Here is a 72,089-nt window from a genome sequence, read left to right as displayed (position 1 = left end):
AACTGGAGGATTTCAGAAAAAGCTGGAGAGACCTTCATGGACTGATGCAGAGTTGAAATAAGCAGAACCAGGAGAACATTATACACAGTGACAGTAATATGGTGGAATGATCAACTGTGATAGACTTGGCTACTCTCAGTAATTCCAGAGCAGTTCTGAGGGATTTATGACAAAGAATGCTGTCCATCTCCAGAGAAGAAACTGTTGGTGTCAGAAAGCAGATGAAAGCCTATAATTCTTCATGTATTTATTTGTTTTTTTATAAGATTATTCACTTACAAAAAATGAGCAAAATGGAAATGTTTTGCATGATAATACATGTATCACCCAGACTGAATCACCTGCCAGCACTGGTGGGGTAATGGAAGATAGGGGAGGAGATAAGTTCAGTCATATGACTTAGGAAAACTTGTGTGAAAATTTATTATATGTAATTGGTAAAAAACAAACCCGAAATATGGAAAGCAAAAAACAAATGATGAATGTCATGGATACAGAAAGAAAGGCATGGAAAGATTTACATGAACTGATGCCAAGTAAAGTAAGACTAAGAAAACAATACATACAATAGAATGAGCAACATAAATAGAAAGAACAAGCAGACACTAAAGAAATCAAAAGTTTAGATAACAAAATTATCAAGAGAAAACATAATATGAATAATGATAGAAGATGCCCCCAACTTACCCTTTTGTGGAGGTGAGGGGCCCACAACTATTACATATGCTTTCAGACTTTTTAATCTATCAATTCTTTGTGCTAAGATTTTTTCCTCTTAAAAATATTCCTTGCTATGTGATATAGATCTCTGGGAAGGGGAGGAGAAGGAATCCTGAGAATACCTATAGTGGTGTAAGACACTGATAAAAGATAATTAAGAGAAAATGCACAAAAGAGAAGAGAAAGACATTTAGAAGAGATCACAAACAAGAAATGCAGAGTTTATTATCTGCTTTTGTGTAGAGGGAGTTTCATTCCCTCCCCCTCGTGGATTGCCGACACAGTTCATCCCCTTTTTTACATGCCAGAGCTGCATCCATGAACATAAATAAAAGGGTGTGGGTGGACCCCACCTGGCTCTCTACTTTCCTGAGCAGGCAGGTGGGATGGACAGAGAATCTTGCAGAATGAGCTACACGTGGTCAGATTTAGAGTAAGAAAGAGACTTTAAATCTATGCTTATCAGCCTTTTCTATTTCAAGTGATTATTAATAAACTTTTTGGAAAACAAGAACTTGGAAATATTCATTTTAGTCTAAAACTTTAAAAAGTTATATGAAATGGACATTCATGGATTCATAGAGAAATGTCTTTTTCTGTTCTACTGTTCTTAAGAAAATGCTTTTTTTAATGTTCAGTTTCAGAATAAATACAGTTTAAAAGAAAAACAGTCAGCTTTCCAGCTCAAGAAGTTTCATTGACAATAGAGGAAAGAGGCGGAGCTGAGATGGCGAAGGAGTAGCAAAAGCTTTTTGAATCTCTTGCCAACCGATCATTGTGAAGCGTCTCAAAAGGACAGAAATCCAAATCTGATGAGTAAAGGGGCTCTCCCACTGGAGGCAACCTGAAGGGTAGGCAGTGTGTGGGCATTTCCATGCTATAAGGGGGTGACACGGCGCTTATCAAATCGTGAGCTGATCAGCCCTCCCCCACACCACCTATGGACGGCACCAGAGCCAGAGCGAGGGCTCAGCAATCTCTGAATTCTCAGGGGCTGGCTGAGGGCACCACAGACCTATCCCTGGGGCCAGCGCCCTTGGCAGAGAGACTTGAGATCGAGGTGGAAGAGCTCAGAGCCTGGGCTTCTAAGTGCTAATGACCGAATTGGTGAAGATGTCAAGAGATGGAAATGGCAATCACTTGATAGGCTGTGGAGAGGCATTAATATACTGTTGGTGGAGTAGTGAATGAGCTGTAAGCAATCTAGAAAACACTTTGGAACTATGCCCAAAGAGTCATTAAACGGTATTACCCTTTGAATTCAATACTAGACATTTACCTAAAAAAGTAAGAGGGAAGTGACCCCAGTGAGCGTATATAAACACTTGTAGTGGTCCTTTTAAGAAACAACAGACAAGCTAGACGCTGAGTAGAAAGGGGACACCCATCGATAAGGATTGAACAGTCTGCCGCCTATGAATGTTATGAAATGTCATTGGGAATGATCGTGATGATTATGAAGCCTTCAGAGACACTTGAGAAAACTTGTGTGAAGAGATCTGAGCCAAGGACAGAAGAAGCGAGATAACGATGTCTAGGATTAGCTCAGTCATGTAAAGGAGAACAACTCTGGGTGACTTTGGAAGTGATCAGTGCAACTGATGACTGAAGAAGACTGACAGGAGAGACGTGATGGAGGGGAGGTGCAGAATGAGAGGAGCCAGTATTTTCATTTGTTTTGCATGGCTATATCTATTTTTTCCTTTGGGAAGATTCCTATTAGGTTGGTGAAGGGTTGGTAGTTGAGTAGTTAGTGATAGATGTTTAAAAAAAGGAGCATTAAAAATAAACAGGAGAAAATGGAAAGGGACAGAATTGGAAAATTTTTACTGTTAAATTTAATGTACACTTTAAACACATAATAAGTACATAGTTTCATATATATATATGTATATAAAACCCTCTTTTCTGTATGGCTTGGTTTGTATTTATAGATGATTGCAAAGTTATAGTACTTACAAAAGTTTCCTGTAATCTTAGTTATAGAGGATGCCAAAGGACTAGGCATGGTGACCATACCGATACATTTGTGACGATTATTTCTTTGAAACGCTTCCTGATCCCTTCTCTATTCTTAGTCTGTGTCAGAAGTCCTGAGCTTTCGGCAGTTTGCAGACTGTATAAGGCACGAGAACAGATCTGATCTTGTTCTGCTCTGTAATCCTCACACTTTCCACCACAATTACAAAGAGCAGGAGCTCAATAAAATTTGTTGACCGATAAAAGTAGATGATCTCTTTTTTAGTTTTCTTTTTATGTTGCTCTTAATCAGCATTCAGTTTTAAATGCCATATATTTCACAAACCACAAATTCTTGTTTTCAGGCCAATGGAGCGAAGTAACTCGTTAAGGTTCTGCTCTTTGTGCTTACCACACATTGTACTAAAACTCTCAATTTACTAGACATATGGTAATTACATACATAATTAAAGTATTAACAATTTCTAACTTAAAAAACTAAAGAGCAGTGAACTTTGAATGAACCGAGTGTATCATTATATAAAATTTTAAAAAATAGACTGGGAAGCATCATTCAGCTAGCAAGATGGTGGTTGGTTATTCACTTTCTCCAAAATACTTCAGCTCTATAAACCTTGGGGGAGGGGGGGAGAATTATGTGCTCTATGTAGAGAAATCTTGGCTAAATCCAAAGGAGAAAGAAAGTAGAAACCCGACATAATAAAGTTACTGAAATAGTGCTGGAAATTTCTAGTTCTTTTACTCATCAACATTATTCCAAGAAATTGGTGAGATTTTGTTTATTAGCAATTTGACTATTTTAGTGCAGTCAGACACTCCCTGGACTAAGAGTCAGAGAACCTGGGTTCAAATCCCAGCTCTTCCATTTATTTGCTGTTTGATTTGGAGCAAGTCATAACTTCTCTCTGCTTCATTTTCCTCAACTGTAAAATTAAGAGATTGATCTGGAAGACCTATAAGATCGAGTTCTGAATCTTTGATTCAAATATGGCTTTCTATAAAATCATAACAATCACAACTATGGTGACAATAAATCTTTGAGGAGTAGAGTTATTTATTAAAAGTTCTTTCTTGAAAGGAGGATATCGCAGACTTTTCCATATACATGTTTCATTTGCATCTGCATAGATTTAAAAAAAAAGAAAGGGGGCAGCTGGGTAGCTCAGTGGATGGAGAGCCAGACTTAGAGACAGGAGATCCTAGGTTCAAATCTGACCTCAGACACTTCCTAACTGGGCAAGTCACTTGACCCCCATTGCCTAGCCCTTACCACTCTTCTACCTTGGAAGCAATACGCAGTATTGAGTCCGAGATGGAAGGTAAAGGTTTAAAAAAAAAACAACATAACTCATAGGTCTTTGTGTCTGGAAGCATTGTTGGGAAGAGAAAGATTATCTTTTATTTCTTTTAATGTTACTCCAGTTATTTGAAACCTGGGCCACATTCTTTCATGGTTCTGAACTGACAAGCAGTTGTGTATGAGACAATGTGCAAGGAGACTACTTTGTTTAGATGTGCTTTTATTACAAAAAAGAAATTAAGGAATCAAATAGCTACTGTGGGTTGTCTGATGGAAGGAAAAATATTTTCTTTAGAATTAAGCTTAGGCTGAAGCCTTTCTCTGGATTTCTTCCCCCGTCCTTTATTTCTGTGATTTCCGTTAAGAACAGGGTCTCAAGTCTTTATGAGTCTGCCTGCTTCTGGTCTTTCTGCACTTGGAGAATCCTTCTGTGGTTGTGGAGATGAGTGATAATGGAGTTAGGCACTAGAATGAATGAGCTATCAGAAAGCTAAGATCCTTTTTGTTTTCTCATACAAATGGACAGCCATTTCACATGAAGGAAGGAAAGAACTCACAAGCTAAGATATTAAGAGAAGTGGATAGAATTCAGAGCTTCTCTGTTAGGCAACAACAGCTATTTAAAAGTTATCTTTCATTGTGTCTCTGTTCACCAGTCTTATGTCAGTAATTGTCTTTTACATGGACATGGTCCATGGGCATCTCAGTGTATCCAAAATAGAACTTTTCTTTTCTCCAAAACCCATTTATCTTCCAAAGTTCCCTTTCCCTGGCAGAGTAGCCCCAACATTCCTTTCTGCCATTCAGTCTTTCAACCTGTGACTCATCCTCAATTCTTCAGTCTCCCTCCTCCCCCATAACCAACGGTGCTATCACTGTAAATGGTATCTCCACAACATCTCCCATCTAGGTCACCTCCTCTTCATTCAGGCACTCACCATCTCCTTCTCGCACTGGTGTAATAGCCTCCTCCTTGGACTTCCCATCTCCGCTAGCTCATCCATCCTGAGAGTTTGATAAGTGTTAGGGACACAAAAGAAGCAAAAGATAGTGCCTCCCTCAAGGAGCTTACAATCTAATTGTAGAACTGATTTCTCTAAAGCACAGTTCTGATGTCACTCCCCTGTACAAGAAGCTTTGGAGCCTCCCTATTTTCTCTATTATAAAATGCAAACTCGGGGCAGCTATGTGGCACAGTGAATAGAGCACTGGGTTTGGAATCAGGAAAACTCATCTTCATGAGTTTACCTCTGACCTCAGACACTTAATAGTTGTATGACTCTCAGCAAGTCATCCAATCCTGTTTGCCTCCTTTTCCTCATCTGTAAAAGGAGCAGGAGAAGGAAATGGCAAACCAATCCAGTATCTTTGCCAAGAAAACTAAAAAGCAGGGTAACAAAGAATCAGATATGACTGGACAACAACAAAAATGCAAACCCCTCAGTTTGAGACGTCAAGTCCTTCATAGTCTGGCTCCAGTCTACGTAGACAGATTTCCCACTTACTTTCACACTTTGTCTAATTTACCTGACCTGGGCCCCCTTCTGTTTTCCTCATGCAGTATTCCACTTTCTCTTTGTTCTTGTTCAAGGTACCTCCTTCTCCTACTCCACCTGTTCCTAGAACGTTCCCCTTTCTCCTGTCTGCCTTTTCGAACCCCTAGCTGTTTTGGAAACTCAGTTCAACCTTTACTTGCTACATGACATGTGATCGTCATTCCGGAACCCAGTTAACACTTCTTTTGTTTTCTCCAAAATTACTTTGGTTATATATTTCATAGTAATCTATGTAGTATGTTTTTTTTTTCCCATAGGCCACAAACTCCTTGAGGGCAATAACTATGTAATTCTTATATTTAGATCTTGGCATATATTTCCCATTTCTTAAATACTTGTTGAAGTATTGAAGTAGATTGTATATATCACAGAAGACATTAATTAGAATGGTGCTCAATGAAATGATCACAGAGAACTAGAGAAAAGGAAGAGCCTCTCCATGTATTAGAAATCTATTCCATTTCAGTTCTGCTGAAAACATCCTCCTTGATAGTTACAATTCTTTAAACAAAGATGACTCTTTGCTTTATGTTTCAACTAAGCACAATTAATGGGAATCATTATAGGAAATTCTCTCCTTGTTACATCCATGAAAGAACCTCTCATTGATCTTAATAGATGCAATAGACACTCTATGTTGAAGACTTTGTTTTCATTAAGTCAAATATTTCAATAATAAATAAATAATAACAAATAGTGCAAAGTATTATATTCTCTACAACTTTCAGTCAGTTGTGTGACTATGAAGACATGGTCTACTGTAAAGAATTATCTGTAAAAACAGTCCTGTTCCCTTTATCAAGGAGACTTTAGATATATTTGTAGAACATTCTTGTATAAATTTTGGTCATTAATAAATATGAGAACTAATTCCACCAATGCTGATCACAACCTTTCTAGATAAGCCTTAGAGAATTATCTGAGGGCCATAATTATACAACTAATAGGTGTCAGAAGAAAAATTTGAATCCAGGGTCTCCTCACTTCAAGTCTGAGACTTAATCCATTTTGATTTCACTAGAGATAACAGCATTGGCAATCAATTTAGAATTTGAGACCTAGGTTTTGAGTCTTGGCTCCCCCATTTCCGATCTATTTGACCTTGGTCAGTTAAATCCACCTTTCTGGATTTCATTTCCTTATTTGTAAAGTGGAAGAGTTGCACTCAAATTTCTAAGCCTTTTCCAACTCTAAATCCTATGATTCGTTTTCCTTTGGCTTGTTTGTCTTTCTTTTTCATAATCCAAGAACTTCAATTATTTTATCATTATTTTTGTGCTTTGAATTCATTGAAAACTGGTTCCAAAGATTCCTTCCCATTACTTCTTACAAAGTGAAATTTTCTGGGTAGAGTAGTCTGATGCTTCCATTGAACCCAGGTATGTTTTTCTTTGTTTTCCTTTTCCTTTTGATCATTTTCCCTTACACAACAGAGTGTTTACTATGCCCAATATGCATGTTAATTCTCTCATCTTAAGTCTTACCCTTAATCTGTTTACAAAAATGCCTACATCATAATGAATAACATTTTCTACTCTTGATAATATTCATGAGACTATTTGGTGGACTGTGCCCATGCCTTGATAGCCCTATTACTACCCTTCTTATAGATTAATTTACTTGTAGCCAAAAAGGCAGCACTAATTTTGTAAAATGGTGTCAGTGTTCTTTTATCATGTAAAGTTGTTGTCTGAAATGAGAGTAGTCATCCCAGTTGGTCTTAACACAAGATAAAACTTGGTTTAGAAGCTATAGCCCTTGAGGTTTGTCATTAATGAGAGAGACAGACAGACAGACAGAGAGAAAGAGACTGGGGAAGTTAAGGAGAAGAGAATGAGTTTTTCCATTAAGAATCTATTATAAAAATATTGAAATTGAATTCAGTAACTTCTTTCTGAGAGCAGCTCCATACACTCCCTATCAACTTCAGCCTCGACTGGATGCCAAGGACCTATCCTGTTGGCAACACAGAGACTGTAAACATTCTCTGTAGCTTGAAGAGACAAACGAGATGGCAATAGCCAAGAGTTTAATTTTTGGAAGGGCATCTGAATATGGGCAGTTGCTTTTGAAATAGTAATTAGATGAACACTAAGTGGTTTCCTTCTGAATCATGTGTTTTATTTCCAGGTCTCCTTGCACTGCCAAGAAAGAAGTTTTGTTCCTTCAAGTAAAGAAAGATGGTTGACAAAAATTTGTGAACTAGAATTAGTCAATCAGTCAGTTAACAAGCATTATTAAGTGCTTGCTATGTGCAGGTACAGTGCTAAGCTAGTGCCTAAAGTGAATCGAATACAGTGATTATTTGGTTTCTGTGTTTATATTCTTCATGACCCACCATTTAATTTGATGGTCATGGAGAAAAAATGGACATTTTGTTCCCTTTTGTCAGAATCAAAGCTATCAGGACATACTGTTAGGATGTTTATTTTGTTTTCTTTTCAACTCGGAGAAGTATATCCATTTCAACTTTTTTTTTTTGTTTGTATCTTAAACTTGAAAATACTGGACATTTGTACTAAGAAGTTGCTAGGATACTGCGAGCCTGTTGGCCATAGGGATAGGGACAGGGACAAGACTTATAATTTCCTTGGTTAGGATGTTCCTTCTACCAATGAAGGTCTCTCCATGTTCTCTGTAATTTATAGTCTCATATCTAAAGTACTGAGAAAACAAGTGACCTACCAATGTGTATCAAAGGAAGAACTTGAACTCATGTCTTCCTGGCTTTGAAAGTACGTCTCAGTTCTCTATCTCAGTGGTTTCTTAAAGCCCCTATGGCTCTGTGGCAATAATCATGTGATGGCAAAAGATAAAATGTTCATTAGTGCTGTCACAGAAAAGACAACATAGTGAAAGGAGAGAGCATTGGACTTTGACCTAGGAAGACTTAGGCTTTACTCCTGCCTCTGATACTTATAAGCTTTGTGACTATGGGCAAGTCACTTAACCTCCATTATGGATGAGCCGTTAGAGGGAATTCTCACAGAGACCAAAGGATATGAGTAATAATGCCCAATAGCTACACTTGTCCTCATGGCAGAGGGCATAGTGGACAGACACACTTTCCCTAATCACTGTACCTATGATTACATTTAGGCTATAGAAGTTCCTAACTTCATATTTCCTTTCTTTCAGGGAGACAGTCAAAATGGCCTGGGGAATGTGCTGCCACAGCCCAGATTTTTTTCTTTCATTAGTGTACGGAAGTAAACCCATCTTGACCAATTTAGATTTTAAAGAGCTACTTGAGAGTTTAAGTGCCTCATTAAGGATAAACACAGTAAATGTCTGAGCTCGGATTTGAACTCAGGTCTTTCTCACTGCAGGACCAGCTCTCCATCTGTTGTTGTACCACTTGCCAGCAGAGATGAACATCAGGGGACTCTACTGTTGCAGAATATCAAGTAGTGTCCCTAGCTCCACGTTGCCTTCAAAGCTGGGGTACCCTGGCCAGAATGAGTCAACCTTTGTTTGAGTTGCATTGTGATATATCAAGATGGGAAACTGAACAGCAGAGCGGGTTTTTTGGAAGCGCAGCTATGGTGGTCTGAATTTCCTCTCCTTTCTTCCTTAACGCTATTGAATTTGACCCTGGTTGCTGGGACTCTGTAGGGGTCATCTGGTTCAGGGAGAGATGGTGGATCTCTGTTTGGGCAGAGATCTTTGTGGTCCACATCAGTTCTCTCTACGTTGGGAACGGGACACAGAGCATATTCCAGAAGAGGGTCTGAGCAATGAGATTACATCTTGAAGATAGTCCTCAAAGTCCTTTAGATCATTTGTTCAACATTACAACTGAGCACATTTTCCTAAAACTGAGAAAAGTCTCATGTTGATGACAGATACTTACCATCTCTCTGGTTATCTTTGAAATCCATCACTCAGTCAATGAGCAGCTGATATTTATGTAGCCCCCCTCTGGAACAGTTTCCTTCAACATTTGTGGTTGGAGGCTTCCAGACGGCAGTTACTACTTATGGTTCAAGGGGTGGGCGAACTTGTATTTCTAATGGAAGTTTCTGAGCCCTTCCTGGTGTGCTCTCCATCCAGAATGAGTCAGCAGAGTATTTGCTTTTGGAAAAAGGCATTTATTAAAGGGGTACGGTGTGCTGAGTAAGAACGGTTGGCATACACGTTCCTTCCAAAAGCCTGGTATACGTGCTCCGGCAAATATAGACAGATCCTTGGGAAGAGTTAGAGTACCATAGTAGGAAGGCATAAAAGTGACTCATAACATCTGGTGGTGGTGGGGAAGTTTTTTCTTGCCTCCAGAGCTGGACATTTTCTCTGGTACAAAAGATCACGTCTCTTGAAGCTACCTCTATCGTTGGGTGACCAACTTTCCACATCTGTTGAAGGTGATTCTCATACGATCAAACACTACCACATCCACCTGACACTACTACTGCCAATGGCACTTCTGTTGAGACTTCTGCTTATCTTGAAAGGTGGAAGGAAAAGGGAAGAGGACAGGGGATAAGCATTTATATGGTGCCTACTGTGCGCTAAGGGCTTTTAGAAACATCTCATTTGATCTAGAGGATTGAGAGGGTACGTAGACACTTCTACCGCATAACTTTCATTTTCCTAAGATCAAGAAAGAATCAGCATAAAGACACAGAGTTGGTCGCGTGCTCATAGCCGCCATGACTGGTGAGACAAAGCAGCCCTCCTACCATGAAGATGAAAAGAGGAGCGAGTTTTGGGCAGGTTGCCACTGATGTTCTGTGAAAATGTCACACTAGCCTGTCCCTCTTCTTTGGGACCCCAAGACATTTAAAAGCAAAAGATCCCCTTGACCATCTCTCTCCAGGCTAAGAGACGCTGCTGGTGCTCTGCTGCCTTCCTCAGGACCACGGGGTCATTCCTAGAGACTAGAAGACCCACCTTTTGTCTAGACTGAAGTTACAGAGGGGCTTAGGAAGCATAAATTGCAATCAGAGAAGAAAGTAGGGACTTCTTGCCTCAGAATCACTGAGAGAGGGGCTGGCTATGAGAGAATTGGTGTGCCCATGGGGTAGCTGCACAGCTGGCTCAAGGGGAGGTGGCTAGGAGAGTGCCAGTGGGGGTGGTCTGGATCAGTGGAAAGGGATAGCTAGGGGAGGGCTGGTCTGCTCAAGGTCTGGCTGAGAGCTAACAGGGCCAGCTTGGGGAGGAGGCGCTAAGGGAATGGTTGACCACACATAGCTGGTGCCTTTTCTTTGTTTAGCTTGCTTTTTATTATTTCATAAATAATTATAAATTAAAATACAACTCTAGAGAACTTTCATAACCGTATGCTCATTCAGTTCTAGTTCAATAACCCCTGAATTTTCAGTTCTTTAGTAGCCAGTTAGAGAAGTTTTTGTCATCATCTAGTGCAAGCCCCCAATATGTGTAAGCCTAGAAACTAGTTCCTCCAGAGACTTTTGGATTAGACTCATAGTGTGAATATTTGTGAGTGCTTCAAGGATTGATCACACATAGACCAGGCCACCCTCATTACATTTATGTAACACTTAAGGTTTGAAAAGCACTTTATCCTATCTAACTTGTAGGTAAACACCTTGGAAAAGAAGATATAGTACAAAACAATTCAAATACATTTGGAAAGTTCCTGAGGCTAGGGCCTATAAATATATTGGCCAAAATAAACAGACCACATTTGGCCAGGCCCACCCCTAAATTCCCCTGTCTACACACCATCAAAGTCGTCAGCTCTTGAGCAATTGGTGTGCTGGGATAGAGACATGAAGAGAGAGAGGCTTTGCAGGACTTGTGGACCAAGATGCACAAGCCCTGCAAAACTTCTCTCTCTTCATGTCTCTATCCCAGTGCTCTGCTCATAGTTGGTCTTATTAAAAAGCCAAAGCAATGGAGTGGCTTAATAATGGTATAAAATAGTTATATTTCTATTGAGGAAACAAAGAATATTGATAGCCAAAATGAAAAGAGCATGTGTAGACTCAACCCATGATAGACTAGAAAGACATTCTAGGAAACCCCAAATGATTTCTAGAAAGCATGATTAATAATTATTTTTAGAAAACCTATCGGTAACTTTTAAGTAAAATATTGTTATGCAACTGACAGGTTTATCAGGCAATAAATCAATGAAAATGAAATATTTTTCCCACCTCAACCTGGCTGATCTTCTTACATCTGGTTTGAGATTATATAGTGTGAGTGAACAAAGGATGTTCCTTGGAACACTGTCAGAAACTGTTCCAATCAGAATTCCAGAAACTATAACATTCTAAATTCATGCTTTGTTTATTTTAATTATTGGATGAGATGTCGGCCGTTTAAGTCTTTACAGTGCATGAGGTCTTCTGTTTTCCATCTCTTCAAGTTTTGATCTTCTCTGTTGGTCGAGTCTCCCAATATGGCAGACATGAGGTTCCTTAACTGCCTGATGTCATGCTTGATATTTCTTGCATGTCATTTGTTGCTGTTCGGCAATTGGAACATTCAACACAGATGGTAGAAAAGATGTTCTTATGAGAAGAACTGTATGTCGTAATTCCAATCCACTGGATATGGGCCAGGACAGGAAAAAACATGCCATGTGCTGTACTTCACACATTCCTCCCAGAATGCTGGGTTGACATTCCAGGAAGCAGCATTTAGGCAGGATCTTTGGTGTGCTTGGTACTCTGAAGCCATACTATTAAGCGCCATTGTGAATGCATGAGAAATATGGAAGCAAAAGATGGCAGCAAATCATATTGGTATTAGAGGTAGCACAACGCATTCTTGTATTTATATTGTGACCACATGCATGCACATGCGCTCTCTCTCTCTCTCCCTGTCTCCCTCTCTTCCTCTCTCTCTCTCCCCAATTTTGTTTGGGTTCTCTTTTCTGAACCCAGCACAAATTATGGAAAAATGGTCATCATTAAGAACACCATCACTCAATAGAGAGAGCATTAGGAGTATCTCAGACTTTGGCCAAATGGATTCTGCCATTGGATGCTATTGTGAAAAAAACATGGCCAAATCATTTCTTAGGTGGGATTGCCTTTGAGTTGTTTATTGGGTTAGACTTGCCCTTTTCATCCTTTCTTTATGTATAAAGACAGTAACAGCCAAATACTAGGTATTCGTGTTTATAAGGCACAAACCTTTCAGAGGAGCCCGTAAAAATCTTAGGCCATGACTTTCCTTGGACTGGATGATTCATGAGCTAAGTCTGAATAGCTCTTTTCATTGTGGTAGATGTTTTTTTGTGCTTTTGAGATTTATGGATTTTTGCTGAAATCTTAGGGAATGTATGTGTAGCTTGTTTCTACAAAGTGTTCATTACCTTAAAAATTGAGTGTAATTTGCTATCTGAGATGCTGTCTGTAATCTAATTAGTATTCTTTAGATAGCAGGCATATCAATTTCTGATAATATTAAAGATAAAAGCCATCATATTATTTTTACCAAGTCTATTAAATCAAGGCATGCTTTTTTCCCCAGAAAATCACATCAATATGATATGAATGTATGCAAATGGAAAGCAACGTAGTACCAAGGAAAGATATAGCACTAGATTTAGAGAAGTAGACCCTGAGTTTGAATCCAACTCCCCCATTTACTTGGTATATAACCTAGGGCAAGTCACTGAGACTTGGAGACTCTAGATTCCTTACCTATTAAATGAGCTGGTGAGATTATATGGCCTTTAACATTCCTTTTAGCTCTAACACTGTGAACCTATAAACTTGCCATAAAATAAAAATATCCTTGGAAAATCATTTTCAAAGTAATTCTGTGGACCAGTATATTCCTGATCTGGTAATTTTGGTCTATCCCGTAATTTGAATTTTTGTGGACACAGATAACGGTGGTTGTCAGCAGGATATCCAGGTCTTATTTTCCTTTAAAAGAAAGAATTTTTGGACAGTCACATTGGCTAAGAAGAGAGAATGTGGTATTTGAGGAAATCTTAAAAGTATTCAAGAGGAAATGAAGTTTAGTTTTTGTGTACTCATATGGATGTTTTAGCATGGGAGGATTTGTTTCTTAGCAATGGGGTAGATAAATAGTTCTGTCCTAAGAGATTTTCTCACAAAGCTAATGTACGAATAATAATTTCTTTGGGGACAGGCCAGCTTGAGGAGTAACCTATGGTCATAGATCATCATTGATTAATTTCCATTGTTTTGAGAATCTTCCTTAAACTTCAGTGACCAATATTTATTTGTGAGGAGCAAAGGTTCAATTTCTCTGCTTGCAAAGATCAGCTTATGCTTACCAATAGAGGAAAAAAATACTCTGAAAAATAGAATTGAGAAAATGTGATCCTCAAGCTATCCCATAAACTCCCCAAATTTTTATGGATTCACTTTCCCAATTAGGATTCAGAGGGAAAAGCAGTGATGTTTTTAAGGTTCGGAAAGGCAAATCTTGGTTTCCCTCCTTTCTGAGGGCAGGAAAAAAAAATGTTCTCGCCCAGGTTTGTAAAGAGAAATTAAGTTGGTGAAATTTTAATGAACAGAAATGGACAAAGATTCAAGATGGAGCATGGAGAACATGGAAACTCAACCTGGAGAAGTCCTTGTTGTATGATTTAACATTCTTATGGAAATACTGAGCAAAACTCTAATGAATGAGAAGTTTCATTTCAAATGAACCCCAACCAATGATCATGTTGGAGTGGAGTGGGGAAAAGCATTGACTTTGGAGTCAAAATTACACACTTTTAGATTTTGATGAGATCTCAAAAGCCTTCGAATTTTAACACATCTCCCAAAAGAAAACCTGACTATAACTTGCCTGACAAGTGCTCATCTATCCTCAAGAGACTGTGAAGATGGTATTAACTCTCCCCTGCCCATTTTTAGATTTAATTACGACAAGCTTATATACCCCACTCATCTTTAAGTATGGGGAAGTCTGTGACTCATGTGTACGAAAGTGGGTGACAAATCAGAACCCACTGACTTCCCCCTGGGCAGTCCTAAGAAAATTTATAGACAATAATTGGTCCACGTAAAGTGGGAGGAAGGAACAGGAAGTGATGAAAGTAATGGTCTATAAAAGTGGCAAGAACTTCCTGTGATGAAAGTCTTGGGCCTTCAACTTGTCCTGGAAGAGCTCCTGTTTGGGGCCTCGACTGCTTTTGAATTTTTCCCTTAGAACTAAAACGTGGGTGAGTGAAAAAGGCTGACTTCTTTTTCCTGGTTTTCAGGAGGCCCCTCATCTTGGAGGAGGCCTCTGGCTAAAATTCTTGTTTAATTTACCTCTGGGCCCCCTTTGCTGGGGCCTCTGAAACTCTGCCTGGTTCAGACCAGGCCAGAGTAAATATCTACTCGCTCTGATTCTCTTACTTTCACTCTTTTTCATTTTGTAAATAAACTAACATAAAAAGTCATTCTGACTTGAGATATATAAAATTTTGGTGACCAAACTCTCATATATTTATCCAACCCTTTAATATTTTACCCCTTACAAAACTTACTACCTCCAGAAAACATGCGTTCCATTCTTGGGCAGCTCTAATTGTTAGGAGGTTTTTCCCAATCGGAAGCCCAAATTTACCTCTTGAAAGTTTATTTATTTTTCTTGGTTCTTCCCTTTAGAACCAAAGAGAACAGGTCAGTTCCCTCCATGTCTTATTACAGGTTAGTGAATTTTGGCACTAGGAAACATGGAACATACAACAAGATGGGCAAAACAAAAGCAGGCCAGATTTATTAAGGGAGCATCCTCACTATAAAGAAGGGAAGTCAAGAAAGATGCCTATAGACAGGTTTACTAGAGACCTCTGGAAGGGTTTCGAAAACCAACAAAGTCTGGTGGATGTTTAAATAGTCCTTATATGGGTCAAGCAGGATCAGAAATTGGGGGGAAGGAGCAAAGAACCTGGACTTGGTGACTTGGGATGGATAATTCATGCTGGGAAGGGGGAAATTCCTGAGTTGAGCAGTTGGTTAATCTTTAAACTTCCCCAGAAGGTGAGAAAGGGGTTTTTAGAGGAGGCTACTGAATTCCTTGTGCCCTCCATCTGACATCCTTTCAAATATTTAAGCACAGTAATTAAATCTCCCCTTAATCTTCTCTTCTCCAGCCTTAATACCCCCCAATTCCTCCTAATTCTCCTTATGGGTTGTATTGAAAGCACTGTACTGTTCTGGTTTCTCTAGAAGTTCTTTTTATTTTTTATTTTTTATTTTTATTTGGTCATTTCCAAACATTATTCATTGGAAACAAAGATCATTTTCTTTTCTTCCCTCCCCTCCCTCCACCTCTCCCACAGCCGACACGCAATTCCACTGGGTATCACATGTGTTCTTGATTCAAACCCATTTCCATGTTGTTGGTATTTGCACTAGAGTGTTCGTTTAGAGTCTCTCCTCTGTCATGTCCCCTCAACCACTGTAGTCAAGCAGTTGCTTTTTGTCGGTGTTTTTACTCCCACAGTTTGTCCTCTGCTTGTGGATAGTGTTTTTTCTCCTAGATCCCTGCAGATTGTTCAGGGACATTAGACCGCCACTAATGGAGAAGTCCATTACCTTCGATTGTACCACAGTGTATCAGTCTCTCTGTACAATGTTTTCCTGGTTCTGCTCCTGTCGCTCTGCATCACTTCTTAGAGGTTGTTCCAGTCTCCATGGAATTCCTCCACTTTATTATTCCTTTGAGCACAATAGTATTCCATCACCAGCATATGCCACAATTTGTTCAGCCATTCTCCAATTGATGGGCATCCCCTCATTTTCCAATTTTTGGCCACCACAAAGAGTGTTGCTATGAATATTCTTGTACAAATCTTTTTCCTTATTATCTTTTTGGGGTACAAGCCCAGCAGTGTTTTGGCTGGATCAAAGGGCAGACAGTCTTTTATCACCCTTTGGGCATAGTTCCAAATTGCCCTCCAGAATCGTTGGATTAATTCACAACTCCACCAGCAATGCATTAATGTCCCTCCTTTGCCACATTCCCTCCAGCATTCACTACTTTCCTTAGCTGTTATGTTAGCCAATCTGCTAGGTGTGAGGTGATACCTCAGAGTTGTTTTGATTTGCATCTCTCTGATTATAAGAGATTTAGAACACTTCTTCATGTGCTTATTAATAGTTTTTATTTCTTTGGCTGAGAACTGCCTGTTCATGTCCCTTGCCCATTTATGAATTGGGGAATGGCTTGGTTTTTTGTACAATTGATTTAGCTCTTTGTAAATTTGAGTAATTAAACCTTTGTCAGAGGTTTTTATGAAGATTGTTTCCGAATTTGTTGCTGCCCTTCTGATTTTAGTTACATTGGTTTTGTTTGTACAAAAACTTTTTAATTTGATGTAGTCAAAATTATTTATTTTATATTTTGTGACTTTTTCTAAGTCTTGCTTGGTTTAAAACCTTTCCCTTCCCAAAGGTCTAACAGGTATACTATTCTGTGTTCACCTAATTTATTTATAGTTTCCTTCTTTATGTTCAAGTCATTCACCCATTCTGAATTTATCTTGGTGTAGGGTGTGAGGTGTTGATCCAAACCTAGTCTCTCCCACACTGTCTTCCAATTTTCCCAGCAGTTTTTATCAAATAATGGATTTTTGTCCCCAAAGCTGGGGTCTTTGGGTTTGTCATAAACTGTCTTGCTAAGATCATTTGCCCCAAGTCTATTCCACTGATCCTCCTTTCTGTCTCTTAGCCAGTACCAAATTGTTTTGATAACCACTGCTTTATAGTATAGTTTGAGATCTGGGACTGCAAGTCCTCCTTCCTTTGCATTTTTTTTCATGATTTCCCTGGATATCCTTGATCTTTTGTTCTTACAAATGAACTTAGTTATGGTTTTTTCTAATTCAGTAAAGAAGTTTTTTGGTAGTTCAATGGGTATGGCACTAAATAAGTAAATTAATTTGGGTAGGATTGTCATTTTTATTATGTTAGCTCGTCCTACCCATGAGCAATCAATGTTTTTCCAATTGTTTAGATCTAGTTTTAGCTGTGTGGAAAGTGTTTTATAGTTGTATTCATATCGTTCCTGTGTTTGTCTTGGCAGATAGATTCCTAAGTATTTTATATTGTCTAGGGTGATTTTAAATGGAATTTCTCTCTCTATTTCTTGCTGCTGATATGGGATGGAGATATATAGACATGCTGATGACTTATGCGGGTTTCTTTTGTATCCTGCAACTTTGCTAAAGTTGTTGATTACTTCGAGTAACTTTTTGGTTTATTCTCTAGGATTCCTTAAGTAAACCATCATATCATCTGCAAAGAGTGATAGCTTGGTCTCCTCATTGCCAATTTTAATACCTTCAATTTCTTTTTCTTCTCTAATTGCTACTGCTAGTGTTTCTAGTACAATATTAAATAATAGAGGTGATAATGGGCATCCTTGTTTGACTCCTGATCTTACTGGGAATGCATCTAGTTTATCCCCATTGCAGATGATGTTTACTGATGGTTTTAGATATATACTGTTTATTATTTTTAGGAAAAGCCCTTCTATTCCTATACTTTCTAGTGTTTTCAATAGGAATGGGTATTGCATTTTATCAAAGGCTTTTTCTGCATCTATTGAGATAATCATGTGATTTTTGTCAGTTTGCTTGTTAATATGGTCAATTATGTGGGTGGTTTTCCTAATATTGAACCATCCTTGCATTCCTGGTATGAATCCTGCCTGGTCATAGTGGATGACCCTTGTGATGATTTGCTGGAGTCTTTTTGCTAGTATCCTATTTAAGATTTTTGCGTCTATATTCATTAGGGAGATTGGTCTATAGTTTTCTTTCTCAGTTTTTGACCTGCCTGGCTTTGGGATCAGTACCATGTTTGTGTCATAAAATGAATTTGGTAGAACTCCTTCTTGGCCTATTCTGTCAAATAGTTTGTTTAATATTGGGATTAGTTGTTCTTTGAATGTTTGATAGAATTCATTTGTGAATCCATCTGGACCTGGGGATTTTTTCTTAGGGAGTTCTTTGATGGTTTGTTCAATTTCTTTTTCTGAAATGGGGTTGTTAAGGTAATGTATTTCTTCCTCTTTTAGTCTAGGCAATTTATATTTTTGTAATTATTCATCCATATCACCTAGATTGCCATATTTGTTGCCTCTAGAAGTTCTTTTTTATTTTTTTTTAATTTTCATTTTAAAATATTTTTCCATGTTTACACGATTCATTTTCTTTCCCTCCTCTTGCCCCCTCCCACTCCCACAGTCAACAAGTGATTCCACTGGATTATAGAAATACTATCACTTGGATACCTATTCATTTTTGCAATAGAACAATCTTATAAGATCAATACCCCAAATCATAAACCTATATAAACAAGTGATGTCATATAGTTTTCTTCTGTGTTTCTACTCCCACAGTTCTTTCTCTCAATGTGGATAGCATTCTTTCTCATAAGTCCCTTGGGATTGTCCTTTGCTCTTAGTAGCAATTTTTGCCACATCCCCTCCAACATTTATTATTTTCCTTTATTGTCATGTTGGCCAATCTGCTAGGTATGAGGTGGTACCTCAGAGTTGTTTTGATTTGCATTTCTCTAATCAGGAGGGATTTAAAACACTTTTTCATGTGATTATTGATTGTTTTGATTTATTTATCTGTCAATTGCCTATTCATGTCCTGTGTAGTGAGGGAAATTACAGGGTGCAAGAGAATGATTGACAGGGTGTGAGACTCAGAATTTTCCTGAGCTTGGTTGAATCAGAACACCTAGGAACAGACTACCAACTGTCACTCTGGAGCTGCAAGTTGAAGGAGAAAGGTGCATGGCTGAAACATCCTGGAAATCCATCCATCAAACAACTGGCCTTGAGGATTTACTAGCTGTGGTGAGAGAATATCTCCAGTCTTTCTGGTGGACAGTCAAACTGGGGAAAAGATCTCTACCTTGCTGGGACATCTGAGGACATCAGCTAGACCTCTACCTGACCAGCTGTACCTGACTCACCAAGGACTCTTTGTGAGAAATCTGGTTACCTGTTGGACTTGCCTTTAGGAATTTATGTAATTAGTTAAGGTAGTTAAATAGTGGGTTTAATTAGAGGGTAAAGCAGTCAGATTTCCCTTCTCTCATTTTCCTTCCTCCCTTCTTCCCTTCTCTGTTAATAAATTCAATAGTATTTATATGTGCTGTTTTCCCTTTGTATTACCTTCCTTTCCCCTTTCCAAAATATAGATTGAACACCCGTGACCATTTGTTAATTGGGAAATGGCTTGATTTCTTGTATATTTGACTGGGTTCCTTATACATTTGAGAAGTTAGACCTTTGTCAGAGGTTTTTGTTATAAAATTTTTCTCTAATTTTGGTTGCATTGGTTTTGTTTGTGCAAAACCTTTTAAATTTAATATAATCAGAATTATTCATTTTACATTTTGTAATGTTCTCTATTTCTTGCTTGGTCTTAAATTCTTTCCTTTCCCATTGATCTGACAGATATACTATTCTATGTTTACCTAATTGTTCTTTTTTTTTTAATCCATTACTTTCTATCTTAGAATCAATGATTCGAAGGCAGAAGAGTGGTAAGGGTTAGGCAATGGGGGTTAAGTGACTTGTCCAGGGTCACATAGCTAGGATGTGTCTGAGGCCAGATTTGAGCCTAGGACCTCCTGTCTCTAGGCCTGGCTCTCAATCCACTGAGCCACCCAGCTGCCCCCCACACACACCTAATTGTTCTTAAGGTAATCATTGCCCTTTTTAATGTTGTGATATCCAGAACTGGTTGATGCAGTGGATAGAACTTGGCTTTGGAATCAGAAAGACTCTTCCTGAATTTAAATCTGATGGCAGACATTTACTAGTTGTATGACCCCAGGCAAAACTCAACCCTTTTTGCCTCAGTTTCCTCATCTGTAAAATGAGTTGGAGAAGGAAATGGCCAATCACTTCATTATCTCTGCCAAGAAAACCCCAAATGGGGTCCTGAAGTGTCAAACACAGTAGAAATGACTGAGCAACAATAACCCAGACTTGAACACCTAAACTCTATATATTCTCTGCCCAGGAATGAGTATGGAGAATAGAACCATATTGGCACACCTGTGGCACACATGTCATAGGGCCTGCTCCCCTCTCCCTCTCTACTGTGCCTGAGGACATTTCTCTCATAACCTGTCCCTCTCTATAGCAGCCTAATGGGAGCAATTCCTCTCTCCTCTGTCTGAGGATAAGGCAGGGGTCTCACATGTGGTATGAGGGTTACACTTTGGGCACTTAGTCTCTAAAAGATTCACCATCACTGGACTAGAAGGATTTTGACCTCCTTATTCTGGGACTCCAAGTCTTTGTTTCTTTTTTTTTTTAACCCTTATCTTCCACCTGAGAATCAATACTATGCATTGGTCTGACAGCAGAAGAGTGGTAAGAGCTAGGCAATGGGGGTTAAGTGATTTGCCCAGGGTCACACAGCTAGGAAGTGTCTGAGGCCAGATTTGAACCTAGGACCTCCCATCTCTAGGTCTGGCTCTCAATCCACCGAGTTACCCAGCTGTCCCCTTCAAGCCTTTCTTAATCTTTTTTTCTTTGCTATTTATTGAACATTTAATCCTCAATGCATTTTCTATTGGAGACTTCTTGGGGAAGTCCCATCATTTGGGCTGGCTGGAAATTGGACCTAAATTCTATATGTTCATGAGCTTGGACAGGTGCTTGCTAACTTCCCTCTAGCACAATTTTATCTCTGACTGAGTGGTCTTGAAGTACTTAGAGCAGGGCATCTTTCCTCTTCAAACTGTGTCCCATCTGAGTTTTTCACAACTTCCAGTAACCCAGAAGCCAATGCTACTAGCTCTTTGTGTGAAGGAATCTCAAAAGGAGATAGGGGACCCTCAAAAAGAGATAGGGGGTATCTCAGGGGGGAGATGTGGTCTTCTGAGGGTCATGGGAAGAAATGGGCAGCCACCACCTGTTCTAGGCCCTTCCTTAGCAATGGCCTTTCCATGGCTTTGGACTGGGACTATGGCTTTTGTTGTCTGGGTTCTGGGCCTTCCTGGTTTTGTGGTCCTGCCTACTCAGAGGGTCCCCTAGAGAATGGGAGAAGGGCCCCCACTAGGATCTTTTGTAATCCATTTCTGGGGCACCATAGTGGAGATGAAAAGAACCCTTACAAGTAGCTTGGGAGTTTGTAACTGAGGGCAGAGGGCTTGACTCAGGCGAAGTAACTCCTTTGACTTCCCTATCACATTGCTTACTCATATTTAGATGCTTAAAACTACCAGATCTTTTTGAGAACAACTGCTATACAGTCATGCCAGGATTTGTGACAACTGAATTTAGACAGACATATATGAGCACACACATGACTCACAAGAGAAACATGTACCATTTACATAATTATTTGTTATCTTTCCTCAGTGTACCCCTAGTCCCAGTAACCAAAAAGAAGACTATCCTAACAAAAATGCATAGTCTGGCAGAACTTCTTCACATTTGCCATGTCCAAAAATGTAGGTTTCATTATGTATTTCAGGGCCATCAGCTCTATGACAGGAGATGGATGGGTACCATGTTTCATCTTCACTTCTCTCAGGACTTTTGGTTTATTAAACTTTAATAGCTTAAAATCTCACTAAGACTTCTGGAACATACTATCTATGGAGATCTATATTTATATTTGTGTGTATGTCTACACACAGTATTATACATAGCCAGAAAAGAAACTTCTTGCTCCTGAAGTCCTTGGTTCAATTCAATACCAGAAAATGTTCAACATCATAAAACACCACCACCACCTTGACCATTGTCTCCCGTCAACCTTGAAGAAGACCTGAAGGTCCTCAGATATAGGACCTCCAAGAGCCTGGAGAAGACCAATGCTGACTGTTATCATCCAAGGAAGCAGCCCTTGTGGAGCTGAGCCTGGCCCAACCCCAGTGACTGAAGACCCAAAGAAAGGCTTTACCTCTAAAGTCTTTGGCCCCCATCAAGTGAGTCAAATCAGACTGATAAGATTTTATCAGTGGAAATGACATTAAAGAAGATGCAAAACCATCTTATCTGCTGTTTCACCTTGAGAACCATGAGACTTTACCATCTAACTTACATATGAGCTATTTGAAAGTCTGGATTGTTTCACTTTTCACAGTGTTTTGCATATAGTGATCATGAAATAAGCCCTTTTTCATTCATTCATTTATATTGTGAACTTTAGATTACTCCACCCTACTTAGTCTAACAAAAACAGGAATGTCTACACCCATACTTAAGGATTAAGTATTTAGGAGGATGGCCTATGACAGACATGTGCTAGCAAATGACAAATCAGAAACAACTGACAGACCCCTGAGTTGTCCTAAATCAAGCTTAAGCTACTATTGGGACATGTGAGATGCAGGAAAGTGATGTAAAAACTGTCTATGTATTTTGTGTCACTTCCTCTCTCTGGCCTCTTTCCACAGAGAGCTGGCTCTGGTGGCAGCTTGCTGAGCATTTCGGCGTCTTGGCATGGTGGAAGCTATTGTCCATGTTTGGTGGTGAGTTTTCCTTGATACTATATTAGGAGAAGCTTAGTAGCCTAGTTCATGTGAGGCATCTTCACTGAGCTCTCTTGGAGTTTAGGCTGATTCTTTCTCCTTTACCTTCCAAACACTGTCCTCTTAGGAAAGCCTCTAATCTTCTTCAAAGACCTCATAGTGGAGGTCTTTGAACTCCCCCTGGCAAAGGCCAGGTGGGAGAAATCCTATACCCTCTTTCTCTCTCTCTCTTCTCCTTAATTCCTTCTCTTTATATTCATTATAATCACCATAACTTTCCAAATTGACTTGGGTATTTTATTTGGGATTTTCTGTGGTGACCAAATTAATTTAGATTAAGTTAAAACTGTAAAGTTACCCTTACAATATGCCATGTTTTGGTTTTTTGCTCAGTGGGATAGATACTGAATCTATGACATGGGGAATTTCCAGATGAAGAAACCCTTTCTGCCAATGTAACTTGGAACCTTATCTATTATTTAGAATCCTAGAGAATTGCCTGGGATGTTTTAAAGGTTTTATCTAGAGTCATATAGCCAATATATGTCAGAGGCAGTACCTGAACTGGAGCCTTCCTGGTTCCAAGGCCTCCTCCTTGTCTGTTATCAAATTTAGATAATATCGAGGATAAAAATGGTTATTAGTAGTAGTAGTAATAAATAATGGGAAAAAATTAAAAATCAATTTTCTGGAAAATCTAGATGGTACACCACCTCTTTTGGAGGGATAAAGCCTAGAGAAGAGGGGTGACGTGCCACATGGAGCCAATAGATGTTGTGGGTAGGATGATAAAGCCTCACCTGGTGTTGGCCTCTCCTTGGACCAGAAAGTGAGGAAAGAACTTATCAACTCCTACTATTAGTGATTTCATACCCAAATACCAAGCCATTGAAAGCCATTTATCAGGGAAAAAGTAAGGACAAGCAAACATGTGCCTGCCTGTATGGACTTTTGCAGGAAAAATTATGCTCCTGAGGCTGGCTGGTTGATGAAGTGTCGCTCCTGGCCCTTTGGCACTTGTCCAGGATTGCCTCAAGGCCTACAAAGGTCTGACTCTGCTGGGGAAAGAAGCAGTTCCCCAGGAGTTCTCCAGGCTTAATTTTATAGTGAAATTAGGTGTGAATTTGATGACTGAGGTGTTGGAGTCGCTGTTATCAGAATTACTTTTGACATTAATATGCTCCTTCTGGGTTCAGATGAAGGTTTTCTAGCTCACTTTCTGCAGAGGAAAAACAGACAGGCTCAGGATAAATCTCTCTCTCCCCCTCCCTGAAGAAATGGTAGGTACACCATGGCATTAGGCTGTGGAGGTCTGGAATTCCAGAGAGCCTTCCTTGGTGATTTTCATGTCTCTTCTCTGAGGATTGGTTTCCTCATCTAAAAAACGGGGGAGAATAATACCTGTGGCACTAGCTACACTAGCATTGTCCTGAGGATCAAGTGTGATAATAAAGGCAGAGACCTTGGTAAGCCTTTACAAACTGTATTTTTCAAAATGCCAGGCACAGAGGCTGAGCAACTTACTTTATTAGGTGTTGGGATTGGATTCAAGAAGACTTAGTTCAAATTTCTCTTCTAATTCTAACCAAGCATGCCCCCTGGACAAGTTATGAAAACTCCATGGCCCCAGACCTAGGACTCTCCCACTGAAGGATAGAAAGGTTCGAAGCCATCTGCATAGGTGAGGAGACTTCCTTTTGTAGATGTTCTCATACCATTGTAGTCTCAACTCCTTTCCCATAAACGTCAGTTATTATCATTGTTGTTGTTGTAATCATTCTGATTATCAAAGACTTTGAGATGGAAAGGACCTTAGCTTCCATTCAAGCCATCCCATTTTTTTTCAGAATGAATGAAAAAACATTTCTTAAATGCTTACTATATGCAAAGCACGGGGTCACAAATGAAAGCTGGCCAAGCCCCACTCTCTCCACGCAAGCTACATGAGTTTAGTACCAAGGGAAATGGAAGGACCCAGTGATAAAGCAGATGGGAAAACCTAGAGTCTTTACCAAAGGAATCAGTGATAAATGTATTCATGTCAGAGTTCATAGATCCTTCACCAATGATCAAGTCTGCTGGGATTGGGTCCTAGTTAAGCTGTGGGTGTCAGGGGACCTTCCTCATAGTGCAATAGACTCTCAGAGGCTATAATGGAGAATGACAAACGCTTCCAATGGGTTGGAGTTCTTACTTGAAACACTAGACAGTATATCTCAGTCAGGATGCACAAAGGGCAGATATGCCCTTAGACAAAGAAACTGCTAATGAGAAGTTGCACTTGTAGGACTACATTGCCAGGCAGTAATGGGATACCCAAATTAGTCAGTCTTTAAAATGAAACTGTACGTGTATCTGGGAGGCAGATGGAAATGGATTGAATCAAATAACCCTTTCATTATACAAATGTTCATTCGGTTGCCCAAACAAAGTCAAACGGAATCTTTCTGAAAGGCAAAAATGAAAGGATAGCAAAGTGGACGTTGTTTTGCGTCCTCTTTGATGCTGAAATACTCCGAGAAAGTCTCTTCACAAGAGACGTTAGTTTCCACTAAGGTGGGAATATTAGAAACTGCTATAGTGAACTGTTCCCAGGAGACAACCAGCTCTAGCTTGAAAAGTAATAAAATCTGAATGCCTCAGTGTCCCTGGTTTGACTCAATATCCTGTCAGAATTATTTGTGAAATCCAACTCACAGGAGGGTTATGCTTGATTTAAAAATAAATAAGGCATCTGATGGGCAACATGGCAGACTGGATGCATTTCTTAAAACTCTCCACACCAAAAAACCCCAGAAAAATATATTTTCCCTAGATATGGAGTGATTCAAGCTAAACATACCAGAAAAGAAGATAGGAATATTGCATGTGATTAAAACATGACTGAATTTGTGTATTTGGAGCTCTGACTCAGCACCCTACTGCCTGTACCATGTGGAGGCAGCTCAAGGAATCTCCACAGGCTTTTGCTTGAGGGTCAGCTGCTCTTGTCACTCCCCAAATCTCTCACAGCTCCCATTCATTCTATACTGCTCTTACCCAACAAGGAAAAACAAACCCCCCCCCCACTAATTCTGCCTATCCAGGAAAGAAATACCAATAAAGAGGGGGGTGGGCAGGGCAGGACACATGATCAGCCCAGAGTAGATATAAGTATAAGTGCTTTCCTAACCAAGGGAGAAGGCACTGGAGAGCTTGTCCAGATAGATAGTCCAGTAGTGCTCCAGCCTTCTCTTCTTGCCAAATTCTGTCTAATTAAGGACACTGGATAGACTTCAAAACAAAATATTTACAATAATTTTTGTATTAACAAAAACATTATGTAATAGATGTCCCAAAATGTTATTCTCTTATACAAAAAGGTGAAAATGAAGAATGCACAGAGGCATTGATGATATGTGAACTAATCCAAAGGGAAGCAAGAAGAATTTGGAAAACACAAAGATGTGCTTGTACACATACACTCATGTGTATGGATATTTATACATATATATAATGTCTGTATATATGTATTCTTGCATCTATCGATAAAGTAATTGAAGAGGAATTCTGCAAAATCATAATGGCCAAATTTGGCCTCAAAGATACATTAGGTAAATATACTTCTTTATACAATGGGGGATTATGGGTGGAGGCATACCGTGCAATATCAGACTTTTCTAATGTATTGGTTCTCCTAGACTGTATGTATAAATATACATATGTGTGTGAGTGTGCATATATACACATATAAAACATATGTATAGTATGTAAAATATATTTATATATGTGTGTAAGCTACACAAATTATTCTCCAAATCTAAAAAAGAAAATATTCTTTTGGACCTCTTCTATGCCACAAATGTGGTCTTAATACCTAAAATAAGGGAAGATGAAGCTAGGAATCAGCATATATATATGTATATATATACATATGTGTATGTAAAAGGCATGTGCATATATGTATGATACACAGATTATTTTCAAAATTTGAAGCAGAAAATACTCTCTTGGACCTCTTTTAAATGAGTTAAATTGTCTTAATACCTAACACACACACACACACACACTACAATAGATGATGATGACCAAGTTAGAGTCATACTATGGATACAAGGGTGGTTTGAATTTAGGAAAATGCAATTAGCATGATCATATTAAACAAAATATGATTAAAACCACATGTTGATGCAGAAAAAGCCTTTGACAAAACACAATTCTATACTAAGAATTCTATGAAGCAAAGACTTTGAAGGGCTATTTTAATATATAAAGATTATAATATATCTAAAAACAAAAGTTAGGCGTTATTTGCAATGGAGAAACGCTAGAAGCTTTCCCAATAAATACAGGAGTAAGACTAAGATTTCATATGTCCACACTTGTTATAATTTTAGAGTTGTTAGAAATAAAATAGAAGAAATAAGTACATAATACATGGGAGATAAAATTAGTTCTATTTGCAAATGAAATGATGGCATGCCTAGAAAACTCCAGAGAATAAGCAAAGAAAGAATTGAAACAAATACTAGCCTCATTTACATTGAAGTATAAAAAATATAGGCACAAAACCACTATTGATTTCTACAGAGTATAGCAAAATCCAGCAGGAAATAATTGAAAGAGAAATCCTAATAAAGAAATGATGAAATCAGTGTATTTATGGTTTTATTTTGGAATTTTGGTTATGTATGAATTTGCTCTTACAACACTGATTGTAATTGAAATGTTTTGCATGACAATAAAAATAAACAATTTAAAATAAAAAATAATAAAATGCATTAAATGTATAGTATTCAATCTACCATGACACATTCAAGGCTTATATATATATAATTATAAAATCCTTAAAAAAAATTAAATGCCTAAAAGAATTAGAAGAACAGAAATTGCTCAACCCTGGGATTTGATTTAATAAAAATTAATGCTCTATTAATTGGTTTATAGACAATGCTGTATCAAACTCTGAAGGAGAATCCTTAAGACAATGATAAAATACCTAGAGAATGGTTTTAATAGCCCCTCAGTGCCTTCACTCTCTTAGAAGAGGCCAAAATAAAAACTACCCAAACCATAACTAAGTGAAACATTCCCAGGATTTTACCATCAGTCTTCATACAGATTAGTGAACTTCACTCACATGCATAATATAAAGAGAAACTCATTAGGATCTCATGTGGCACCTTACATAATAATAACCTTAGCGAATGATAATCCAGGTCCTCTAGAAAATCCTCCCCTCTACCTCTCTGTGCCTCTTGTAGTTATGCCTCCTGTAGACCATATCCCTCTTTCATTTTCATATTGTTCCCCAACTTTCTCACTGACCTTCCTCTTATTACTTAATAAAGAGCTGTTACCACTATGAGTTTTGTTAGTCTGATGTTCCTCTAATGAGGAAACAAATCCTAAGCCAAAAAAGGATGCTAGGCATAGCATAAAGCTAGACATTTATTTAAATACTAAAAAGCTGTGATCTTGCTAATTTAGATGTTCCTTCAATGACATATGGCCTAACCCACCCATAGATATCTTTGCTTTTCTATTCCTCTTGATTTAGGATATTTATGATAGGAGATTTAGCTAACATAACTGAAACCTTTGTCAATTTTCCTTATGTGCAAGGAATATTAGGGCTATGTATCTGTCATTTCTTGCCTTCCCTACATGACCAGATAATCTTTATTTTTCCATTTTGTGCATTTTCCTTGTTACATCTTTTGTTCTTCAGTTCTTCATTGTCATATGTTAAAGCCTTTTCAAACCCACACTATATGTCTTCATTGTTTTCTAGGATATTCATTTTCAAGAATTTGGAGACAATTGTGTTCTAGGTCATAATGGCATATAAGAACTTGAGTAGAATGTTGATTTTTAAAAGATGTTCTCTTGGGAATTAAGTTCGAAGTCTTTAACAAAGCTTTACAATTTTCTGTAGACAATCTGATCCACTCACCTCCTGTTTAATTCAGTACCCAACTTTTTTTTTCTTTAATTCAGTACCCAACTTTCTTTTCCCAAATGTGCAGACTGATGGACAAGTTCAAGACTTTGTCATATTATTGAGCAATCCATAATTTGAGCTATAGCCTTGGTTTTTCTTTTCTTGTGGGGATGGCCAGGCAAAATTAATTTTTCATCATGAATCTCTTCTAGGAATCTCTACAAAGTTCCTAGACTTGATGAAACTAGCATGGTGTCATCCAAAATAAAAGAATATCAGCAGGACTTTGCCATGCATAGCTAATTAATTCATCTTCAACTGGAAAAGACCTGCAAAATTTTTTTATGATGAATTATTTTTACCATAAAGGATAGTAGAGTCCCAATACTTTGACTCTAATATCAACTTCAGATGTGCCTATTTGGGAGGTAGAATTGACATTAAAGAGAACAGAGAAGGGAAATGCATCTGGATTAGATTAAATGTGCATAGTAAAGATCCATATGGACTGGAGGCAACATTATAGTGAAGGTACTGAGGAATCAGTTCACTAGGTATTTGAAAGAGGGGGAAATTATATAGGAATCCAAAAAAAAAAAAATCTTGAAATTGATCAAAACTGGAAATGGTGACCGAGAGAAGTTTAACTGCTGCTGACCTATATGCCTACTTTCCCATAGGTATACTAGAATAGATGTATTTGTTATGAAAATCATTACCACAGAATTGAGGACATTCTCAATGAAGGTAATGGTAAAGAGCTAGACAAAATATTTACAAAATTCATTTGGATGAACTTAAAGTCTGGAATCTCAAGGGAAATAATGGAAAAAAAAGAGTAATGAAGAAGGGATAGCGGATCCAGACCTCATGTTATATTGTAAATTAGTAACCATCAAAACCAAAAATAGATCTTAATGGAACAAAGAAGATAAGTAAGGTTCAGAAAGAAATTTAATAATCAAAGGTTCTGTGATTAATAAATCTAAAAACACAAACTTTTGTGAATTGCAAATCAGATTTTCTTTGTCTATTAATCAGAAACTTTTAAACTAATCAACCAAAGCCTAAATACCCCTACTTAACACTAAGTAAGGGAGGTTTGAAAGCCACTTATTAAAGTGACAACTGCAGAAGCAACTGACCACCCCCTGGGCAGTGCTAAGGAAATTGAAAGATTGAAATTGGCTCCCATAAAGTGGAGGAAGGGACAGGAAGTGATGTGGGAAAAGGACTATAAAAAGTCCTGAACTTCCTGTCCAAGAGGTCTTTGGCTTGACTCTTTGGCTTGACTCTTTGCCTTGGAGCTTCAGATTGGGACTTTGGCTTGGACTGGGACTTTGGCTCTTGAATTGCTTCTGGTAAGACTGCTCCTGGATCTTATCCTTTGGAGTTCATCTTGGGTGAATGAGTAGCTAATCTTACTTTCCTGGCTTATAGAGAAATTAGTTCTAGAGAGGCCTTCCCCTCTTGGAGGAGGGTACATAGATGGAATCCTTGTTTAATTTATACCAGGTCTTCTGGCTGAGTGTTAATGCCAGATTGAGTCTGGCACTGGAGCAACATTTAATATGATAGTCTAGACATATTCTCTAACCTCTTTTACAGTTATCTACTTTCAATCTTTCCACCTCTTTGTAAATAAAACTAAAAGCCATTTTGACTTGAGCTATATATTTTTAAATTGGAGACCTCAGTATTATCTTAGAATTCTCACATATTTAGTCTAACTTTAAATTTCATTCCTTATGCTTTTGAGGGAGAAACTTCCTATTAGGCAAGAACTCCTAGGAATACTGGAAAATAACCTGTCCAAAAAATAGATGCATTGTTGAGAATAACTGTTACTCACAGGTGTTCATCAAAAATATTATTATTGGGGCAGCTGGGTAGCTCAGTGGATTGAGAGCCAGACCTAGATATGGGAGGTCCTAGGTTCAAATCTGGCCTTAGTCACTTCCCAGCTGTGTGACCCCATTGCCTAACCCTCACCACTCTTGCCTTGGAACCAATGTGCAGTATTGATTCCAAGATGGAAGACAAGGGTTTATAAATTTTTTCTTTGCTATTACTGTTTGTGATATTCTGGTTCTGCTCATTTCACTTTGTATCAGTTCATGTAAATCTTTTCAGATTTTTTTTTCTAATCATTCCACTCATCCTTTCTTATTGCATAATAGTAATCCATTTCAATTACATTCCACAACCTGTATAGTCATTCCCCAATTGATGGGTATTTCCTCAATTTCTAGTTCTTTGCTACCACAAAAAGAACATCAATAAATATTTTTTGTACAAATATATCCTTTTCCCTTTTTAAAAAATATTTTTTTCAACATAGATTTAGTAGTAGTATTGCTGGATCAAAGTGTTGTGCAGAGTTTTAGAGCCCTGTGGGGTGTGAAGTTAGGATTAACTCTCCTCTTGTCTATTTTTAGCTAAACAAAGCACCTCTACTTAACACTAAATAAGAAAATTCACAATTCACTTGCTAGAGTAAGCTCATACCTTGAAAGACTACTGCCACCTTCCTTGGGCAGTGCTAGGCAAATTGAAAGACTGCAATTGGTTCCCCTAAAGTGGGGAAAGGACAGAAAGTGATGTGGAAATAGAACTATAAAAAGTCCTGAACTTCCTGTCCAAGAGACTTCTCCTTTGAACTTCTTCTCCTTTGGAGTTTGTCTTTGGAGATTCTGGGTTGGTGAGCTGGACTGAAGGAGGATATTCTTTCCCTGGATCCTGTGTTTGCTTGCTGGGTGAGTAGCTGGCATTCCTTTCCTGGCTTTTGGAGAGATTGGTTCTGGAGAGTCCTGCCTTGGCTTAGGAGGGGTTTGCATTGGTGGAACTCTAGCTGAAGATTATCAAGCCCTACAAGGGCTGAGCCTGACACTGGAGCAGCACTTAGGGTGGTAGGCTACATAATTCTTTACCTTCTTCTTACATTTTTTCCATTTTTGCTCTTTCCACCTCTTTGTAAATAAAGCTGCTAAAAGTCATTTTGACTTAAGCTATAATATTTTTAATCAGCAACCACAATATTACTTTAGAAATTTCATAGTTAGTATAAAAAACTTAAATTTAAATTCTTACAGAGCATAGTTCCAAATTGCTTCAGATCACTACTCCAGCAAAGGTGATTTAGTGTCCTAGTTTTCCCATGTTGTCTTCAGAATTTATCATTTTCTTTTTCTGTCATATTGGTCAGTGTGATGGCTATGCGGTAGTACCACAGAGTTTTCACTTGTTGTTTTATAATCAAGAGTGATTTAGAAGGGGCAGTTAGGTGGCTCAGTGGATTGAGAGCCAGGCCTAGAGATGGGAAGTCCTAGGTTCAAATATGGCATAAAACACTTCCTAGCTGTGTGACCCTGGACAAGTCACTTAACCCCCATTGTCTAGCCCTTACCAGTCTTCTGCCTTAGAACCAATACACAGTATTGATTATAAGATGGAAAATAAGGGTTTTAAAAAAGTGATTTAGAGCATTTTTCATATGTCTATAGATAACTTTGATTTCTTCACCTGAAAGCTGCCTGTTCATATCCTTTGACCATTTATTAATTGAAGAATAACTTATATTTTTTATAAATTTGACTCAATTCTCTATATACTTGACATATCAAGCATATCATCAGAGATACTTGCCATAAAATTTCTCCTAGAATTCTGTTTTTCCTCTAATCTTGGTTGCATTGATTTTGCTTGTGCAAAACCTTTAAAATTAACATGATCAAAATTATCCATTTTACATGCTATAATGCTTTCTATCTTGTTTGGTCCTAAATTCTTCCCTTATCCATAGATCTTACAGGTAATCTACTTTATTATGAGTGGAGTTATAAATCAAATAAGAGATAGTGATAATCACAAAATATAAGTAATGTCTGATATAAGAAATTTAAAAGTTTTTTCAGAATTAAGTCAATGCTGCTAGAATAATAAAAGACAGTCAACTAGAAGAAATTTTGTATCAAATATCTGATTAGAGATTGATTTCCAAGATATACAGGGATATAACACAAATACATAAAATGAAAAGTCTTTCCTCAGTAAATAAGTGGTCAAAAGATTTGGAAAAAAGTAAAATTGCAGTTTTAACAACCATATAAAAATTGCAACAAGTCACCAATGCTAAATGAAATATATCAAAATGATTTTGAGCTTTTACCTCTTACCCAACAAATTTACAAATATAAAAAAGACAAAAAGTATGTTGGAGGAATTGTAAGACCAGGAAAACAATTTTGCTGTTGATGGAGCTATGAATTTTTCCAACTCTTTTGGGGAAAAAAACTGAATTATGTTTAAAATATATAGAATTATCATATTCATTGTCCTAGAGATATAGTTTTTTAATAAACCTTCCCCTTCTGTCTTAGAATTAATACTGTTGACATATGGAGAAAAATAAATAGGGACAAAAAGGAATACACCTTCTTCTCAGCACCACATGGCACATTCACAAAAATAGAGCATACACTAGGTCACAGAAACATGCCACTCAAATGCAGAAAAGCAGAAATAATAAATGCAACCTTTTCAGATCATAAAGCAATAAAAATATTGATTGGAAAGGGTACATGGAGAGCCAAATCAAAAATTAATTGGAAATTAAATAACATGATACTCCAAAATCGGTTAGTTAGAGAAGAAATCATAGAAACAATTAATAATTTCATTGAGGAAAATGACATGGGTGAGACATCCTTTCAAACCTTATGGGATGCAGCCAAAGGAGTACTTAGAGGAAAATTCATATCCATGAGTACATATATTAACAAATTAGGGAGGGCAGAGATCAATGAATTGGAAATACAAATTAAAAAAACTTGAGAATGAACACATTAAAACCCCCCAGAAGAAAACCAAACTAGAGATCCTAAAACTTAAGGGAAAAATTAATAAAATCAAAAGTGATAGAACCATTGAGCTAATAAACAAGACTAGAAGCTGGTACTTTGAAAAAACAGACAAAATAGACAAAGTACTGGTCAATCTAATTAAAAAAAGGAAAGAAGAAAGGCAATTTAACAGTATCAAGGATGAAAAGGGGGACCTCACCTCCAACGAAGAGGATATTAAGGCAATCATTAAAAACTACTTTGCCCAACTATATGGCAATAAATATACCAACCTAGGTGATATGGATGAATATCTACAAAAATATAAATTGCCTAGACTAACAGAAGAAGAAATAGATTTCTTAAATAATCCCATATCAGAAACAGAAATCCAACAGGCCATCAAAGAACTTCCTAAGAAAAAATCCCCAGGGCCTGATGGATTCACCAGTGAATTCTATCAAACATTCAAAGAACAACTAACCCCAATACTATACAAACTATTTGACATAATAAGCAAAGAGGGAGTTCTACCAAACTCCTTTTATGACACAAACATGGTACTAATTCCAAAGCTAGGCAGGCCAAAAACAGAGAAAGAAAATTGTAGACCAATCTCCCTAATGAATATAGATGCAAAAATCTTAAATAGGATACTAGCAAAAAGACTCCAGCAAGTGATCAGAAGAGTCATTCACCATGATCAAGTAGGATTTATACCAAGGATGCAGGGCTGGTTCAATATTAGGAACACCATCCACATAATTGACCACATCAACAAGGAAACCAACAAAAATCACATGATTATTTCAATAGACGCAGAAAAAGTCTTTGATAAAATACAACACCCATTCCTATTAAAAACACTAGAAAGCATAGGAATAGAAGTGTCCTTCCTAAAAATAATAAACAGTATATATCTAAAATCATCAGCTAATATCATCTGCAATGGGGATAAGCTAGATGCATTCCCATTAAGAACAGGAATGAAACAAGGATGCCCATTATCACCTCTATTATTTGACATTGTACTAGAAAACACTAGCAGTAGCAACTAGAGAAGAAAAAGAAATTGAAGGCATTAAAATTGGCAATGAGGAGACCAAGTTATCACTCTTTGCGGATGACATGATGGTCTACTTAAAGAATCCTAGAGATTCAACCAAAAAGCTAATCGAAATAATCAACAACTTTAGCAAAGTTGCAGGATACAAAAGAAACCCACATAAGTCATCAGCATTTCTATATATTTCCAACATAGCTCAGCAGCAAGAACTAGAAAGAGAAATCCCATTCAAAATCACCTTAGACAAAATAAAATACCTAGGAATCTATTTCCTGAGACAAACACAGGAACTTTATGAACACAACTACAAAATACTCTCCACACAACTAAAACTAGACTTGAACAATTGGAAGAACATTAACTGCTCATGGGTAGGACGAGCTAATATAATAAAAATGACCATCCTACCCAAACTCATTTATCTATTTAGTGCCATACCCATGGAACTTCCAAAAATTTTTTTTACTGATCTAGAAAAAAACATAACAAAGTTCATTTGGAAGAACAAAGGATCAAGGATATCCAGGGAAATAATGAAAAAAAAATACAAAGGAAGGGGGCCTTGCAGTCCCAGATCTCAGACTATATTATAAAGCAGCGGTCATCAAAACAATTTGGTACTGGCTAAGAGACAGAAAGGAGGATCAGTGGAATAGACTCGGGGTAAGTGACCTCAGCAAGATAATATATGACAAACCCAAAGATCCCAGCTTTTGGGACAAAAATCCACTATTTCATAAAAACTGCTGGGAAAATTGGAGGACAGTGTGGGAAAGATTAGGTTTAGATCAACACCTCACACCCTATGCCAAGATAAATTCAAAATGGGTGAATGACTTGAACATAAAGAAGGAAACTATGAGAAAATTAGGCGAACACAGAATAGTATACATGTCAGACCTTTGGGAAGGGAGAGGCTTTAAAACCAAACAAGACTTAGAAAGAGTCACAAAATGCAAAATAAATAATCTGGAATACATCAAATTAAAAAGTTTTTGTATAAACAAAAGCAAATGTAACTAAAATCAGAAGGGAAGCAACAAATTGGGAAACAATCTTCATAAAAACCTCTTACAAAGGTTTAATTACTCAAATTTACAAAGAGCTACATCAATTGTACAAAAAATCAAGCCATTCTCCAATTGATAAATGGGCAAGGGAAATGAATAGGCAGTTCTAAGCCAAAGAAATAAAAACTATTAATAAGCACATGAAAAAGTATTCTACATCCCTTGTAATCAGAGAGATGCAATTCAAAACAACTCTGAGGTATCACCTCACACCTAGCAGATTGGCTAACATGACAGCAAAGGAAAGTAATGAATGCTGGAGGGGATGTGGCAAAGTAGGGACATTAATGTATTTCTGGTAGAGTTGTGAACTGATCCAACCATTCTGGAGGGCAATTTCGAACTATGCCCAAAGGGTGATAAGAGACTGTCTGCCCTTTGATCCAACCATAGCACTGCTGGGTTTGTACCCCAAAGAGATAATAAGTAAAGACTTGCACAAGAATATTCATAGCTGCGCTCTTTGTGGTGGCCAAAAATTGGAAAACGAGGGGATGCCCTTCACTTGGGGAATGGCTGAACAAACTGTGGTATATGTTGGTGATGGAATACTATTGTGCTCAAAGGAATAATAAAGTGGAGGAATTCCATGGAGACTGGAACAACCTCCAGGAAGTGATGCAGAGCGAGAGGAGCAGAACCAGGAGAACATTGTACACAGAGACTGATACACTGTGGTACAACCGAAGGTGATGGACTTCTCCATTAGTGTCAATGCAATGTCCCTGAACAATCTGCAGGGATCTAAAAAACACTATCCACAAGCAGAGGACAAACTGTGGGAGTAAAAACACAGAGGAAAAGCAAGTGCTTGACGACAGGGGTGGAGGGGATATGACTGAGGAGAGACTCTAAATGAACACCCTAATGCAAATACCAACAACATGGAAATGGGTTTGAATCAAGAACACATGTGATACCCAGTGGAATCGTGCGTTGGCTATGGGAGAGGTGGTGGGAAGGGGGTGGGGGGAGGAAAAGAAAATGATCTTTGTTTCCAATGAATAATGTTTGGAAATGACCAAATAAAATAATGTTTAAAGTAAAAAAAAAAAAAGAATTAATACTGTTATCAGTTCCAAGGCAGAAAGTGATGAGAGCTAGGCAACTTGCCTAGGATCACATAGCTAGAAAGTGTCTGAGTTAAATTTGAATACAGGTCCTCCACTCTCCATATCTAGCTCCCTATCTACTGAGTCACCTAGATGTTTATACTTTTTTGAGTGTATACTGCTCAAGAGGTGAAGACAGAAAGAAACATTTATTATGGGGAACCAAATATAGTGATCATTTGTGGTAGCAAAGAACTAGAAACAAAGAAGAATGCCCATCATTGGAGGAATTTCTAAAGAAATGATAATATTTGAACCCAAGACCTCTCTAGGCCTGTTTCACTATCCACTGAGTAACCTAGCTACCACTCCATCTCTTTCATTTTTATAGATGAGGAAAGTAAGATGAGATTAAATGTCTTGCTTAGGTCACATATCTATTTAGTCACAGAATTAGAGAATTATAGTCCCTTGATTCCTTATACAGCATATTTCTTTCCATGCTATCTCCAAGGCCTATAAGTAGTGAATGATATTGTCAGTATTTCATGGAATGCCTTTGGTATTACAGTATTTTTACTGAGAGAAATGATGCAACTCATCCTTGATTTATGTGTTGCCTTGGAGAAGTTCACCAAGAAACATCTCCATTATTTCTCAATGTGTTTATATAGTTCAATGATTCAAGGGATTTGGGGTTACATATCCTGTAGAGCTGTATTCACTGCATTTTGTTGTAATTTAAATAATAATGAAAAAGGGGGGGGGATCACATCCTGAGTCAGGCTCTTATTAAATTGCTCCATTGAACACAATCTACCAATCTTATCCCTTCTATTGGTAATGCCTATTTTATTATAGAGATCTTGAAGATGATTGCCCAAATTATTGCAATTTTCTTTGTGCTATGAAGCAAAATCCAAATAAAGCCCAAGCTATTTATCAATTTAGATTTTTTACTTTAAATCGCATCATGTGAATGCCGGAATATCTGTGCTTCCATTATGAAAATCTGTCCTCGTTTCTAAGAAAAAGAAACATTGCTCCAAATATAGTCTTCTCTCTTTTATCCTCTTTGCTGTTCCATTTCCAAAGTATCCCTGGACATTGTGATCCAGCAGGAACAAGCATTTCTGCTCAGGTCCCTGAAAGCTGTATTGACTTATGGGAACATGCCCTTCTGCAGTGGAGAGGTTAGTGTTGTCTATCTGTGTGCTGCTGCTGATCAAGACCCCAAGACTTCTGATGTCCTGGGAGAAGTTTTAAAAAAAGACACTGTCTCAGCTTTTCTGGACCCATTGTTGCACACTGGAGTGAGGGTGGGAAGATAGATTAGGTGCTGCTTTGCCTAGTGGATGAGATAAACAACTTTCACCCAGTTCCCAACTAAAAAACAGGAATGAGCACCTCATTTTAGGGCAGAGGAATGTGTCCAAGACACCTGCAGAAAACTGCTGCTGCTGCTTCTTGGGAAGCGAAATTCTCATGAGGTAATCACCCTTCATGTCAGCCATAATCCGGCTCCCATTAAACAAAACACATTGAGTGAAAATTGAATGGACTTTTTGTCAAGAGTGCTCCTAAGGATGGATAGGGCTGTCTCAAGCAGTAATTGGGGTGTGTGTGTGTGTGTGTGTGTGTGTGTGTGTGTGTGTGTGTGTGTATACTTCTTCCCTCACTTTGTACATAGCTATCTTTGTAGGGGTCTTTCAGATTTCTCATTAAGCTATTGCTGTTCCGCACCCCAGGCAGACCCAAGCCTCCTCTTTGGGCTGTCTCCTGCCAATATCTTTGTGTTTCAGAGGTGGCTGATGCTTTTAGAGCCTTCTCCTTGTGGGAGTCTTGCCTTGCCTTGCCTTGCCTCCTTTTCTTTCCTTCATAGTCACCATGCCAATAACTGGCACAAAAATGGGTTCTTTTTCTAAGTGTCACAAAGATGAAAGCAACCCAACAGGACTCCATTAACCACAGCATCTCACTTTGTTCAAGGGTCATTTCATCCATTAGGGACTTCCTGCACAGTAATGGAGCCAAAAGCTAATCTTTCTGACTATATTCTAGACTTTGCACCATTGATATTCCGTTTCTCTAGGGCTCTTTTTTGCCCCATCTCTGCCATTCCCCAACTGTTAAAAACATTTCCTTCTTTGGCATTTTGACTTATGGTTTCCTCACAGCAGCTATACTCAAGCCACTTTTGCATTTTGATTTTATGCTTGTCTTTGATTTCTGGGTGGAACTACTTCAGTGTAAAACGTACTTTCTCTATTCCTTTAAGTGTGTTGGGCTCCAATGAAGACTTCAGACTTAAAAAAAAAACAACTCAACAACAAACACTCCAATAAATGTTTTATCTCATTGATGTGGGAATTGCTTCCCACAATACAGATGGCATAAACCTGTGTCTGTCAGTCCATGTGATTCTTGTATATGTCCTGCCATAGGTTCATCATAAGGGAGTTTCCTAGCATCAGGGACCTTTGTCCTGTTTTCTTGATAAAGCATGGCTACAGCTCCCTTTGTAGCCAGGGATTTCTCCTTGTTCTTATCCTGCAACTGGAGTCAGACATTTCTTTGATGACATTCCCTATATCATTTCAAATGCATAATTTTTTGCTTGAACATCTTGTAGTCTGCAGGTACCTACCATCTATCTCCAAAGGATGATCTTCAACTTTAGTTCCTTGGAATAAATGGGGTGGGGGGAGGAAGAGATCTTTTCAGCTCTTACTCTGTGCTATGTGCTGGGGATACAAATAGAAAAGCAATAGAATTCCTTCTCTCAAAGAGCTTTCATAATGGAAATTCAGATATTCCCATATTCACAAAATATCTTGTTGATGTGTTGGGACAAAAAGAATATAAATTAATAAGTAATTTGTGCTCCATTTTTTTTCTTAATGGCACATAGAAGATTGTAATGATTTTGGTGTCATTCTTCAGGTTCTTTGTAATGAGGGAAATAATACACATATGACAGCATAATGTTTCATGACATTGCTTTATAACATCATTGGAAGAATATTAGTATAAAAAGGGGAGGTTTGTGTCAGAGAGCTTTTTTTTTTTTAAATGGGGCCATTAAAGGTACCGAGTCATTTCTCAAGAGCAAACCAGTCCACCCTCCTCTTCCTGTTTAATTTGAATCTGGATCATTGTCTGGTTTCTTATTTTCTGATCTGCTTACTTTGCACTGCATCTGTTAATATATATCTTCTTATGTTTCTCTGAATTCTTCATATATGTGTATATATAATTTCTAATAAAGAATAAGATTTCATTTCATTCATATGCTAGAATTTGTTCAACTACTCCCCAACTAGTGTGTACCTAGTTTGATCATAGTTTTTTAGTACTACAAAGTGATTTTAATGTTTTGATCATTGACTTCTGGTACCTACTGTTTCATGGACAGTCGTACAAGATTCATGTCAAAGAATATGAATATTTAAGTCACTTTTTGGTATAATTTTATTGTCTCCCCCAATTCGCAGCTTCATTAACACTATTTTAGTGGGAATTGTTTACCTTCCAACAGGATTCATCATGGTAAGTTCTTCAAGTGCATTTGAAATGTTCAATTTAAAAAAAAAAGTCTAGTGGAAAGTAAATTGTGAGCCTAGAGAATTTGTATTTGAAATTTAGCTTAAATATTTTCTTTCATCACCTTTAAAATGAGAGGGATTGGGATAGATGACCCCTATGTTCTATAATAGAGCAACAAGAAATTTAGAATCCATGTAGTCCAACTCACTCATTTTACAGATGAGGAAACTGGGACCCAGAGAAATCATAGATCTAGTGCTGGAAGGCACTTTAGAAGCCATCTGGTCCATTCTCAGATGAGGAAACTGAGGCCAATAGAGATCAAACAACTTACCTGAGGTCATATAGGTAGAAAGTGACAAATTAGAGCTTGATTCCACATTTTCCAGATTTCCAGGCTACACATTCATCCAATTTCCATAGTAACACCATGTCTCCACTCCTATGATGTTATTTATATTTACCTTGTAGGAAGATAGCTACTGTGTAAAGTGAAGAACATATAGAAGAAATTTACACATAAACATCTTTCTTTCTTTCTCTTAATTTTAGGACTGATAGAATTTTGACCAAAGTTTGAACCTAGGATATTTTATGAGACACCAACCATAAAATCCAAAGACTTACCTTTAATTAACCAAATACAAAGCTCATTTAAATAAAGAACTGCTCAGCAGAAAATGTAGACTTCTGAACATGGACATCTCATGTCTGGGAAAGTCGCATGACAGGACATTATGTCAGGTAAAAAATCTGTACCCACAGAATGTAGCTCACTTATCTACCAAGGCTTTGCAGAAAGCCCCAGCTACCTCAAGATATGAAGTTCTTAATTCTCTTTGCCCGAGCTCTACAGTCAATTTGGGGATATTTTTAACAAAAACCCCAATTAATGTTAGTGGTTACACCTAGCTGCTGAAGATACTGGGAGACCACCAGCCCCTTTCCAGAGGTGTTCAGACACTGACTAAGATGGAAAGGCACATGGTTGTGAATCATTAAAGGCATAGTTTAGGTTCAAATTGCTGGAACTCTTTACAAGTGTAAGAGATCTTTTACCAATTCCCTCACCTACCCAGATATCTTCTTTGCAGTAAGAAAAAATCCATGGCCATTTAACTCTAGTCCTTTAAGTAGTGACTCCTCCCAGCCTTACTTATATACCTAGTAACTCAGAAGGACCCTTGCCCTATGACAACCAGGCTCTGTGGAGTGTGCTTCTGGCTTATGAGGGGCAAAGAGTATATTCTCAGCAGTATTTGAATGTTTCATCTTAGACTTTTTCATACAAATTAAATATCTCATGTAAACAACGATCAGGTTTTCACTTCACGAACTTCGTAAAATAAAGTTAATAGTTCCTATCAATTTGGTCAAGGATAGTAGTTATTCCCTCTCCTATTTTGATTTCTGAATTGCTAGTTCATTCTATTTTTAGGGGTGGTGGTGGTATGAAGTATAAATGTTGCTATTTGGATGGTAGAAATGCTATACATGTCTCATTACTTTTTTTTTTTTAACGAAAGGACAGAATGAGAGCTATTGAAAAGAGAAAAATAGAGGTGGAGGTCTTCAGCCAGGGACTGGATGACGACTTGCCATTGTGTATATTAGGTGGGCATTCTTTCACTAAATGGCCTCTGAGTTCTCTTCTACCTCTAAACTTCTAAGATTCTCAATCAGAAATGGAAGGAACTTGGGCCACTCCATACCTGACCAAGAATCTTTCCTATAAGATCCCTAAGTGTTTATGGAGGTTTGCTTAAAACCTAGAGGGAGAGTGGAACAGTGGAAAGAACACTACATTTGTAATCAGAGGACCTAGGTTCAAATCTCAGCTCTGGTACTTACTATCTGGGTGTCTTTGGGCAAGACACTTTCCTTTTCGTATAAGGGCTTCAGGTTCCTTATCTGAAAAAAAAAAAATCCAAGAGGGTGTGGGATGACTTCTAAAGTCAGTCAATATTTATTAAACATTTACTACATGCCCAGTGCTTTACAGACCAAACTAGATGATCCTAAAACCTCCATTGAGGGGGAAGCCACCATCTTTTAGGAATCTCATGCTACTTTTGGTCAACTCAAAATCAGTTTTCCTTCAATCAAAGCTAAATCTAACTTTTTATAGCTTCTCACCATATTCCTTCCTAATTCTGCTTTCTGGGGCCAATAGATTAAGTCTAATTTCTCTTTGTACTTGACTGCCCTACCAAAGTGATCTTCACTTTTTCAAGCTAAGCTCCCCAATGATTTCAACCAGCCACTATACTGCTATTAATAAAGATTTATTTTTAATCTTAAACTTGAAAAATTTCAAGCTCCAAATTTCTCCTCTCTCTCCCTACCTACAGAGAAGGCAAGTTATTGCTTGATACCTATTATGTATATAAAGTCAAGCAAAAACTATTTCCATATTAGCCATGCTGGGAAAAAAAAAGAAAGGAAGGAAAAATAGTGACAACAAAAAACACCATTCTTCAATCTTTAGTCAGAGTTGCTCAGTTGTCTCTCTGGTGAGGAATAACTTTTTTCATCAAGAATTCTTTGGAATTGCCTTAGATCACAATAAGGATTGGGGTAGTTAAGTCTTTCCCAGTTCATATTCATTACAACATTGCTGTGACTGTATACAATGTTTTCCTGGCTCTGTTCACTTCACTTTGTATCAGCTCATATAAGTCTCCACAAGTTTTTCTGATACCAATACCCTCATCATTTCTTCTAGCATGATGGGACTCTAGGAGGATCCTTGGAGGACAGGGAATCAGGGATTTTCTAATCTATTGTCCTAAACTTCTGTTTCAGTGTAGTCTTCCAACTGCTGGCCACTGTAGTGTGTCCCAGTTCCATTTAACAAGTTAACATTGGTTTTTTTGTTTTCTTTTGTTTTGGTTTTGGTTTTTTGTTGAGTTTTTCATTCACATATGACTCCTCATGACCCTATTTGGGGTTCTCTTTGATAGAGATCCTGGAGTGGTTTGCTCATTTTACAGATGAGGATCTGAGGCAAACAGGGCTGCATGACTTGTTCATAGTCACACATCTAAAGTGTCTGAAATTGGGTAGATGAGTTTTCTTGACTTCAGGCCTGGCACTCCATCTACACCTTCACCTAGCTTTTCTTAATGTTGATTATCTCTTATAAAATGCTCTTTTCTTTGAAGATGTAACAAAAGCAGAAGTACAAAAATGTGTTTCCAATACTTTGGTAGCACACTCTCCTGTACCATTTCAGGATCTGAGGAGACTGGCTTTAGACTTAATGATGTTTTAAATAGCTTTAGCTCACAGAAAGTTTATCTCTGAATGAAGCATTGCTGCTGGATTAGTCCTTGTCTTATTTACTACTGGATTGGGTCTCCAAATCCCCAAGTCTCAATGTCGGATTATCTGGTGGAAAATGGTCTCATCTCTTAGATCTCTGAAAACTCACAAGTTGGTAGCCTTCCGTCTTCTTTACCTAATGTGAAAGAACAAATACCAAGGCAAAAAGCATGGGCCACATGTTGGCCTAGGATTAAGAGAACCCAAAGTCTACCCTTTATAGAATTCTTTCTTCTTTCACTGAAATATCAATAGCAGGAAGAAATCAACTGAAGGAATGAACCTAATTCTGGATGATTGTTCCCTTTTGAAGGTGCCCTGGTCATATTAGCAGACTAGAAATATGTTCCAAAGTCTCTCCAAGGCATTTTCATTCCATATCATCCTAACTCTCCTGGAAGCAGGTTTTCTAGCCTTTCACACAGGGAAATGCATCAACTCATTCTGATGCCTGTTCATAAGGGCTGTTCATTACACATGAACTATTTTCTATTTATGTCTCATCCATCTTGTATTCATTAGACTGATTTTTGTTTTATTCTAAGTATAGGATTTTCTATTTTTTCTGTTTTGCTCTACATTTTCCACAAGATCACAAACCAAAGGAACTGAATTTGAAGATGACTCAGTGGGCAACAGAGAGCCACAGATTCTCCTGGATGACTCACACACCAGAAATGGAGGACAACAAGGAAATGCATGATCAGAAATGGAGGTGAACCAGTCATGATGAGACAAGATTTGATGAGAGTGAGGAATAAGAGATGGACAGCTTAGGGACTGCACAGTTAAAGATAGAAAGAAACAAGACCTAGAGGGAGACCTCCAACAACTCAGGCAGACATTTAATAGAGGTTCTATGGGAGAAGATATACATGAACAGAATAGTTTGTCATCTCCACAGATAGAGTATGATCTTTACAGATGATCTCTAACCTGAACCCTAACCTATAAAGCTAATAAAGTATTAATGTATATCCATTTTCATTTTTTATACATCTCTGTGTGTCTCTGTCTCTTCTCTCTCTCTCTCTCTCTCTTTCTCTCTCTCTCTCTCCCTCTCTCCCTCTCTTTTACTGATAGTTCTATCCATACCACATATCTTGCCCCCTGTGCACATATTTTAGAATTATTAGGAGTGGGAAATGATATGTGATCCTGAATATTTCCTCATCCAGTCTTGCGTCCCACATTCCAGAGAGGACACTTTTTACCATATGTTGTTTTTATTTTTTGATTTTGTAAATTGAGAAAGTCCTGTATAAATTAGTGCACTTTTTCATTTAAAACTAAGTTTTAATTAATGTCAACAAAAGCAAGATCAGTGTTTCCTGTATGAGGGAGAAGCATAATCATGAAAATAATTTCTGTGGTATATTAAGACTTGCAAAGAACATATATTTTAGTTTACTTTATCCAAGGAGATAAGTGTTATTATGGTCTCCATTTTGCAGATAGGAACTGAGGCAGATAGAAGTTAAATGACTTGCTCAGAGACCCACAATAAATAAAGATGAGAGGCAGGATTTGGACTCAAGTCTTCCTAGTTCCAAATCCAGTAATCTATCCACTAAGTCATCTTCCTATAAAAGGGGGCGATCTTCCTCCTGAGGCTGCCATGCCGTGGGCTCTGGTGTAGTTTGAAATCCTTCTTGCCTCTGTGTATGTGTGTGTGTGTGTGTGTGTGTGTGTGTGTGTGTGTGTGTGTGTGTGTGTTTAAGGGCAGGACACAGATATCCTTAGCAGGAGAATAGGTTGAACATACTGGGCTAGAGCCTATGCCACTCTTCTTCCCCCCCCCCCCCATGAACTCAGCCATCAGAATCTCCCTTTAGAACAACTACTGTGTACACTACTACCCAGGACCCCCTGTGCCAAAGACCTCCCATCTGCTTTGCAATGAAACCTGCCAGAATAAAATTGCCAGAAATACAGAATTGATCAATCAGTTGTTTATTAAGTGCATCTAGTGTGTCAGAAGGGCAGCTAGATGGTGTAGTGGATTGAATGCTGGGCCTGGAATCAGGAAAACTCATATTTCTGAGTATAGATCTAGCCTCAGATATTTGATAACTGGGTCATCCTGGGCAAGTCACTTCACCATATTTGCTTCAGTTTCATCATCTGCAGAATGATCTGGAGAAGGAAATGGCAAACCACTCCAATATCTTTGTCAAGAAAATTTCCAATGTGGTCACCAACAGTCAGACACGACTAAACAATTTTAGTTCTAAACAGGCATAGTTTTATCCATCTATGTAATAGTCTATTGAATATTAAATGCAAAAAGTTAAAAACAGAATAATAACTTACCTCAGGATCATTTCCTTTGGATTATGCCTGTGAAATAGTTAAGATTTAGTAATGGAATCAAAAAGCCAATCATATATTAACATATATTGATTATATTAATTTGTTGTTATTAAGACTATATTAACAATGACATTATCATAAGGCGATGGTGATTATAATAACATAAATAGAAGAATAAAATATGGAACCAAAATGTGAGAAATTATGAAATGTCTGTATTGAATACACTTTTTTCATCTCCTACCCCCGAAAATACCATTATCACACAATAATACAGATGTCATTAAACATAGTGAGGCCATCTTGTTTGATGCAGTTGCATCCAATTCAACAGTAATTTGTTGTCTGCTGTATTCTGGGAATTGTGCTAGGTATTAGAGAGAGAAACACTATTATAGCTTTTATTCCTCTGGGGGATATAACATGTATACAGATTAGTATATAAAAATGATAAAAAAGTATTCTCAGGGTGGAGAGATCATTGAAAGGTGATGCCTGCTAATTCGAGTTCTTTGAGCTTGAAGTCCGTCCGAAAGTATGTTTCTGTATCCTTTCCCTACTCTCTTCTGATTAACTTTGATCTTATTTAGTCATATTGGCATGGGCATTGTGAAACTCAGGCAAACCATTATCAGGGAAATTCCTTTGCTCCCTTAGGCTCTCATGACTCCCAACCCAAAACACCTGAAGTTGAAGATCACCCTTCTTTGATTGCCCCATTGAATGGAGATGAACAAAGAGACATTCCTCATTCATTTATCCTACAAATCATTAGAACCACCTCATGCCCTCGGGCAAACCTTCCCCAACCCCAGAACTGATTTGGGGGGGCAGCTTTTCTGTCCATGCTATCCTCCCAAGGAGCAGCTTTTCCACCCATGTTGTTCCACCTATACTGTCCTCCTGGACAGATTCAACATTGCTTTCCAAATTAATAAATGTCTCTTTTTATTTTTGAGCTAAGTTTCAGAGTCTTGCATTCTTGCTAAAGGTATCTTTCCTGAACCCCAAGAGTTTACCTCTATACCCCACAACAATATGATTGGCAAGCTGAGGGGGCATCTTTCCTTGTACCAGTGGAGAACTCTGGGCCTCCTCCCAGCCTTTGAGACTACTGATAGCTATGAATTCTAATTGATTATAGAAAACTATTCAGAATCTTCTATAGATGAGATTTTTTTTCTTTTGGCAAAGAATGGATGTGTATGATTTCAGGTTCTTGTCAAAGTTCTCATCATTTCTTTTGGACCCCATAAAAACCTTATAAATGACAGATTCCTCTAAATTAAACTCAAGCATCACTATGTGTCAACTCATGTCAACACTTATTGAGCACTCACACCATGTGTCCCACATTTACTAAAAGGTAAGGATAAAAAGAAAGGCAAAAACCTAGTCTTACATGAGAAGCCTTCCCTGATATCCCCAGTGGCTAGTGTCCTACCCATCTTATATATTGATTTCATACATACCTGTGTGTGTGCATGACTATAAACTCCCTGAGGCAGGGACTTTCACTTCTTAATCTTTGTATTCTTAGGGTCTAGCACAGTGCCTCCCACATAATACTTGCTTCAAAGTCAGTGGATCAGTGAATCAATTTACTGGGTCTGTCCTTAAATCCAAGTGGGACAGTGGAAAGCCACTCCTCTCCATACACCCAAATTGGAGTCACTGGATTTGAGTTTCAATTCTGGTTCTGTTAACCTTGACTTTTGCATCTCAATGAAGTGGTTGGGCTAAATAACCTTTAATGTCTCTTCCCATTCTAAATCTATGCAGCCTTTCTCAGGAATTTAATAAATATTTTAAAGTATCTACTAAGTACAAGACATTAACAGAATCAACTGCTGTCCAGTTTGCTAGGAACTTCTAGCTTATGTTCCTGAAGCTTTTGAGAAGGTAGTGTTATGGGGGTGTAGATGTGTACCCCTAGGGTTCAGGAAGGATACCTTTTGCAAGAATGCAAGACTCCAAAACTTAGCTTAAAAACAAAAAGAGAAATTTATTAATTTAGGGAGTAATGTTGAGAGTGGCCAGGAGGATAGCAAGGTGGAACAGCAAGATGGGGGGCAGTTCCTTGGGAGGACAGCATGGATGGAAAAGCTGTCGCCCAGACGACATCAGTTCTGAGGATTTTATACTTTTTATAACAGATGCTATGTCATGGTGTGGATGTGACCTTGAGTGCTAGTCACTCAGGCATTTGGTGGGGTAAGGGGGTCTTCTGACTGGGGTCTTCCTGGAGGCATAAAGATTCCTTAACAGATATCTTGAGATGTAGCCTGATAGGATTGAGGTGTAGCCTGGAGGTGCATCTCTCTGTCCATAATAGTTTGCCTGAGTTTCTGGGGGTGCAGCGCCCATGTCATCTCTCCCCTCTCCTAATATGTAAGGGAAAAGGGGCGATGGTCTCAGTATTCTGTAACTTCTTCAGAGCTGAGAATGGGTGTAGAATTGTCCCTGCCTAACGTTAGGAGAGAGAGGTATTGACTGTAGGCCATGTCCAGAGCTTCAGGTAGTTAAAAGCCAAAGTAAAAGGGGTTAAAATAACAGGGAGGGAAAGGTGTGGGCACAGGGTCTTAGGGACATGTCCTCAGTGAATGTCTGGGTCCTAGGTACCTGGGAACCTGCTTGGAGATGTGAAGGATATGTCCAGCGACTGCTTCCCCTGATAGGCAGATAGGTCACAAGGGGAGAGTTAGCCCATAAGAGAGAAGTATAGAAAGCAGAACTAGGGCAAACACTAGAACACCAGATATAAACAGAGAAAATTAGTAGAATAGTAATTGATATTAAACATTTGCATTTGGGTATCTTAGCCAACAGACTCCATCTTCAGAAATCATCTACTGAAATTGGATTCCTGAGTTGTTTGTAGAGTTGGTATGTGATGTTTCTGTTAAAGAATATCCTTTTGCAAAGTACACATTAACTATAACATCTATGAACACTTGAGTAACAATATTTTATAGATGAATTTCTTTACCCCAGATTTTGGGGAAAGTTCAGGAAAAGCTTTGAGCTATTCCAAGCTCAAGATCCAAACTTCAACTGTGGTAAATTAAGGCTGAAAAAACAAGCCATCGATTAATAAACTTCACCTACTTCTCAAAGTATGTTCCCTAACAATTTGAGAATTTTCAATTATTAACCTAATAGGTTGTTTGGGGAAATGGAAACTCTAATTTTACAATTTGAATTATGTGCTGATTATGGAGATTTGTCACAAAGGAAGAAGGCCCAAAAGGGAAAATATTTCCTCAAGTCACAAAGGACACAGTGAGTGGCTTCATGTACAAAGCAAGGCTGTCACTGGCTCATGCCATTATTTCACTCAAGAATTAGCAGCCTAGATGGTCAGAAGAGGTCCATTCCCAAGTGAGCCCAGAATATGCCTCTGTAACCATCCCAGGACGTTCTCTGTCCTTTCTGTACTTTGACACCATTAGATCCCAGAAACCTTCTTTTTCTTTAAAGGACAAGTCTCACCCATTACAGCTCAGAGAAATTCTGCTCATCAGCAGTCCAAAAACAAATTTCCATACCCTCAAATAAGCTTTTCTGACCATTTGCCCTCAAAGCCTATGAGTCTACATTATAGCAATTATTCTTACATATTTTGGCAATAATTAATTTATCATAATTTAGTCATAAAACCTGAACAGGAATGTTGAATTTATTAGTTCTAAAGTAAATAAAAATCAGGGCTAGATCATATCCTGGCCTTAGGCCATGTGAAAGAACTAAGAGAAGATAAGTCAGGAATCTCTCTAAGGAATTTTCAGAGAAATTCCAGAATTATTTGTGATTTTCCAAAACTACATACATCAATTCTAGAAATTATCCCTTAGTTAAAGATCCATTTATGAGAACAGAACATCTATCTGTTTGCTTCACCTTCTCTCTCTGTCTCTCTCTTTCTCTCTGTCTCTCACTCTCTTTTCCTTCAAAACCCTCTGCTTAAAAAGCAGAACACAACTTCCATTCTTCCTTCACAAACCTGCATACTCAAGCTTTATGGACTTTAGATCAAAGTCCCTCTTTCTTCTGAATTCAAACCAAACATACCTTCTCCACCTTCTCTGACTTGCTTTTACCATCATAAGTCAAACAACCATTCCCTTGGTATCACTTCAATTACTAATCAGTAACCCAAAAGAATTCTGATTTAAAGATTACATCATTGAACCATCTTTAGCATAGGGCTCATCCATTATAAATTTCAGTTCATAGAACAAATTGGTAAACTGAGGTAACCACTGAGTATTGAACAAAATCTATGGTAGAGTCAGGTTTACAATGAGCTTTTGTTTACATCCAAACAATACTTAAAATGCATATTTCAACAGCTACTCACATAACATTTCAAAAAAAAAATTCATAAAGCATTTAGTATTACAGGATCTATTTTAAATTTAGAGATTTGAAACCTTTTAAGGACAGTAAACCTTAAAACAAGCCTTTTGACAAGCAGGCCGATTATCTATTTTTGAGACCAAGAAGTTAAATGTAATAATAAAGTTATTCCAAGTTTAATACACTGGGATGAAAACCATTGAGATGAAAACCACTTGATAATTTTAAACAAAAACCCATTTTTGGTAAGTTTAAACACTTAAACCCATTTTTTCCACTGTTAAACCTCTTATGATAGAAAGATAGATAAGGATGGAACGCCCTCTTCTTGAGTCTATACTGCTAAAACCTATTTTACAAAACTGATCCTTGGCTTTTCTATATAAACTGAAATTTCACTGTTTGACAAAATTAAAATTAAGATGTTATTTTCTAAACCCACATATATACATGATCACAATTTTGAAATAAAATACCAATAAATACCTCTAATAGACAGATTTAAGCATTACTTCCTTCTGATTAGCAGACAGGGAAAGGAGATTTATCAGTTCTTCTTATCTATCCATTTACCTCAAAACAGAAAATAATTAATAGGTTGGGTTCTACGAGTTGAAAAAAACCTTAATTTTAAAAGTGTAAGACATTTAAAAATCCCCCAAATAGGGGTGTCTCACCAGTTGTCTTTCTGTTCAGAATCAACCCTCCTCCTCCCTGCAGTAGAGGAGAAGGCAGATCTGATCAGTGAACTGATAGCTTCCAGTTTCCTTTTCTCCATCTCCGCCTGGATTTCTCTGTGGGCCCTTGCCTTAAAATCCAAGTAAAGAGTAGAGTTTGGATAACTGTGAGTCTAGTGAGGGGATAAAAGTTAAAAGGTAAGGGGCTTCTATCCATAAAATATGTCCAATTGCCACCTGGTGTTAGAATTTAGGGTAACAAAAAGCCAATTTCCTCATTTTTCCCTTGATGGTGCTTAGCTATTTAACATGAGAGAAAACAAACAAACAAACAAAAAGAAATCCAACTGAATTTTCTCTCAGGCTGCTTAGACTTGATCTCTTCCCAACAGGAGAGGCCTGCAAGCATGCTTCTCCCTTTGTCTTAATTGGTTTGGCTAGTCCCTATCTGGCTTGACCTCAGACTGGAAAAAAAAATTTCAATTGTAAGTAGAGGACGGTATTACAATTTTATGGTGCCATGGATAGGCCATGCCTCTTGCTTACCAAGGATGTAACATAGCCATTCAACATTACAAAAAGAAATTAGTTGCTTTTTCTTTAAGCTGTTTAGTGCCAATTTTTTTTTACAATTTTTAAGTATACACCCCAAAGGGGAATCTAGGGGTATGCTCTGGCTCTGTCCCATTTAGATGCAGAATGGCCAATTCCACACCAGAAGATTAACAACTGTGCATCCACAGAGGTTGCCCGACCAAGAGCACTCAGTTTAACACTGAGGTGAGACTTCCCACACACCAGAATGTCTTCCAGTATAGAAGAGGAAGCCAATAGACAGACCCCAAAATCCAGTGGCCAGACTGATCTGGGGAGAGCACGAAAGGGTTCCCACAAAGATATCACCCAAAAGATGGGGGTTTCAGGGGTCAAAGAAAAGGCTCCTTCCTACTTGAGAAGCTGTGTCCTCGTGGATGATCCAGGATACAGGAGTAGCTTTCAGGAGAGCCAAAAATGGTGGGAGCCAAAATGTTATGGGGTTCAGATGTGTACCCCTGGGATTCGGGAAGGATACTTTTTGCAAGAATGCAAGACTCCAAAACTTAGCTTAAAAACAAGAAGAGAAATTTATTAGTTTAGGGAGTAATGTTGAGAATGGCCAGGAGGATAGCAAGGTGGAACAGCAAGATGGGGGGCAGTTCCTTGGGAGGACAGCATGGATGGAAAGGCTGTTCACCATGAGGACAGCATGAATGGAACAGCTGTCCCCTAGACGTTTATGACAGGTGCTATGTCATGGTATGGACGTGACCCTGAGTGCTAGTCTCTCAGGCATTTGGTGGGGTGGGTGGTCATCTGACTGGGGTCTGCCTGGAGACATAAAGATTCCTTAACAAACAGATATCTTGAGATGTAGCCTGATAGGATCGAGGTGTAGCCTGGAGGAGCATCTCTCTGTCCATAATAGTTTGCCTGAGTTTCTGGGTGTACATGCCCATGTCAGTAGGACTCCCACTTTGTCAAAAAAATGATCCATGAAGGACTTTGATGGTGGAGGAAAAATTTCTCTTATTGAGCTTGCCCCTAGGGATTGCCTTTGGTCTTTTCACTGGTATAATGGTCATATTGTTTGATTTAAATTGGAAAGTCCTCTTGACAAGAACCTTGCTCCCTTATGTATTTGACCATGCTGCTCTGCAAATCTACAGAATCCCACAAATCACAAAAACTTTTCAACCATCTTATTCCTATTGTCCAGAGCAACCAGTCCTGCTGCAGAATCCATACAGTGATTGGATGAAACACAATCAGCCAACTGAGATTCTAGGATTATCGGTCAACAATAATAAGGAAAAACCACGGTTCCGGAAACCACTAAAATTGTCCAATCAGTCAAGCATTTCAAAAGGACTGGCAGTCTCCATCTCTCTTTCATATTCAGCCAAACCATTTAATCCTACAACCTTCTCTTATTGAAGATTGGAATGGCATGCCTTTTCTGTTTTGGGCTGTGTATTTGAACTAATATAAAACTTCAGAGATAACAGCAGGAGGATTGATAATGAAACAGCCTGGCTATACTCACTAGTTGTGTTATATCTGAGGGACTGTCATCAGTCAACTACTGATTTTGACAGCAAAGCCTTCAGTGAACAGTAAGAAGTGTGCTCTCAAGTCAGTTTTAAAATACAGATTCAATAAGAGCCGAGTGTAGAGATCCTGAAGCAATGGAGCATAAGGGCTGTCAGCACCCTTTATGTTTTGGTGCCCTCGGGAAAAGCTCACATCACCTTGATTTAGTTGTAGCTTTAATAACCGGTGTTTCCCCCCAGAAGTATCCAATCCTTGGTTGGAAATTTTTTCATTATTGCTTAGAACCAAAGCTCATCAAATTGCAATTGGAGGTTAATTATTTTTTAATTACATATTTGAAGAAACAATCATGCTAGTTATTTGTAGTGAATTCCAACATCGTATATTGATAGTACCCAACCAGGAGTCATAAAATCCTAATTTCAAATAATTACTAGTTTTGTGACCCTGGGTTATTCATTTTATCTCTTAGAGTCTCAGTTTTCCCAACTTTAAAAAGAAGAGACTATTCTCTATGGTTCCTTCTGTCCACTGGGAAAAAACACAGATCTATTAAATAGTCAAAATCACTCTTTAATCAAGGGCAAAAGGGGTTCAGTGTTAGTAGACCTCAACAAAGAGCTGTATGCTGAGGATTGAACTCTGGGCATTCTGGTCACTGTCCCCTGGGAATGCCAAATGTAAGAGGACAATTCCACACAGTGTGGGGCTCAAACCCAAGACCCTGAGACCAGGAGTCTCATGCTAGTGCTTGAGCTAGTGGGGCTAAAACCTTTCACTGGACATGAAAGGGAAAGACCCAGTCCAGGGCTGGGTCACCTTGATAAAGGACGTTAGCCTAGGGGGAGAAACCATTGGGACAAAAGAGAGACTTAACCTCTGATGGGATTAGCTATTTCCACCCAAATGACCAGGATGTCTATTGTTAGCCTGAGACCAGTGAAGGAGGACCTTCCCTCAGGGAGAAAACTCTCCTGTGGCTAGGTCAAAACCTGGGGTTTCTACCTCCCAATTAAATAAACTGGAGACTTCATGATTCCATGTTGACACTTCCAACGCCATGATCCTATGAATGTACTTTTGACACTTTGATTCTATTATTGGTTAATGTGATTTGAAATGAAATCATTTATAACCTTCCTCCTAATGAGAGCTAGATTACCACTGTCACCTTTGAGGGATCATCAACAAGTTCCCATTCCCTAAGGGTCCCCAAGGCTTATTTCTGAACCCACTTCTGTTCTCCAGGCATACTCTCTTCTTTGGTAATATCAACCCACTCCTGTGGGCTTGTCATTTTTTCTGCAGATGACTTCCAAAGCACTTTTCCTGAATTCCACTCTTACAGGACCAGCTGCCTCCCGAATGCCTGTACCCTGATATTCTCTATTGACACATCACACTAAGGTATCTGAAATGGAACTCAGTATTTTCCCTCTTGCACCTGCTCCCAAATTCCCTAGTTTTGTTGAGAACTTTATGTCCACTCCAATACAGAGTTTATAACATTGGAGCTATCCCAGATTCTTTACTCCCCTTCATTCTTTTTCCTGTTCCCAGCTAATCCTTTAACAAGTCTTACTGATTCTATCTCCACAACATTCATCACATCTGTCTCATTCTCTTCACTTGCACTGCTAAGTCTTTGGGTCCACACAGACCGTCATCACTCCTCACCTGATTTATCACAATAGTCTTCTGTTTTCCCTGCTTCAACTCTGATGTTCCTCCTCTTAGCCATAATCTCCGATCATTCCATCTTTCTTTATGCCTCACCTCTCCCAGTTCTATTCTATGCCCTGGTAAACACCCCTAATCCCTCCCCAATGAGGACTTTCTTCAGTCCTCTCCCTTCCTGCCCCCATCTCACTTTCTTCCTTTCCCAATTTTGACTTTTTCTGGATTTATCCCATTTAACTCTGCCGTATCTTCTACTCTTGAATCCCTTGCCCCCTTGTCCTGTCAGTGTTCAGAGCTTATTGGTTGTCGGCCCTACATGAGTTCCATCTTCTGTCTACCCAGTTCCTACTTCTCTGCCACAGAATAGCAGCCAGGGGCACTTATTCAACCATGCTGACTGGAGACATTATAAATTCATGTTATATAGCTTCAACTGGGCTGTCATTGTAGAATATCAATCCTTTGTTTTTCTGAAATGAGTTCCTTGTCTCTGTCTCCATAGCTCTTCTTTCCTCTAGAATTTCACATCTTCCTCTTCCCACTTTCTTTCAGCTTGTCAACATGGAAATAGACATCCACTTCAGGGGGGAGGCAGATCCCATCCCAAGTCAAGTAGCTCTTTTGTCTCCAGAAGCCTTTCCCAGAATATCACACCCTCCTTACCAAGGATCGAACTCTGGACCTTCCACCTACTGCGCCAAAGCTGAAGTGGATGTCTATTGTCTGGTGAAGTGGGACCTTCCCTCAGGGGGAAACCTCTCCTGTGACAAGGTCAAAACCTGGGGTTTCTACCTTTAAACTAAGTAAACTGGGGATTTTTATATTTCCGTGTTGACAAGCTGAATACCTCATTGTTTACTAAAAATATTGATGCCATTCTTTTTGAACTCTCTTTTCTCCCTACTTCCCCTCTTTCTCTTTAAAAAACTCCAACAACAGACCCCCTACCTTCTTTCTTAGAATCAATATTCATTACAAGGCAGAAGATCTGTAAGGATTAGGCAATGGGGGTTAAATGACTTGCTCAGAATCACACAGGACCTCCTATCTCTAGGTCTGGCTGAATCCACTGATCCACCTAACTGTCCCTTCTCCCTTTCTCTTTATCTCTTCTTTCTCTCCCACTCTCTGACTACACTCTTATTCTTTCTAAGTCCAACAAAAATGTTTCACAATGACCTTCTCGAAAAAAAAAATACACCCAACATATTTAAAATTTTAAATTAAAAAAATTAAAATTTAGTCTGCATTATTAACATTTCTCCTTTGCTTTCTTAAGTCAAGACTATCAATGAAACAAATAAGCAAGCCTTATTTTGTAGCATAATTTCTGCAATGCAAATACATTAAAATTTTAATAAATGGCTCTCATTAACTGGTAGGTTCTGACTCTAGTACATCACTGCTTTGATCCCATACCATCTCATATTCTCTAGCAGATTACCCCCTCTATAATCTCCTCTATCTAATTATCTTTTTTTAAAACATTAATTAAAAATAATTTAAGTTCCCAAATCTTTTTTTCCCTCCACCCCCTTTCCTAGTCTTTGAGAAGGCAATGAATATGTTCTACACTAGACATATATTAGCCATGTTAGGGGGAAAAAACTAAACAAACAAGGAAAACGAAGTGGAAAAAATGTTTCAATCTGTACTCAGAATTCATCAGTTATCTTTCTGGGGATAGATATAATTTTTCATCATGAGACTTTTGGAATTGTCATGGATCATTGTGTTGACTAGATTTAGTTTCACAGTGGCTTATCATCACCATATTGCTGTTACTGTGCAATGTTCTTCTGGTTCTGATCACTTTACTTTATAATCAGTTCATGTAAGTCTCTTCAGGTTTTTCTAATATCATTCTGCTTCTTATTTCTTAGAGCACAGTAATATTCCATCACAATCTATATTATACTGCATCCCCTCAGTTTCTAATTCTTTACTATCTCCAAAAGAACTGCTATAAATAATTTTGTGGATATGACACCTTTTCCATTTTCTTTGGTCTTTTTGGGATACAGACATAGTAGTGTTATTTCTGGGTCACAGCTTTATAGTTCTTTGGGTGTAGTTTGAAAACACTTTCCAGAATATTTGGATCAGTTTACAACTCCACCAACAATGCATTAGTGTCTCAATTTTCCGACATCCCCTCCAACATTTATCATTTTCCTTTTTTATTATGTTAGCTAATCTGATAGGCATGAAGTAACAGTATCTCAGAGTTTAATTCACGTTTATCTAATTATTAAGAGTATTTTTACATGTCTTGATAACTTTTATTTCTTCTGAAAACTGCCTATTCATATTCTTTGACCATTTAGCAACTGGGGACTGAGTCTTGCTTACATAGATTTGGCTTAGTTCCTTACATAGTTTATCTGAGAAATAAGGTTCTCATAAAAGGAATTCCCTGTAAACTCCTCCCTTCCAGTTTTCTGCTTTCTTTATAATTTTGACAGCATTGGTTTTATTTTTGCAAATCCTTTTTGATTTCATGTAATCAAAATGATGCATTTTATCTTCTATGATTCCCTCTCTCTTTCTTTCTCTCTCTCTTGTTTGGCAATAAGTCTTTATCCATAAATCTAACAGGTAAAATTTTACATGATCCCCTAATTTAGTTATGATATCATCCTTTATGTTTAAATCACATACCCATTTTGACCTTTTCTTGGTATATAATGTGAACTGTTGGTTTATGCCTAGTTTCTGCCATTCAATTTTCCCAGCAGTTTTTGTCAAATAATGAGTTTTTGCTCCCAAAGCTTAGATTTTTAGGTTTATCAAATACTAGGTTATTGTGGTCATTTATTTCTCTATATTGTATACTAGATTAATTCCATTGATCTGTCACTCTATTTCTTATCCAGTACAAGATAGGTTTTTCTTTTTTTGGTGATTTCTCTTTGTTGTACTATAGTTTGAAATCTAGTACTGCTAGATCATCTTCATTTACTTTTGTTTTCATTTATTCTTTACATATTCTTGACCTTTTAATCTTCAAGATGAATTTTGTTATTTTTTCTGGGTCTATAAAAATAATTCTTTGTAATTTCATTGATGTGGCCCTGAAGATGTGAATTAATTTAGGTAGAATAATAATTTTTATTATATTGCCTTAGCCTACCCATGAGCAAGTAATATTTTTCCAATTGTTTAGATTTGTAGTTGTGTCAAAAGTTTTTTGTAGTTGTGTTCATATAGTTCCAAAGCACATTAGCAAATAGAATTTTGATATTTTATACTGTCTACAATTATTTTAAATAGAGTTTCTTTCTGTTCCTGCTGGATTTTGCTAGTAATATATAGAAATACTTATGATTTGTGTTGCTTTCCTTTTTATATTCTGCAACTTGGCTTCCTCTCTAACTGTCAACCTCTATAAAATGCTTTCCTCCCCATTGACTTCAAACATTTCCATATCCCTTGGACCTGAAACCATTTACCTTTATTAGACCCTTCTATATACCCTTAAGCTATCATTCTATATCTCTACCTATTTTTTGTCCAACTGCCAGCAAAAGTTGTTCATCCTCTCCTCTTCTTATCCTCTAAGTTCTCACTTCTCTTCCTCTCATTCCCCAACTCTTTGTTATTTGGCTTTTCATTTCAACTGAAACTATTGTCTTCACATTTATCAATGAACTCTGAATTGGTAAATCCACTAATATTTTCTCAATTCTCATTCTTAACCTCTCAGCAACATATGACAATGTTACTACTCTCTTTTGCTCTTTAAACATTCATTTCCCACTCTCTAAGTAGTTATTCATTAAGGCTCTGATTTAAGCCCTCTTCTCACATTTTGTTCTCCTTCTTAGTGATCTCATTTCCCATTTACTTAATGATCATTTCTTTACAGGTGAAACATAGGTCTATAGAGTTAGCTGTAGTTTCTTCCCTGAGTTTAAGTTCCAGATCACCAATTGTCTATCAGACATTACATACTGGATGTGCTGAAGAGGTTGAAAAATATGTCCTAAACCAAATTTATTATCTTTCCCCTGCAATCCACTCCACTTCCAAACTTCCTTATTTCTATCAAAGGCACCACCATTATTTTCAGTTTCACAGCTCCATAACTTGTTCTCCATGATTCCTCAGGTTCCTTCATCCCACATGTCTGATCAGTTACCAAATCTTGTTTCCATCTTCACAAAATCACCTTTTTTTAGTAATGCACTTACAATATATTTGGCTAGCTCCTCATTTCTTTTCACTTAAATTATTGAAATAGCCTCATAAATTATCTCCCTGTCTCAAGTTTCTCCTTTCTGCAACCTATTCTCCACTCAGCTGCCAAAGCAAATTTTCCTTTTACCTCCTTTCTTTTAAAAATTAAAAATTTTAGAACTGCATAGAAATGTATTTCTTCTCACTTCTACTATTAACTCGATTGGGTAAAAAAAGGAAAACAAATTCCCTCATTGGCTGTATTTTAAAAAATGCATCTTATTCTCTGCTCTGAGCCTGTTATTGGTCCTCTGGCTTCATGGATGGATGGTTTTTGAGTTAATCAGAGTTCTTATACTTCTCAAAATCATTTGTTTTTACCATGTTGCTCTAATTATATAACTTGTTTTCCTAGTTCTGCTCATTAATCTTCATAAGTTTATACAGATTTTCTTCATTTTTACACTAGTGTTATAAATTATTCTCCTTGTTCTGCTCACTTTATTCTGTAATAGTTCATCCTTGTCTTTCCATGTCTCTGAAATTATATATTTACTCATCTCTTATAGAATGATACTATTCTAGGATATATGTAATAGCAGTTACTCTGATCCCCAATGGGATTTTTTATCTCTTCTATTGGCTTACACTTTCATAGATTATTCCCTCAATTTTAGTCATCTCCAGGATTCCAATTCCATTTAGCTATTTAACAGATCAGCCTATTTGCTTCAAAAGCATGTCAAGTACAAATATAAAAATATTATCCCCACTACAGGGAGCATAATCTCCCTCAGTCTCTGAGAAGGGAGGAGGTTTAGATTCTTGATTCAACTCTATATAGCAGTTTATAATTAATTTCTATACCCTAGAATTAGAATTCCCAGCACCCCACTCTCCTTGCGTGCTGACGTAGGGAGGGTATAAGTTTTGTGTAGCTCCAGCTTTCACTCTCTCTTGATCTGATCAGTTTGGTGGAGGTGGCATGAGGGTGAGTGCCAGGAAAACTTACCCATGTGGTTTCAATTTTGTTAGATAATTGAGTTTTTTTTTACTTCTATTTCCTTTTTATTCTTTCTGCTTTAAGTGATTATTAATAAACTCTATAAAATATGATTCTGGGAGTGTTGGACATTAATTTGAATCCTACACAGTAGCTCCATTAAATTCTAAGTCCAAAGCCCTTGGGCTTCTGACCCAGGACCCCGATTTCTTCTTCTTCTTCTTCTTCCCTATGGATCCTTTAGAATCTTGGCTACAAAGTCCCTATAGCTTGCCCTGGATTCAGGCACTACAACCCTATAACTAGAATCGAAAAGAACAAATGTAAGATCAAAACCCCAAGTTTATTTATTAAGGCCACAGAGCCTAAGAAAAGGGGAAAAGTGGCCATTTCCCTCTCCCACTTACTGCATGGTACCCATAATACGGGTGAGTGACTGAGTCCTTAATATTGGGACTCCATTAAGTGTGTTGTGTATGTGAGAGAGAATCAGATAAACACACATATAGACAGGGACACAGACCTAGAGAGAGACAGAGACAAAGTAAGACAGACATTTGCCCCCAATTCATCTCATTGTTCTGCAGGTTAACACTCAGTTTTGGCTTCTTGGAGTTTTGAATGCTTCATGGCTCATAGCATTATGCGATTATTGAAAGAGTGGAATATAGAAGGATTGCATACATATGATGAGGTCCTGTATAGGTTCCTTTTCCAGGAGACTGTATAATTTTCATAAAATCAAGATTTAAAATTTTTGAGATAAATTTCAGGAAAAGAAGCTTACTAACTCCCCAAATCAAGAAAGTGAACTGTTTGGAAAAGTTGCCATAAAGAAGTCTGTGGAAACCATACACCTCATCAGAAGTTCTAGAATAAACTTTGGATATAATTAATTGAACTGAAGGGGGTTGAACACATTTATTTTGAATGCAAACTCTTATGCCAAAGGGGAATGCCCCCTAATTGGCTTTTTGTCAACAAGTCTACCAATCATTGGTTTTGCTCTCTGTCTCTGTCTCTGTGTCTCTGTCTCTGTGTCTCTGTCTCTCTCTCTGTCTCTGTCTCTTTCTCTCTCTCCCTCCGTCCCTCCCTCCCTCTCTCTCTCTCTCTCTCCCTTTCTCTCTCTTCTTCTCTCTCTCTCTCCCTCCCTACCTCTCTCTCTCTTTCTCCCTCCCTCCCTCTCTCTATCTCTCTCTCTCCCTCCTTCTCTCTCTCCCTCCCTCTCTCTCTCTCTCTCTCTCTCTCTCTCTCTCTCTCTCTCTCTCTCTCTCTCTCTCTCTCTCTCTCTCTCTGTCTCTCCCTCTCTCCCTCTCTCTCTCTCTCTCTCTCTCTCTCTCTGTCTCTCTCTCTCACTTTCTCTCTCTCTGTCTCTTTCTCTCTCTCCCTCTCTGTCTGTCTGTCTGTCTGTCTGTCTGTCTGTCTCTCTCTCTCTCTCTCTCTCAATTGGTGCTTTGGTGGGACACTCCGACACTCCCTTCAGTGTGAACTCTGGTGAAGACTCTCAGTGTTCTTGGCCTTGTGTGTTTGTGTGTGCTGTAGGTTCTTGGTGGGTTTTCAGCATGGGGCTCTTTCGATTTTGGCTTCCTAATTAGGACTTTGGATTCTGGTGGGATTTGCTTTCAGATTCACATTCATGGTCTGGAGGCATTAGGATATTTGTAGATAGGTTATTTTTTTCTGCCTCTTTCCTATATTTCCCATTGTAATATCTCTACCTTGTTGTAAATAAAAATTGCTTACAGTCATTTTGACTTGAGTTTTGACTACCATAATTTTAAAAATTCTTATGTTTGTCAAACCCATTTTTAATTATTACAAGACATAGTGCTTGTTGAATTTAGTCCTGGAAGCTGTCAAACAACAACAACAACAACAAACTGCCCAGAATTTGTTATTTAAAAGTCATTCAAAAGAGCTTAAATTCTGTGTTTCCACCTATTTCATTGCAGTCTAGTGTTCCCACCTCCAAAAGTTTTAGTGGATTCTAACTCAGTTAGTCAGAAAACTATACCTTCCAACTTCTTGTCATCTAGAAATTTGATTAGCATACTATTTATTCATTTACCAAAATCATTGATAAAAGTGTTCAATAGTACGGGGCCAAACACAGACACCTAACACATTCCATATTGCTACAATGACATCAAGACACTAAGAATCAGTTTTTGAATTTGGTCATTCCACCATATCTGAATACATTTAAATGCATTATTCCATTATTTAATCTCCAGTTTCTCCACATTTTTCATAAAAAAGCCCAAGATATCTCTCCAGAATTCTTGCTGAAATCTAGGTAAATTGCATTTGTGCATTTGTCTACTAACTTCCAAACCTAGTCAGAAAAATGAAATAAGGTTGGTCTGGCATGACTTTTCCTTGATAAATCATTGGCGACTCTTTGTTATTATCACTTCCCTTTGTAAATGTTTGCCAGTCCTCTCTAGTGATTCATTGTGGAATTTCCTTAAATAGAAGTCAAACTCACTGGCATATACTTGTATACTTCTCTTTATTTGGGGGATAATCAGGACATATTTTGTTTTTTCACTGTAATTAAGTCAGTTAATTTGAATTTGAATCTAGTGTTTTGTACATAAATATCATATTGTTTGCAAATGTGATGATCTTGTTTTTCATGACTTTGCTGTTCCCCTCATTTTTTCTTATCTTATTGTTAAAGATATACCATATATCTAGAAATATATGAAATAATTATGACAAAGGATATCCTTGCTCTGCACCTCAGGAATATATTCATTTCATAGAAGCACACTATTGCAAGACACAATCTATTGATTCTCCATCTGATAAGCTACCTTTATCAATCTGTTTTTTAAATTTGAAAATTCTTTTCTGATTTGCTCAGGGCTGATAAGTGTGAAAAATGTTTAAAATTCTTTGTAAAATTATAGTTTATAATCCATTTATAAATAAATTGTTGTAGGTTGTTGATAAAAATGTGTTCTGTCTGAATTATATAAAATTTAAATTTTAGAAGCTTATAGCTGTGTTATAAACTAGAATTTATTTTGCCAATTCTTAAGGCTGTAAAAAAAACAGGAAAAAATGCCTCTAGACACTGAATTTGTCTTATTTCATCCCCTCTTTTATCTTTAACCACATTAGGATTCTGAAAATAAACTAGTCACTTCTCTCTCTATTAGGATAAAAGAACTAAAACATTTTTAGTGCTATCTAATAGCTCCAATGTTTCTTGTGTCTCTTTGGTATCATTTTAATATCTCAACTGAGCTCTGATCTTTCCATTAAGAATGCTTTAAAGTCTTCTATTTGGAGAAATTACCCCCCCCCTTTTTTTTTAAATCCTTTAAGGTTATATTCAGTTTTGCCTGGGAAGTTTTTCTTGGTTATAAATATTTTTCTTTTTGGGATATCATATTCCAGAATTTTCTCTTACTTAATATTGTTTCAGCCTAGGTACATTCCTGACTTTGTCTCCTTGGTATTTGTACTTGTTATTTCTGGCTACTTAAAATATTTTTTTGAAAAATTTTAGGTAGAATCATTAGAGTTTATCTGATATTCTTGAATATTTTGAATTTGGTATTTCTCCGAAGAGACAGATAGTAGATTTTTTGATATTTTCCTTTTATCCTCCAGTTCCAGATTTCTTTAGATTTTTAAAAAATAATTTCTTGAAATATGCTATCTAGGGGGTAGCTGGGTGACTCAGTGGACTGAGAGCCAGGCCTAGAGACAAGAGGTCCTAGGTTCAAATGTGGCCTCAGACAGTTCCCAGCTGTGTGACCCTGGGCAAGTCACTTAACCCCCATTGCCTAGCCCTTACCAGTCTTCTGCCTTGGAGCCAGTATTGGCTCCAAGACAGAAGGTAAAGATTAAAAAAAAAAAAAAGAAATATGCTATCTAACCCTCTTTTTTTTTTGGTCATTGTTTTAATTGTTTTCAGAGAGTTTGATTATTCTTATCAAGTTATTTTCCATGTCAGTGTGTTTTTTTATAATAGATACCTTACTTTTGTTTTTCTTATTTTTAAACTTTTCCCCCTTAATTTTTGTTTCATGAAGCTAGTGAATTATATTTACTTCATTCTACTATTCATAGAGTCCACTATGCAAGTTAGGTTTTTCACATTCAATTTTAAGTTATTTATTCTTATTCTAATTTCTTTTTCTCAAGAGCTTCAATCCTGCATATAAATTCACCTTTTATCTCTTGGACCACCTCTTAGCTCTGGCATTTACAGTAGAGTTGTTGTTATTCTTATCTTCTGGGCTTAGTTCATGGGCTTTTCTTACTCTACAATATTTCTTAATTCTATTTCATGTGTTCTTCTGTTTACTCATATATTCTGTTTGGTTTCTGGAGTGGGACTTCATGATAGGGACAGACTGTGGTATTTCCTGATTATGTAGGAAGTTATTGTTTGATTCTCTTCCCACTATAGTCCAAATCAGACTGTTTCTAGAACTCTAGATCAGGTGGCTAAGAACAGGCCTTGGAATCTTTGAATCCCCAAAAGTAGACTGTAGTAATCTGTTTTGATGAGACTTATTGGGTTCTCTGTTATCACATCACAAATAGTGGACCCTTGGCCATAGGAGAAATACAAACATTATTCTATCAATGCAAGCCACTGCCAAATTCTTCCTTCGTTCAGTTCTCACCAGTTCTTCTACCTGCTTTACCCACTTTCCCATACTTTTACCCCTTTAATTTTTTTATTACCTCTTCACTTCTTGACAACTAAGTCCAACTTCCTTTTCTTCCTCAACAACTGCTGAAAAAACACATACAAATTCTTTTTTATTCTCTCATAAATTCCTATCTTGTCATACCAATTTGTTCTATTTTACTTGTCTTGGCTATCCAATCACTTTCTCCTTTTGTTTTTCTCTTTCAACATATGTTAGCATTCTTCAACTTTTCCTCAAGTTCTCCCAAATTTCTCTCACCGAAAGCCAATCTCTGTTTTGTCACAAGTCCAAAACATTATAAATCATTCATAAATTTCTTCTTTTGTTACTCAAGACTGCATTTTCTTCAACTCAGTAGGTGCCTCGGTGGCCTGGCGTCAGTAAGATCTGATTTCAAATCCAGCCTTAGATACTTCCTAGCGGTGTAACCTTGGAAAATCATTTAACTTCTGTCTGCCTCCTTTTCCATAAACAGGGATAATAATAGCACCTACTTCCCAAATGTTGTTTGACGATCAAATGAGATAAAATTCATAAAGCACTTAGCAGGTGGCTGGCATATAAGAAGTGCTGAAAAATGTTTCATTGCTTCTCCTCTAAAACTTTTAGTCTATGAATGGTATGATAGCACTTTCACAGTAGGATGGATGTTGTAGGTAGGGGAGCCATTGAGATAATATTTTTTTACTGTTTCTAAAAATATATAGAGAGGAATGAAGATAGATGATTCGGTGGAAATAATCAGTTAAAAATGGTTTGGGCTTTTAAGGAAGGCTAAGTAAAAGCTTGCTTCAGAGGCCATGAAGAAGTTGTAGCTAAAGATGGGGGAAAATACATGCATCACATATATTACATGTGCAATCTAACCTCTATTATAACATAAAAAAGCGTGTGCCATCAAGAGCTCTACTTGAGTTATCAAGACTACAGCTGTGCCTTTCTGCAGCATCTCAAGTGCACACACACACTCACACTCAGAGATTTTAAAAAAGACAAAGCGATCAAACCCCACCAACGGATAACTAGCCTCAGAAAACAAGAACCATCCAGAGAAGCCAAGGAGAAAACAACTCAAAACTTTTTCACCAGCAAATAATGGCCTGACAGTTGGGTCTCCAAAGCACCTAAGCAAATAATGTACATTTTTCCTACATGTAATAATCAAGCCTTTGCCTTATATGTGATCATCCCACTGATGTGGCTGTGAGGTCATTAAAAAAATTAACATATTCCAGGTGTGCTCCTTCTACTGGCCAAATGTCTCTGAACCAGGAAAATGATGATCTCTTTCAGATGTGCAAAATAAGATGCTTTCGAGTCAAATTTTGAATGGACAGAGCCTCTCATTCTTTCCATCCCCAGCAAATAAATGACTATTTATTTACCTGTAGAGGTGCACAGATCCATTTTGAAGAAAACTGATAAGGTTTCAGCACTTGTTAACTGCATTGTTATTAGGAAAATAATAAGCAAAAGCAGACTTTAGAAGTGAACTTGGAAATTGTTGGCAAGCAGGTTAATAAGTAGGAAGTAAGTTATCAGGAAAGGGCGTTTAGAGAGGACAGATTTCATGTTGACTAATGACTATGGGATCCACACATGTCTTTTTGATACCATTTGTCTTTAGAAAAGACCAAATAATGTTAATTTCTCAACTGCTACCCGTTTCTGTTCGTTGATAGATTATTTCTAATCAGTTATAGCCTTTATAACTCAAACTTCTGAAATCGAAGTGAAAAGTAGAAAATAGCTTTGATGATGCTAATCCTATGTCTCTTCTTGATTTTTTATTATATTTTTATAATAATCCATTTCTTTGCATTTTTCTTCATGGATCTGGTACACATGTCTTAACCTGTCTATGTAGAAAACCTCTGCTCATTCATTCAATCATGCAGCATTTATTTAGACCCCTGGAGATGCAAAGAAAAGGCAAAAAAAAAAAGTCTCTGCCCCCACGGAGCTTATCTTCTAGTGATAGAGGAGAAGACAATTTGTAAATAACTGTGTACAGGGAGCAGCTAGCTGGCTCAGAGAGCCAGAACTGGAGATGGAAGGACCTGGGTTCAAATGTGACCTCAGATCCTTCCTAGCTGGGTGGCCCTGGGCAAGTCACTCAGTTGCCTAGCCCTTACTGTTCTGCCTTTGAACCAATATGTAGTATTGGTTCTAAAAGTCAGAATATAAAGGTTTAAAAATTTAACTAATTGCTTACAGGGGGCAGCTAGGTGGTACAATTGATGGCACATCAGGCCTGGAGTCAAGAAGAATCATCTTCATGAATTCAAATCTGGCCTCAGACATTTATTGGTTGTATGACCTTTGGCAAATCACTTAACCCAGTTTGCCTCAGTTTTGTAATCTGTAAAATGAGTTGGAGAAGAAAATAGCAAACCACTCTAGTATCTCTGCTAAGAAAACCTTAAATGAAGTTACAAAGAGTTAAATTTGACTGAAAAACAATTACACAATGTAGCATACCAGGCATGTTAGCATCTTGGAAGTACGATTGATACATTGATATTGTATCCTATATATTCATTTACCAGACACATGGTCAGATCACTTAATGATCGTTGTATAGAAAGGGACAGTCCAAAGGACAAGCGCAAGGGACAGGCGAATTCCTGGGTGGAGCGTTGCTGGCCACAGTGTCCTAGCTTGCACCTTGTCCGACCACATTCCTTTCCAAAGCACATGTTGCATTAATCTCCTCCTCTTTGATTTTGTGATTATCAAATCAACCAATGTTAAAACCTATGTCATGTCATGTATTCACTAATCGCCTCCCATTTCACATTCCTAAAATCTCCAATAAAAGTTGGGGAACATGTGCGAGCCTCCCTCTTACATCTCTTGCTCTTGCTCCTCTTACTTCTCTTGCCTTGCCTCTCTCCCTCTTGCCTCTTACACTTTTGATCTTGGTCTTGCCTATAATGCTCCTCATGTCTAACTGATTTATGCAATGCAGTTGCCCCACATATCTCCCATTAATCTTTTGACCATCTGGTCCATGGGAGGTATCCCGGAGTTCTTGGTGCCCCACACGTTCTCTTGTTTCTCATACTTATAATGTCTCCACTTGTTATGTTCTTATAGAGAAGTAATAACGGAGCTCGCGTGTTTTAACTTGTCTAAGAGTCTTTAGTCCTGCTTCTCTCCCTCTATCTTTAATCTATTCATCCTATTCCTCTAGTCTCCATTCTCCTTCTCAGGTTGCCACCCACAGGTTCATTATATAGGAACTGCTATACACAAACACAGTAAGTACACAGAGAGTAGATGGGAGGTACCCTTAGAGAACACTACAGAAGGCCAGAAAGGGGATAGAAAAAGGCTTCTTTTGCTGAAGCACTTGCTAAGTGCCAGACATTATACTAGCTGCTGTGGGAATAAAGACAAAAATTAAATAGTCATAAGCAATATCCTTAAGGAGCTTATCTTCTAGGTGGGATGAGTATGAATGAAAAGGAAGACCACATAAGCAGTAAATATGAAGTATTTGGAGGGTATTTATAGGAGGCGTGAACACATGAATAAATGGCTGGAGAAAGAATCTTGAGCTAGGTCTTGGAGTAAGCCAAGGATTTTAAGTTGATGTCTTTAGAAACAATGTCCAGGAAACATTTGTGTCACTATGGAAAGAGCCCATCAACCATCCCAAGGAGGACGTTATTTTTATTTAAACATGATTTGCTCATGAAGTAGTCAATGTCTCAACTCTTGTCAGCTTCTCAAGTCATCTTGCTTCCATATCTGAAATCATTTTCCTCATGAATGGCATTCAGAACTTGTCTTCCTTTCTTTTTTTTTTTAAGTTTTAATGTCTTTGTTTTTCATAGCACTATTGTTTCCTGATAGTCTGAGTTGACTCTTCATGATGATTACTAGATTCCTCCTTTGTAATAAAGAAAGAACAATTAAGTACATGTAGATGGCAGTAAAGTTTGATAGTATATTCAGCATTCTGTATCCAAACTCCTCATTCCTTTTTCTTTAATTAAAAAAAATGTCTTTTATTAGCTGGCTTTTATTGGGGACTAAGAGGAGTAATGTCACTCAACTAGACTTTTGTATTTTTCTTTTTATAATTTTTTACTTTTTCTTATCTCGAACTTAACAATCATCACCAAACACGAACATGTCCTTAAAAACAAAACTAAACCAGAAAAATATAGTGGGATCAGAGAACCTAGAAGTTCCAAGGGACAGAGGAAGGACTCCTCAGGAATGTGGCGTGGCTAGAGCACAACATCCCTGATAACCACCAATAAATGGATAAAGATGGCAAGCTGTTCCACACTTTTAAGATCGGCATAGCTCACTTATAAACAAAATTCCAAGCCTCCGGCAATCTCCCTCTCTTCTCCCCAGTTTTTTGTCCTTATATATCACTAATCACCACCTTTGCCTGTAAAAGTATATACACTAGACTGTCCTATCCCTGAGGAGGCAACCTCCATTTTGCCTCCCAGCCATTAGACTTTCCCTCTTAATAAACCTCTTTATTTTCTAGAGATATTTTGGGAACTGGTAATTCTTTAGGTGGGAACTCCTCATGAATCAGGAAACCATTCTTCTACAACAAAGGGACCACATTTTGATATTGCAAACCTTTATTATGTACAGCTTATTTATTTTACAAGTCTCTATTGAGGTTATCTGGATCTCCATCTGAATTTCTTTCTGATTTCATCGGTATATCTTTAAAACATTTCATTGACACTTTACTTCTTTCTTCTTGTTTTGAGAGGGATTGCTCACAATAACTACCCCCTTTACTTCCCTCTAGACACTGGAAACTAAAAGTGCCAGAAGAAATCACAGGAGCAAGAGATGAGAGCTTTTGTTTCTCCCACTCTTGCCAACTCTGCCCTGTAGGTTGGGGGCATTGTTCTCGGTCAGTGAGGAGAGATCTCGACAACTGGCCTTTAAGTTGGAGTCCCACACAGCTGAATGCTGGCTTTTTATATTTGGTATAAAATCTGGGTAAAGGAAATGTTTAGGTCAAAGAACCAAGTCGAGAATGTAATAGTTACTGGAAAGGCACAGGATGACAAAATTGGGGGAAGATGAATACTTTTGTAACTTTCCATCACTTCTTAAAGGGGGGCACTGGAATCCATAGCTTTAGACTCACCTTTCTGTTCTGAAATGCTACAAGGACTGGATGATCTGCCTTGATTTCTCCTTTGTTTGCTATGGCTTAGTTCTTTCAGTTTTCCCTTTGTCTGTTGTGCTTGTGTTGCCAGTTCTTACCAGCTTAGCTCCTCTAATTCTGGCAGGGGCTGTGAATGCCATCTTCATGCTTCTTCCTCTCAGTCTGTCCTCTTGTCTGCAGTTCTTTTAGCACAATTCACAATAGCTCTGTTGCTTTCTAGTGCTTATTCCTCTGAAGTACAAAACAAAGGATTCCACCTAAAAAAATCAAGAAAAAAAGATTCAAGGTGTAATGAAGGTGCAAGGTAGGTAATGAGAACCAACAGAGTCTCTTTTGAAAGACTTTTTCATGATTAAAGAGTCATCAGACTAAGTTCTGGTTCAATTTAAATATTGTCTCTTGGAATAGCCTGGGGAAGTTGTGGTCTAATGGGGAGTGGGGAGAGGAGAGAAAGAAAGAGAGAGTGAAAGTGGTTGTTTATATTGGAGTGGGGTATTACTTTGCTCACAATTACCCAAATATCACACTGACATTAAACAAATTAAGGAGAACATATATTCAATCAATATCATCATGATATATATTTGAAATTTCTAAAATGAATACTATGGATCCCCCCTCCAAATATAGAGACATAGGCAGAAATCAAAACAATGGTATCAAAACATGAGGAATGTATCATTCCCATTATTCTGTCTGCCACAGGAATTCTCTCAAAGATGCTTTATGGGATCCTTCAGAAGATGAGCTTTCCCCCCCAATATTTTTATTAAATTATAAAGGAAAAAAAATTAAGCATTTGATCTACTTTGCAATAGTCCTAAGAAGACTGACTATAAAAGAATACTAGTAGGATAGCCCCCTGGGGCTCAGGGTCATTTTTATTTAAAACTCTATCAGAAATATGAAAAGTGTGAATTTATGATGATGATAATAGTTATAATAATAATACTGATATAGAGGTATCTGGTCTTAAAACCATTACTATGTTTCTAAAGCAAAATAAAGTACGGTTTCTATGTAAAAAAAGACTATCATCCAAAAACTAATCATTTGAAGTAATGGCATCAAGTTATGTTGCATTGTCCCCGAAATAGACAAACATACAACACAAAATTGGTCTCTTCAACACATTGAACCTTTCCCAAATGATATCATTATGTCAAAACTTTGCAGAAAATTTTCCTTGATAAAGGTCTCATATCCCAGAGATAATGTACTCATTTGAATTTATATGATTAAAAATCATTCCCCAATAGATAAATGATAAAAATACATGAAGAAGAGACCCCTGAAGTCTTTTAACTTGAGTCCTAAAAAGGAGGGAAAGGAAGTCCTTTTCCCATCTTATAAGAATAATTTAGGGTTGTGACCTAATCTAAATGAACTTGGTCGCCAGAGAAAATCCCAAATAAAATACCCAAGTCGGTTTGGAAATTTATAGTAATTTTAATTAATATAGAGGGAAGGAATTAAGGAGAAGAAAGATAAAGAAGGTATAGGATTTCTCCCGCCTGGCCTGTGCCAGGGGGAGTTCAAAGACCTCCACTACGAGGTCTTTGAAGAAGACTAGAGGCTTTTCTAAGAGGATAGTCTTTGGAAGGTAAAGGAGAAAGAATCAGCCTAAACTCCAAGAGAGCTCAGTGAAGATGCCTCACCTGAACTAGGCTACTAAGCTTCTCCTAATATAGTATCAAGGAAAACTCACCGCCACCCCTGGACAATAGCTGCCACCATGCCAAGATGCTGAAACGCTCAGCATGCTGCCGCCAGAGCCACCTCTCTGTGGAAAGAGCCTGGAGAGAGGAAGTGACATGAAATACAAAGATGGTTTTTACATCACTTTCCTGCATCTCACATGTACTGTAAAATTGAGATTTGAACTCTGGACTCCATTCCCCAGGAGTCCTTGCTAGATCCCAGAATTCCCTCTACTCTCACTGAATTCTCACCTGGGATGAGAGCAAAATTTTATTTAAAGGGTCTTCCCTGTAGGCAGGGCTCTCTTGACTACCTGTCTCCGCTGGCAAACAGATGCATCTCACGAAGTGAGTGAAATTTTGGGTGGGCCTCACGGCCCACCTGGCACATGCCTTTTCTTACTTGTATATTTTTAAATCCTTAACCTTTAATAAACCTCTAAAAAATATAATACTCCTTGCAG

This window comes from Monodelphis domestica, chromosome 6, assembly GCF_027887165.1.
Source record: "Monodelphis domestica isolate mMonDom1 chromosome 6, mMonDom1.pri, whole genome shotgun sequence".
Lineage (NCBI taxonomy): Eukaryota > Metazoa > Chordata > Mammalia > Didelphimorphia > Didelphidae > Monodelphis > Monodelphis domestica.
The sequence above is the reverse complement of the archived record's forward strand: the minus strand, read 5'-3'. Positions refer to the sequence as shown.